A 72,089-nucleotide genomic window follows, 5' to 3' on the forward strand; every position below is an offset into this window, starting at 1 on the left:
AAATGCAATTTTTCCTGGTTCCTAAGAATTATGTTATGCAGATCATTTTGTGGATCAGGAAAATTGTCATTTTAATTTTTATGGGCCACTTAGTTTCAATGTATACTTATTCTTTGCAGTACATATTTTACCTTCATAGCTGGATGCTTATTGATTCACAAAAACGTCATGCATTCTATGCATTATGCTTTTTATCATCATATAGTTTGTGTACTTTTAAATTTATTAGCAGTAATTATTTGTTAATTCCAGGGACATTAAAGTACATACTGTATACTTGGCAAACAGTGAATGAGTATAGCAAGCCCTTTCTGACCTCTGTAGCTGCAGGCATTGCGGAGTAATTCATCCTCAAAGTTCCCACTAATCCACTAAAGTCCTTTAAATCTCTCATTAGCTCAGCTCCCCCTCCTAGCCGTGACTCTGCAGCCTTCCAGTACTCTAATCTCTACCTGCAGCTACAGAGGCAACAACAATCTAGAATTCAGGGGTCTCCAAACTATGGACCTCCAGGTTTTGAGGAACTGCAAGTCCCATGAGGCCTTGCAAGGCTCTGATAGCCACAGACAAGACTCCCAGAGGCATGATGGGACTTTTAGTACTTCAACAGCTGGAGGGCCATTGTTTGGAGACCTCTGGTCTAGATAATATAAGAATGATCTCCGATGCCCTGTTACTCTAGCAGGGGAGGGCACGTCAGCAAGATCCTAACCACAGGAGTTCAAGTAGAAAACAGAGACAAAAACTGACCACACAGGATGGATCTGCTTTCCTCCCTTGCAAAAAATCCCCACAAAAAATGAAAGGGGACTGGCAGGATCTCCAGATTGTTGAGAGCAAACTAGCAAATAAAATGAAAACGCGGTACTTTTACCATCATAAACATGGGAAAAAACTGTAAGAAAAAGTAAATTTTGGTGTAACATACACTTTAATGTCACATCACATGTTCTCATCTAGGCCCAATTTGCCTATCCCACAAAAAAGAACACCTTTCTATTTTATGGTAGAACAATACTACTACTTGTGGTATCAGCATGAAGTCATTTAACCAAGAATAATAAACTGTTTAAAAGACTATGATGCCAATGTCTAAAAAAAAAAGAAAGACATTTAATTCAAGATGCACATACCTTTATTACTGAAAGTATAAAAGCAATAATATTTCTTTTTTCACAATATTCTGCACACTGAGTTTGAACAATACTTTGTTTTACACTTTAAACATGTATTATATACAGGATGTAAGCAGTTACTGATACATGCTGTTACTGGATTAGGCAGAGCCTGAAATGTATTACTGCAAAATTGCCTGAATGCAGTTCCCTTCTTCCGTCAAATAATGGAGCTGGAGGAGACCTTGAGCTCCTGAGTCTCAAACAGAACATTGAACACAGGGAGATGTAGTCTGGGTCATAAGCAGTGCCATTGCAATTGCTAATAAAGAAAATAAAATCCCAAATATGCCAGGAGGTAAGAAGGGGTAAAAAGGGAAAAGCCAGGGAAAGTGCGGTGTTGTTGGGAGATTGCCCCGCCAGCCCGTGTAAACAGTGAGGAGCTGTCGCTGGGAGAGGAAGAAGGAGAACTGAAGGGACCAATTTGTAACTTTAAAGCCGATCTATTGGCAGGCATGCACTATTTAGAGGGCAGCTCACTGAAGCTGGAAATAGCCGTGCTGAGACCTGAGACACTGGGTCCCACTCTGAGGCTTGTCCATTTACCACCTATCATCACTAAAGGAAGCCACCTGAAGATCGTCACCTCGCCAAAGGGGGGGGGGGGGCTCCAATGGTAAGGCCTTTTGCAACAGGCCTGAGGAAACTGATGAGTGGGTCATTGACTCAGTACTGTGCTATTTGCTGACATTGCACAGATTCTTTTTGAGGCATGATCACTCTTTGCCAATTTTGCTTCTCTTCACTGTTAAGCACTGCTAGTCCCATCTGGCCAGAACCTATATTCCAGAATCCTAACACCTTACCTGCCCCCTCCCCCAATTTCAGTGTTCTAAGGAGATGATTTTTTCTTAGAATATCTCACTGGGTGCAAGACTACCCAATGCAAATAAGAGTGTCAACATCTTCAAGGGCCCCAACATAGCCAGCATAAGACAAACTTTGGGGTACTGTGCATAGTTTACGTGCTGTTAAAGGCAGTTACCATTACATTGCAATCTTCTGTTACAAAATGGCTTAGTATTAGCTTATCAGAGGAGCCCATTGGCCCATTTGAGAGCTACAGTTTATGCTGGTTGGATTTAAGTTTACTGAAGTACCCTAAGTATCTCAAGAAATCCCCAGTGTATTGTGTATGCTGTTACATGTCTCACTGCTATACCCTGACGTATCTGATAACTACTTGACAATATACTCTGTAATTTGCTAAAAAGCCTCAAGTCTAATTTCAGAATGACCGTAAGGTGTTGAGAAATTACTAATCTACATCTGCTAAAGTGTATAACCTGAGCTCAGTGGTGCTGAGGCACTTATCAGAGCCAGGGTAAGAACTGGGGACCTGTCATAATTAGAGGCTCCTGCAGGGGTGGCACCACATGTAAAATGAAAACAATGGAGATACAGTAGAAACATTAGAACTGTGAATTTAAAAGTAGAAAAAAAAGTTATCAAAGCAAAGTTTAAAGTAGACTTGAACTCAAGAAGTGCAAATTTGCTACAGTATGTTATAGGGAACATATAGATATGTTGTGCCTAAGAAATATGTACCTTGAAATATGTACAGTTATATCTTCTATTTCTCTCACAAAATAGCAGTGCACTTCCTGATATGTGTGGGTGTCTAAGTCTCATGAGATTGCTCTCCAGCACAGTACAGGAGAACATCCCTGTGAGATTTTGGAGCCTTGACTTTCCCATAGTGACAGAATCCTATTGTGAAGCTGGGTGACCAGAAACAGTGTTCTAAAGTGAGTATCTTTTTTTTCTCCAAATTAATTGTTTAGGTTTGACTTATTATACAACATGGAAGGGCTGTGGAAACTAATATGCAGTGGATTAGCATAGAACAATTGCTTCCGTTAGCAAGTAATTGTTTTGTTACAGATTCTGTTGTGTGGCAAAAAATTTTACACACATTCACAGAAAGGTCACATTATTGAGGACTAAGGAGACTATCTTTTGTGGGTATGGACTATTTCCTGATTATCTGGGTACATTTAAAGTTTATGGAACTCTTCTATCAAAAATAGTAATACAAAATTAACATTTCACCATGTTATTTTTTGTTTTATATTATACAAGACTAGTTGTCATGAGCTGGGGTCAGGCTCAGAGGCCAGTAGCTATAGTATTGGAAAGGTTCACACAGAAACTAGCAGGAAAAAGGCATAAGCAGGTCCTCCTAGCGGGTGACACGGGCTCACCTGAGGCATGGGGTTTAAGCACCAGCTGGTCTTCACCACCAGAGCTCCTGATGGTGGAGATGGATTTTGTGATCCTCAAGATTGCCCCAGCAGGAGGTGAGCAATAGGGATCAAGCAGAAGCATATTCCGTAAACGAGCCAAAGGTTCGTAACAAGTGGCTTCAGATTTGGATGAAGCGAAAGCATAGTCGAGGAACAAGCCAATGGTTGGTAACAAGTTGTGAATTGTTAATGAAGATACAGACAGCACAGGAGTGTTAGGAGCAACTTATTGGCTGGACAATAATCTGGCGAACAGGAGAGTATAAAGGCATGGCTTAACTAGGAAGTTCATGGGAGGAGCAAGGCGTTCAAGGCTCAAAAGAAGCAAGATAGAAAGTAAGGTTGTCCAAGGGATCAGACAGGGAGCTGTCCAGCATAGTAAGTGGCACAGTGAAAATAGCTACTGTATAATGCAACAGAGGACCTTTTAGATGTGGTCCTGACACTAGTAGTACTGCATAATTACCAGAATTGATAAGGCATATTAGGGCTTAATTACATAGTTTATTTTAATTACATAGTAGTAAACAATGTAACCACTTGCTGGCTTTCATCTTGCAACATATTGATTTCAATTGGTTGCAAATTAATTGACCGATTAGCATCGGTTAGCACGAGATTAAAGTGTATCTAAAGCTAAGGACAACAATGTAATATAGTGTAGCTTTCCAGACCTTGTGACTGGTGTGGCTCAATTCATTGCCTTGTTTCAGCCTTTTTCCTTTATTTTCACCTAATGATCCTGCTGGTAACATAATTCCTGTCCTAGAGAAACAGCTCCCACTCACTGAGGTGTACATGTGTAGCAGAATCATTGGTGCCCTAGGAAAGGAGGAGAGTTAGAACTACGGAACACTCCCACATCCCTATTACACAGTGGAGGTATTTTGTAGTTCTAATCTAATTCTTGATCACGTTGATTGAGATAACACTGCAGCGCGCACAGGTCACAGGACAGCAATGCAGACCTGACAGATATTTTTTCCACTTATTAAACAGGTATAACAAAATGCTTTATGTGGTATATTTAAAAGACCAAAAGAAAGTAAATAGGAAAAGCTCATTGTTAATCTTACATATACTTTAAGTGGCTTAGTTGCGTAGGATTAAAATAATTAGGGATGAGCAAATCTGCCTGGGTTTTGGTTTACAAACAGTTTTGTAAACCTTGTTTGCAGTTTGAGAACTTTCCAATGAACCCTGTTGAAGCCAAAGAGGATGTGGGTTAGTGGGGACTAAACCTGCTATTCAGTTTTAGCCATAGGTTTCTCCTTATTTCTGGTGGCAAACCTTGAGAACTTTGTGAATCCCAAAGATTTGATGGAGACCCATGGTGAACCTAAACCTCATTCCTAAAAATAACTCATTTAGTGGTCTGGGGATACCCAACTGAAACCCAATTATTTCATCCTCAAGCAAAAATCTATCACCAATCATTCAGTGTGAAAATTCGGGGAATCAGTGGGACTGTGTTGTGGTTTTGCAGCTGTTTTCCCAACCTCTTCTGAAAAATCAATAAATAATGACATTATATAGGTCCACCAATTGTAATTGTATAGAATCTACAACACTACTGAATGTATCAAAATCCAAACAAATATGCTCATGCATCAAGTTCAACATCAGATTCTTCATAAACTAATGCACGGTTTGGTGTTGACTTCTTTGAATGCTTCACATTTAGGATGTCACCCATCTTGTCAAGCTCATCCAAGACCTGCAAAGCACACGAAAAATTATTTCAAGTGTTGTAAACCTCTGAAATGAAAAATTAACAAAGTACCGGTATATCTTTCCAGAGTGTGTACTTGCCCCAATCCAAAGTACTGAATGTGATTTCTAGCATTTATCGCCTCCATTTGCTATCTGCATGAGTTACTTCTGACCATGTATGCCAACACCAACCAATCCAAGGAGATGGCTTTCCACCCTGCAGCACACAGTAGGTTATTGACAGCCTCAGCCGTGCATTTTTTCCTATAAGACTGTGTAGGGGGAACGTGTCTATTTCCTCTACTCAGGTCTCATATTACACTCAGTTATCCTCTTTGTACTGTGCAACGTGTGGCATTAGATCCCCCCCCCCAAGCTCAGAAATGCTGTGTAACTTGTGCACTTTGAAGAGAAGAGATGGCTACAGATAAACAGGTACACCTTATGTAGAAGGATTTGTTTCATCTCTGTGTATCACCTGAGGCTAGTTACTTCAGTAGGTATATGCAAGGGTTTACAACCACTTTAAAATAATAAAAATAATAACAGAAAATGAACGAACAGGGCTCATGTACTAGTTTTAATATCCTAGCCTGTGCAATAAAAAAGAGAACTGTAACCTATTTATGTGCTTCAATTGAAGGTCAGACTGCTGTACTCTGACCTTTTCCTACCACCACCATCAGGCTCCATCCTGCTGGCATTTGAGGATATACAGATGGGTCATATTTGATTCCTTATCAGCTGCCACCTGGACTAGGTGCAGGGATCTCTTATCAGCAAAATGTAGTTCCAAATAGGCAGTAAACATAATTTACAGGTTGTACCGGTATAGTCCTTGCTGTATATTCCGTGAAATGCTGCTGTAGTATTTAGTATACAGCACCGTGTAATATTTCAATGCCATATACTGTAAATCAGAGTAATCACAATAAAGCTCACAAATGTTTTTGGGTGTACTGTTTCTGCATTTCTACTCTTCTAATCACAGTCATCAATGCAGGTAAGGCTTTTCTTTTTCATCAAGAACAAAGTAAACAAATAAATAAATAAATCTGCTAGGAAATACATTTACTGTATAAATCTGAGCAGAGTTTGAGTCAAAAACATACCCTGTCTAACATTTCCTTTGTATGTGTTGCAGAAATGCAAAATCTGACTCTGGCTTCTGCTATGGGAGTTGCTGGGAAACCGACTATGACAACACCAATTTTCTTCTTCAGCATATGTCGCGCAAAGGCCCTGTGAATGAAACAAAGGAAACAAATATTCAAAATCTCCCGAGTCTATTTATTCAATTCAGGCAAACATCAACAAACATGGTAAAACAGGATTCTGCCATTTCATTTAATTAAAGGGTGTGATAACATATTGGTGCCTGGCAATGATCAGCACTATGGTGCAGATTCTATAACAGTTGGGAACATTTAAAGGCTAAGTTCATCTTATCATAACATGAAAACATGACCTGTGCAGTGACTAAGTGGTTAGCACTTCCCCCTAACAGCACTAGGGTCATCGGTTCGAATCCTAACCACAGCACTACCTGCCTGGAGCTTGTATGCCTGAGTAGGTTTCCTCCCACACTCCAAAGACATGCTGGTAGGTAATTGTCTCCTGTCTAAATTGGCCCTAGTATGTGTATATATGAATGTGAGTTGGGGACCTTAGATTGTAAGCTCCTTGAGGTCAAGGACTGATGTGGATGTACAGTACATATGTGAAGCACTGCATAAATTGACAGCACTATACAAGTAGCTGTGATAAATAAACTGGCTCACTGCACCCTCCCCAATCCCCTGGTCCCTACTGAGCTTATCTATTATGACCTCATTCTCCGGACCCCCAACTGAAGTAACAGTCTGCACACTTGAAAGTTTCGCTATACAGTCCTGTAGGCTATGTACCATCACAGTGCATCTAACAAGAAGGTATCATTTGTCAACATGGTCATGCGACCATGCTAATCAATGAGAATTGCTTCTTTATTCTGGGATGCTCATGGAGATTCAGAAGAGATTTCCATTGGGTGCAATCTCTTCTTTGTCCAACACTGCCATCTGTCCCATTGCTTCTTTCAGCTCCTCTGGGATTCCTCATTGCCCATTGGATGCCCAATGACTGTATACTTCTTGCGCATACACAGAGGAGTTACGAGGTCTATTCTCGGAAGGATGGGAGGGAGTCCTCAGCATGGCACATACACAGTGCAGTGTACATTAGAAGTCAAAAATTTCTAGCAGCATGGGGAGGGGGGATGTCTTTTGTTAATAGAAAGTTTGTGTGTCTTTGTAAAAAAACTCTGACTGCTAGCTCCTGGTTAAAAAAACAATTCAAGAAGCGAGGGTCTACATGCCAAGTCTAGTAACTTATAGCATCCAATTAGAATCCACTTTTCTGAAGAACAGCAAGTACAAGATGGATTCTGATTGATTGGTAATTGCACATTGCACTTACAGCTTTGCTTCTTGCACTGGTAAATTAAATAAGCCCATAACAGTTTTTTAAAAAAATTGATGGTTGTGTTTCTGTAATTGCATTTGCATTTTGATATCAGAATATTTTAACATATTGCTTACAAGAATTATCCTAGAACTAGGAGTTTTACAATACATATTTTGTAAAGGATTATATTATATTGAGTGATACTGAAAAACATGAAAACTGCATTACAGCGCTTACCCTACTTTGGTCGGCATGTACATGAGTACGGGGACAACAGGAGAATCTTCATTGCCGTAGGTAATTAGATTTAATTCACTCAGCCTCTGTCTGAAGTATGTGGTGTTGTGTGCCAACTGATAGACTCTCTTCTGTCCTGCAATTTTCATATAAGATATACAGTCTGTTCAATAATACACTGAGAAAACTTCATTATTGAATGAGAGAATTAAGAAAACAGATTCCTCAGCTTCTGATAACAGCATTTAAAAAATTTGCATTAAAATGGAACTGCACCGCATCTGAGCACCACAAACGAAAAATGCTATTTAATTCCTTTTTTAATATTCAAAGCAAACTCACCCATCCACCCAAGTTCCCATGCTTTATTTTGTTGAGAAATAATTTTTGAACTACACCCCCCCCCTCCCTGCATTTCTGGCAGTGGCCATCTTGAGTAAGGGCAGGTGATTCATGTATCATTTACTTCCTGGAATCAATCTGCTGCTAGCTCAGATTGCTGTCTACCTCATTTCTTTTCAAGTATAAGGCTGAGGTATCACTGAAGAAAAGTATATAAAACATTTAGTTATGAGACATGCCTAGTAATGGCTGATAAAAAAAAAAGCTAAAATTCTGCTCAGATTTATAGAACAACATATAGCAATATAGCACTTTCACAACCATGGCAGTTTTGTTCTTTGTAAGTAAACACAGCTACAGATACAATATATTGCCAAAAGTATTGGGACTCCTGGCTTTACACGCACATGAACTTTAATGGCATCCCAGTCTTAGTCTGTAGGGTTCAATATTGAGTTGGCCCACCCTATTCAGCTATAACAGCTTCAACACTTCTGGGAAGTCTGTCCACAAGGTTTAGAAGTGTGTCTATGGGAATATTTGACCATTTTTCCAGAAGCGCATTTGTGAGGTCAGGCACTGATGTCGGATGAGAAGGCCTGGTTCACAGTCTCCGCTCTAATTCATCCCAAAGGTGTTCTATTGGGCTGAGGTCAGGCCCAGGGGCGGATTGACCATTCGGGTACTCGGACACTGCCCGAGGGCCCGGGGTCAGTAGGGGGCCCCATGAGATGTCCCTGGTACCTTTCATAGGCTTTTTTGGGTGTGGTTTGAGTGTGGGCAAGGACACAGGGGCCCCATGATCCCCTATTGACTGGGGGCCCCATAAGTTGTCAGTCCGGTCAAGTTCCTCCACCCCATCCAAGTTCCTCACTCATCCATGTTTTTATGGACCTTGCGTTGTGCACTAGTGCGCAGTTATGTTGGAACAGGAAGGGGCCATCCTCAACTGTTCCCACAAAGTTGGGAGCATGAAATTGTCGAAAATGTATTGGTAAGCTGACACCTTAGGAGTTCCCTTCACTGGAACTAAGGGGCCAAACCCAACCCCTGAAAAACAACCCCACACCATAATCCCCCTCCACCAAACTTTACAATTGGCACAATACAATCAAGCAACCACCAAACCCAGACATGTCCATTGGATTGCCAAACAGAGAAGTGTGATTCGTCACTCCAGAGAACACATCTCCACTGCTCTAGAGTCCAGTAGCGGCGTGCTTTACACCACTGCATCCGACGCTTTTGCATTGCACTTGGTGATGTAAGGCTTGGATGCAGCAGCTCGGCCATGGAAGCCCATTCCATGAAACTCTCTAAGTACTGTTTTTGTGCTAATCTGAAGGTCACAGGAAGTTTGGAGGTCTTTAGCTATTGATTCTGCAGACAGTTGGTGACTTCTGTGCACTGTGCACTTCAGCATGTGCTGACCCACTCTGTCATTTTACGTGGCTTACCACTTCATAGCTGAATTGCTGTTGTTCCCAGTTGCTTCCACTTTGTTATATTACCACTAACAGTTGACCATGGAATATTTAGTAACATGGAAATTTCGTGGATGGACTTATTACACAGGTGGCAACCTATCATACCACACTTGAATTCACTGTTTCTGAGAGTGACCCATTCTTTCACAAATATTTGTAGAAGCAGTCTGCATGGCTAGGTGCTTGATTTTACACATGGAGGTCATTGAAACACCTGAATCCAATTATTTCAAGGGGTGTCCCAATACTTTTGGCAATATAGTATACAGTATATACAAATGGTACAAAAGTTCAAGGACACTCCAGTCAAATCAAATGCAACTTTTGTGCCCAATTTAATTTTTTTCATGTTTTTAATATGGTTTTCATATAAAAATATGGCAGAAATAAATCTGTAATCTCACCAGTTAGAGTCCCATCACGTCCCATAATGCATTTCATTACCCTCAGGATTTGTTCTGTTACTGGAGGAGACATAGATGTTGCATACAATGCACTGTGAGAATGGGTTCTTAGATAAGTCACCAGTTCCTGGTAGAGAAAACAGGGGGAATGGTTAGTTTATTAACAGAATTGTGCTTTATTTTTACAATTCATGCTGACACTAAGAGTGTGGGCAGGCCTCCTTCATCATTCCTCATGCTTGGTCAATATTGTTGGTAATTACTCCCTAAAGGAACCTGTGGTCTATGGATATGCAGGCCTTTGCATATAATTAACAATAAATAAATTAGTTTTACAATAACCTCTCACTGATTTTTGTGGCTGCAGGCCCTATGGAGCATTCATCTTCAAAGTTCACAGCAAATACACTGAGGTCATTCAAGTCATTCTCTCAGCATCTCTGTTCTCCCTGTGCCCCCCTTAGCAATGGCTAAGTAACCTTCCAGCTAGTAATCACTAATCTAAACATGGAGCAGGGTTAGCTGAGCTGCTAATAAGAGGAATTGAACCACTTCAGTTCCTCTAATTGATACTTTAAGGATGAATTGATCCACAGCAGGGCTGCTGTTAGAAACCATGGGGCCCTATACAGCCAACCTGAAAGGGTCCCCCTAAATAAACACAGTTTACAGAGCTTCAGTTGTGAATGAACACAGTGAGTGATCTGTACCAATCACTCATTGTGTTCATTCTGGAAAGGAAGTAGCTGGTAAATGTGATATTTTTACCGGACCCTTCCCCCACTCTCCATCCTGAAGGATCATATTGTGTACTTGCAGCTGCCAGTGGGAAGGAGAGGAGGGAAGCTGGCACGGGTGGTACCCCCTTATCCACAGCCCTGTTCCACAGTGCCTACAGCTAAAGAAGTCAGTGAGGGCTTGTTTTAATGCTCATTTATTGGTTTTTAGGAAAATGAGATTATCGGAAAATCAGTAAAATATGAAGCTGTAAGTATATAATTCTTCTCTTACTTTTCTTTTACTCACTATGACTAAGCTCTACTTACAGTGTTCTCTTGCATGCAGCACAGAGTCTATGTTGGTCTTTGAGTGCCTAGGCTAACATAGGATAACACCTCCTTGATTAGGATATTGCCTGATCAGGATGTTACACATTGGCAAGAAATCATGTGCTGGTTTTGACTGACTTCTATAGCCTTTAAAAAGTTTTAATGGTGGAATTCAGAAAGTTGGTTTTCAGGGCTGACGTTACATAATAATAAAGATAAAAAAAATTGATTTCTGTTGAAAATGTGTTTTGTACTCACTGTAAAATCCCTTTCTCTGAGTTCACTGACAGACACATTTCTCTTCATTCTTGACCATAGGGTTTATAGCACCACCTACAGGGGTAGGACACTTGGCAGAAAAAGAACACAGCATCACCTCTGGGCAGTCTTAGCTGGTATAAACCCCCTCTCTGCCATAGGCAAGCCAGTTATTTCTGTTTTGTGTTTCATGAGTGAGAGACCTGTGGTTCCATAGCTTTTTTTCTTTTTTCCTGTGAAGATCATCAATCATTAGCTGGGCTGGGCAACGGGCTGGATAATCTAGATCCATTGGTCACCCCATTCTGGCCAAGGAGAGCACACAGACCTTTAGCTATGTGCTGGTTAAGCTGTGAAAGCCCCATCCTGTAACGGGGTGGCCAGCAAATTAAACATGTTGCAGGGACACATATGACCACAGTTCTGGAGTTCATGTTATAGTATTACCCTGGCTAACAGCCACCCACTTTGGTGAAGAGGAGGATCTGTCTCAGGTGCCTTACTCGCACGCTCCACTGGATCAGTAAGTAGAAATGACCCTCCCCTTCCATCCCCAGATGTAGTGTGGGACATGGGTATTCCCTGGAGTGGTTGGTCCTACCAGGTCCTCTCCCTCTCCAGAATTTGTCTGCATGCTCCCCCATCCCCCCTGGGACTCATGGCTTGACTGACTGTGACGTATCCATCTGTCCTGCCTGGGTCCGATGATGGACATGTGGATCCCTGGTTGTCCTGTGGAGATCCACTGGTGCTGGGATGGCACTACTTTTCATATACTCTTCCCCTCCATTTTTTCCCCAGTGAGTAGATGTCTGATGGTGGTAGGAGGGGCTTGAGGGATCGATCTGGTACTCCTAGTGTTTTTTTTTTTTTGCGACTTCCAGCCACTAGCTGGGGATGTTCTGGGCTAGATTTCCTGGGCCAAGCTTTGTGGCCTACTTGACAGGCTGTGTAACCTGCCATCTTGACTTTGGGTATTTGTCGTCACTTATGCCTGGGAGGTTGGTGCCACCTCCTGCAGGGTGACTGTGCTCCTGGGTTTTCCTGGGGTGTTTTGAGCAAGGGTTGTTAACCCAGTGGCTGTGGGGGCCCCACCCCCTGCCTTTTTGGTGCTGGGCTCTGGCCCTGCCTGGGTAAGTATTACCGACTGGTACCTGCTGCCAGTAGAGGGCTGGACCTTTTGTCTTTCATGCCTTCCCCTGCAGATGTGTGCACTGTACGGTTAGTCTAAAGCCGTGGAGGTGTCTGTCATCTCACTAGCCGCCACGTTCCGTTGGACTTGCTCTCCATGCTGGAGGTTCTTCTACCGAAGTTGACTTCTCTTCTTATCATAAATCTTCCATCTCTAGGCTGGACACGGCATCCTGGATTCTGAGGTGGTTCCCCACCTTCAGGGATCCTGCGGACATGAAGGCAGTATCAGTCACCCACTCTATGTTTACAATCACTGCTTTTGGGCCCCTCAACTGGTTTTGGCCACAGCCCTTGTGTCACAGACAATCACGGAGTACTCTAAGTGCTTATGTCTAGGTCTGGGCACAGCCCAATTTCCCTCCCTCCCCTGGTCTCCATGGCCCTGAAGTTTGTAATATGTACTTGGATTTGGCCTGCTACCTTCTCGCTCTCTGTCTCGGCTAAGGCACTTCGACCAGATGTCCGGCTTAAGAGTTGGTCTACAGATCAGGCATCTGAGAATGCATTGGTCACCTTTTCCCCCTTAGGGAAAGCAGCTCTTTGGTTCCACTGTGGGCGACATCATCTAGAGTCTTCCAGAAGGGAAAAGTACCTTCTCCCATAGTCCAGGAAGGAATGGAGCTGCACCACTGGCAGGGTTCCTCCTTCAGTGTACTCAAGCGGTTGCTTGTCCACCAGACTCCTTGGACTTCTAGGATCTTCATGGCTTCGACGATGGCATGAGACATTCCTGGCTTCTCATGTTAGCTTAGCCTGTGGACTGGCCCTCCTTGGCTATAGGCTTGACCCCACCTGTCTGGGGTGGGGTATCACCAACATTGGCTTAGAGATCTGTAGATCCTCTTCTCTAAGTCCAAGGGGTTTGCAGACTGAATTCATGAGGCTATAAAAAAGCATTTCTTGGTGGGGTGGTGGTGGATCTGCTTCTCTAGGGTGTGATAGCCCTGGTTCTGGCCCCAGATAGGGGCTTTTGTGTCAACCTGTTTTTGGTTTCAATGGAGGAAGGAGTTTGTTGGCCTTTGGACTTCAAGGCCCTGAATTTCTTGTGACAGTACAGGAGGTACATGCTGGATTCTGCCCATTCTGTGGTGCGGTTGCATCCTTAGGGTGGTTTCCTGGTCTCCATCGACTTCAAGGACCAGCACTCCTGTGCCTTATGGTCGGTGTCATGCATTCTCACTTTGTGGCGCTCCCTTTTTTGGTCTGGCCTCAGCTGGGTGTTGAGCCTCTTCAGTCAGCTCAGATCCTGACCAGGCAGCTGGAATGTCTGGGGCTGATTCTTTACGTTGCGCAGGCCAAGGTGTTTCTCCCGATTAATAGGATTCAGAGTCTCTAGATTGTGATTCAGTTGCTGCTGCTCTGCAGGCGGTTTCTTTTTTCTGTGTTCTTGCATGCAGGTTCTGGATCTCAGGGTGTCCACTTTCTAGATGGTCCTGTATGTGTAATTTCCTAAAGGGTTCCTGCAGGAGGAAATCCTTTTCAGTTGGAGAAGTCTCCTGTGTCCTTGGACAGACAGATCCACAAGAGATGTTTGGCCAGGGTGGCTTAAGTCTCCTGACTCTTTGGGTACTTTCCCTATCTATGGGCTGTGGTTACAACAGACACCAGCCTTTCCAGTTTAGGGGGAGTTCTAGGTCAATGCACAGCCTGGGCCATTGGATGCCGAAGACGTCTCAGTTGCCAATCAACTTCTTGGTGCTATGGGCGTTCAGATTAGTCCATCTCATGGATTAGTCCATGGGCGTTCAGAGAAGTCCTTCTTCAGGGTCACACTGTCAGGATCCAGTCTGACAAAACTATGGCAGTGGCTTTTTTCAATCATCTGGATGGGACAAGGGGCTGAAGGCCGCACACATTCCTGGTGGGCAGAATGTCCCGTGCCGGCTCTCTCCACTGTTCCAGTTCTGGACATGGTAAGTTGGCAGGCGGACATCTTCAGTCGCTTCCCAAATATAGAAAAGAAAATGGTGGCCATACATAAGTAGTGCTTGCATTTTTCCCTGTGTCTCAAAAGCTGCTGGTAAAACTACGTGTCCCATGGGCACTGTGAGCAGATGAGAATGTTTGCGAATGTATTATACAGTGGAGGAGGGCTATCAGCAGTGACAACGTAAATAGCCTTGCCTACTCCCTATGTCCTCACATATTGCTGTAACCCAAGCAGCATCACGGGGAGACAACGCTGCAGTGATTTCACAGCAGAAACCACAGCATTGTCACCCTGTTAGATAGTATAAAATCACAAATCTACTGGCATTAACCACATGTAAAAAAAACGTGTTATGGGGGGATAGATAGCAATATGTTACAGGAGGCCCAAGAAAACAAAAACTGCTGTGTCAATGCCACTGACAGAACACTGCATATATTCCCTTAATGCATTTGTTCATAGCTGTACTTTAACATAGATCAGGGCTTAAGAGTTACTCGCCACCAGTTGCCCCACCCAACCCCTACCCTACTACACCCCTAATTCCTCCCCTAAACATGCCCTCGTAAATTATTTCATGAAATTACACTGTTAAATGTTACTTACATTACATAAGGGTCCCCAGAGCCCCCCCACATTACATCAGGGCCTCCAATGTCCCACTAAACACTCCATCATACTTAGACCATGCACCGAATACAAGCATAACCCCCCATAATCTTTCACTTACAAAACCATAACACTACCAAGCATATCCTACCTACTATCCAACCCAGCAATACCTCAAATGCCCCATACTCTACCACCCATAATAACCACATCATCCTAAACCTGACCAAACCACCCATACATGTAGGTTTACATACAGACACATGTACATACACACACAAACAAACAGAGACACCTGTACACACACACAGACATGTACACACACAGACATATTTACACAAACACACATACAGACACATGTACAGAAAAACATACATGTACATACACACACACATGTACATACACAGAAATACACACACACAGACACATGTACATACACACAGACACATGTACACACAGACACATGTACGTACGTACGTACGTACATACGTACATGCACACACACATGTACAGACACAGAGACACATGTACACACACACATACATGTACAGACACAGAGACACATGTACACACACACATACATGTACATACACGCAGACACATGTACAGATACACACATGTACATACACACAGACACATGTGCATGCATACACAAACACACACAGATACATGTACATACACACACATACAAATACACACATACAAATACACACACAGCCCTATAAAACGTTGCAGTGTCTCGTTACCTTCACTCACAGAGCCGGGTACTGCACTCTAGGGGGAGGCAGAGAGCACTGCACACGCTCCTTCCTTTGCTTTCACTTTGGTCAACTATTGAGCGGTCTGACGGCTCCCAGTGCGAGTGACAGATCCAGCCCTGAGTTCCGAGCCTGCTCAGCGAGACGTCTCTGGGGACACACTCGTCCCCACCATAATTTCCACTCGCTAATTCGAGCAGGCAAGTGGAAATTTCAAGGCCTGACATAGATACTTAATTAGTTCATTGTTAAGAGGCTAACATTTCTGCTGCAAGGTCAAAACATCTTAGTAAAGATTGTGGATGGATTCACTCACCCTTTTGCCAGCAATATATCCTCCACTGGCACTAAAGCTTTTCGTGAAGGTCCCCATCATCACATCAATATCTGCAGGGTCCATCCCAAAATACTCTACCACCCCTCGTCCTGTTGCCCCCACTGCCCCGATACTGTGTGCTTCATCCAAATATAAGTAAGCTTTGTATTTCTTCTTCAGTGCCACAATCTCTGGAAGGCGGACAATAGATCCCTCCATACTAGAGTAAGAGAGAACGTGTAAAATTTATCAAAACATGATCTGGTTCTCAGCCAGTATTTGCAAAAATGTTTATCTAATAAACATACCATTTATTCAACTAATGCACCTCTCTTTAGTGACAAATTGAATGTATTTTTAGATGTAAATTAATTGCAAGGGAGTTCCCGTATATGGGCAAAGTTTTAAACGGTTAGTTCCACCCAAATAACTGCCTATGCAGATAAGGGGCATCTATAGATAAGAACAAACTGTGCAGCTTGACTGAAGATGTATAATGCCCTTGCTATAGATGTAGGCCATTTATCACCCTGTTCTCTCCTGCTGCTAGGACATTGCTAAGGAACTCCTAGCCCTTACTGCTTAACCCCACCATCACAGGAGTAAATTCTTTCAATTCAAAATGGTTGTGGATGATGGTTGATATACATACCCACTGGTCTGCCTTTTTTAAACTTTTTTCATTGCTATTTTGTATGCACCCTACAGGGGTAAGTTATTTAGAATTTAGTAATTGGGAGATGCTGTGGTATTGGCTAACTCACAGATTGTATTGAGCGTTTTTTAATATTCCTACCACTTTGGTTTCACCATATAAGGGGTGTTTTGCAGTTTTTATAAGTAGTCTTGGATTGACTTATTATATATAAATTCCAGAGGTGCAATGCAGTTGTGAATGACATGCTGTATGAGTATGTGTATTGGTTTTTATATGTATTTTAGAAATAACCACCTCAATGAAACTCCTGTAAACGTTGACAGCAAAAGCAATGAAATGCATCGAGTTCTAGCTCACTCCAACTCTATTGTGTGATATTATTGTGGATGTAGCTCACTAATGTAATAAAGCTAAGCTGTGATATATGCTGGGATATCAGTGAGGAGGTAGCATGTCTTTATGTTTATTTTTCTTTGTATCCAATGTGATTTTTTTTTTTTTTTACAATAAATGGAATTGTTTCTATATATAAATATATGGTATGTGTGGACTGCTATAGAAAAAAATCCTTATAAATGAAAATATATGGGATGATGGTACATTGAAATAGGGTACTGATTCGAATTTAGTCAAGCTGCATAGTTTGTTTTTGTCTACAAGGGTCACTTACCTGCATAGGCAGTTGTTTGATGAAGGTGAACTAACCTTTTAAAGCTTCTGTAGCAAATTTCAATTCAGTCTGCCAAAACTGGAACTATACAGGCTTATGGATCTAAATCTGTTGATGTAAAAAAAACCTATAGCTCTTTTGTAGGGTTTAATTAGGTTCTCCCATGTGGTTGGGAATATGGATCTGGATCTGTGTTACTTATTGTCTCAGTGAAAGTCTGCTTAGGGAGATTTGTGCCCTGAAAGTCTCTACCAATATAACAAAAACAGATGCTTATATTAGATTTGATGTATTTAGATTTTCAACCTATAAATTCCTTCAACAATGATAAGGATTTTCTTCCATGCTCGATGGCTGCGTGGCTGACCTCTGATCACAGCTTCCCGTAGTAATTTTTCTAGGTTCTTCATATCTAAAAACAAAATACAATAAGCTATTTACATTTAAATAAAAATAATATAGTTAAAAAATACAGAATTTACTGTAGTCGATATCCAGCAACATACTTTTTAAATTTTTGTACGTTAAAATATTCCCTTGAATGGGTCAAAAAGGAATGGCTCATTCAAAAAACTGAAACTATGACCACTTTAATGGCAAATTATACCAATAAAATACATTACATACATCCAGAAAACCTTACCCTGCTACTCTGGCAGCCTCTGGGTTACCTCTTAAAGGAGAAATGGACTGATAAGTATCTATACCTCTTTACCTTACCATGGCCTATGGGCACTTATAGCCTTCACCATGGGTGCTTAACCTGTGTCCCTCCAAGTGTTGGGAAACTACAAGTCCCATGAGAAACTGCAAGGCTGACAGTTACAAGCATGACTCCCAAAGGCAGAGGTATGATGCGCCATGTAGTTCTGCAACACCTGGAGGGCCACAGGTTGAGCATCCATGGCCTTCACTATCAAATGATCAGCAGTTGATCTTTTTATGTGTAGATCTGCCTGATTTCCTTTCTATTGTGTGTGTGGGGGGACTTTTCCTCTTCTACATTGATGTGCAAGATCACTTACATAAGGATTGGTACAGATGCAGAGCCAGTCTTCCCTGGTGGCGTAGTTCTGTCCAGTACACTGCACTAGTCTAGATGGTTATGTGAAGCCCCCTTGGCTTACATGATTCAATGGTTGGGTTCAGGCTTATATTATACCAAGGTGATCTTTTTCTATTTTGACCATTTGGAACTACATACATCAGATTTTATATTATTATTATAATACAGGATTTATACAGTGAAGGAAATAAGTATTTTATCCCCTGCTGATTTTGAATGTTTGCCCACTCACAAAGAAATGATCAGTCTAAAAATTAAACGGTAGGTGTATTGAGAGACAGAAGAGCAACAAAAAATTCAAAAGAAATGCATGTCTAACAAATTATGCACTGATTTGCATGTTCATGAGGGAAATACGTATTTGATCCCCTATCATTCAGCAGGATTTCTGGCTACCAGGTGTCTTTCATACAGGTAACAAGCTGAGATTAGAAGCAGTCTCTTAAAGGGAGTGCTGCTAATCTCATTTTGTTACCTGTATAAAAGACACCTGTCCAGAGGAGCAATCAAACAATCAGATTCCAAACTCCACCATGGCAAAGATCAAAGAGCTGTCCAAAGATGTCAGGGACAAGATTGTAGACCTACACAAGGCTGGACTGGGCTACCAAACTATTGCTAAGCAGCTTGGTGAGAAGGTGACAACAGTTGGTGCAATCATTCGCAAATGGAAGAAACACAAACAACTGTCTGTCTCCCTAGGTCTGGCGCACCATGTAAGATCTCACCTCGTGGAGTGTCAATGATCATGAGAACAGTGAGGAATCATCCTAGAACTACACATGAGGATCTTGTCAATGATCTCCAGGCAGCTGGGACTACAGTCACCACGAAAACAATTGGTAACACACTACGCCGACAAGGATTGAAATCCTGCAGTGCCCGCAAGGTCCCTCTGCTCAAGAAAGCACATTTCCAGGCCTGTCTGAAGTTTGCCACTGAACATTTGAATGATGCAGAGGACTGGTTGAAAGTGTTGTGGTCAGGTGAGACCAAAATGGAGCTCTTTGGGATCAACTCAACTTGCCGTGTTTAGAGAAGGAATGCTGCCTATGACCCCGAGAATATAATCCCAACTGTCAAACATGGTGGTGGAAACATTCTGCTTTGGGGGTGTTTTTCTGCTAAGGGGACAGGACAACTGCACCGCAAGAAAAAGGGATGATGGACGGGGCAATATACCATCAAATCTTGAGTGAGAACCTTCTTCCCTCAGCCAGGGCATTGAAAATGAGTCGTGGATGGGTGTTCCAGCATGACAATGACCCAAAACACATGGCCAAGGCAACAAAGAAGTGGCTCAAGAAAAAGCACATTAAGGTCCTGGAGTGGCCTAGCCAGTCTCCAGACCTTAATCCGATTGAAAATCTGTGGAGGGAGCTGAAAGTTCAAGTTGCCAAACATCAGCCACCAAACCTTAATGATTTGGAGTGGATCTGCCAAGAGGAGTGGGCCAAAATCCCTCCTGAGATGTGTGCAAACCTGGTGGCCAACTATAGGAAACGTCTGACCACTGTGATTGCCAACAAGGGTTTTGCCACCAAGTACTAAGTCATGTTTTGTGAAGGGGATCAAATACTTATTTCCCTCATGAACATGCAAATCAGTGCATAATTTGTTAGACATGCATTTCTTTTGAATTTTTTGCTGCTATTCTGCCTCTCAGTGTTACAATACACCTACAGTTCAATTTTTAGACTGATAATTTCTTTGTGAGTGGGAAAACATTCAAAATCAGCAGGGGATCAAATACTTATTTCCTTCCACTGTATAGTGCCAACAGTTTACGCAAATAATATGCTGCTGGATGATTCCTGAACAGCCTCTTTTATATACATGAGCCATGGTTTTTGGTTGATCTATTGGCTTTTTCAGCCCACATAATTTATATATGAGTGTGTTCAAGTCCTATTGGACATATTTTACATCAATTACTGTGGATTGTGTGGACTGTCGACCATTCTCCAAGATGATGTGAACTTGTGAACACAATATGATGATTATTCATGTGGCCCACATATTTACCAGATGTAGCGAGGCTACTTTGTAACATTATTCGTGGATAAGATTTTTACATATCTCATTTTGCATATCTCTTCTTTTTGTTTTTCCATTTTCTTTTTTGTTCTCTTTTAATGTGAATTAACAAAATTATTTTATTTTATATTAAGGCTCAGGTATCTTGGTGTGCTTGGCTTTATACCTCCTTTTGTATCCAGTACGGTTTGCTAGCCATAGCCAGTTTTTTAGTCTTTTTTTTAATAATTTTGCAATACACCCTGAAAACTTTAAACAGCTCACTTGGCAGAAAAAGCACACCTATTCCCCCAATATAAAATTAGTTTAGAAATCATAGATATCTGAGAATTGAGGCTCAGTACCACCACACCAAACCATTGCTGCATATCAAAAGAAAGCCTGAACTGGTGTCTTATCTAAATCTTGATTGGGCAGTCTGCAATGAGAAGCAGTGAACCTTTTGTCTAAAAAAGGCAGGCGGAGGGCAAAGATCTATTGTCTGTGGTCTCCCTGCTCCTGGTCTTTCTCCATTACTAGTTTACTCTGCCTTGTTCTGTACTGTGTCTTTGTGTGAAGGTGACTACCTTGGTAGAGGTAGGACTTTGCTTTCTCATGGCAGTGCCTCCAGGAAAGAGAACATAAAGCAGTACAGTAGTGACTTTACATTCATTACATTTATTCATTATTATTCATTTACATTTCATTGCACATTTCCTGTAACAGCAGTAAAAAAACTCAAAAACTGAAACTAACTTTGATGTCACATTGCAGATATATAGCTATGATGCTGTAGGCATAGGAGTTCCTAGACACCCTCACATACCATGAACTGCGCTGCTATTTTTCTGGAGAAATTCAAGACAAAGCGTACATTTTTAGTACTTAGTCACAATTAACAGTGCTATGTAACATAGCGAAACATTACTTTTTTTGAGTTTAGGTTCACTTTAAGTTTAGATATCAGACTGTCAAAGTGTTAGCAACCTTTCAATTTCAGAGTATATTTCTTCTGTAGCATTGGGGATGTTCGGGCAAGCCAATAATTTTGTAGCTGATAGTACATCTTTCCTCTCAATCTGTATTTTATTGTTTCTTGCATTCTATAATTAAGTGCTTGGTAACAGTATACTTACTGTTGTGCTGGAAAACTCGAATAGTTGCTCCGGAAAGCCTGGCTCCTAGAATCAAAGATGTGTGGTTTAACTCATCACTTAGAATAAGACATCCCTGCAAAAAAAGATGTTATATTAGTTTGGCTTTGCAAAAGTCAGCTGGCAAAACATTTTTTTGTGCAAAACAATATATCAATTTAAAGTTTATAGAATGGAAGACAGCCCAACATGGACGCTTGACAATCTGTAAGCAAGGGATCATTTGTGAATGTGTATATATAAAAACAGTGAAAATCATATATGCGTTTTCTTTCATATAAGTTTTAATAAACACGAGTACAATTAAATGAGCGATATTAGTGCTCCAGGACTGGCTTACCCTAATGTTAGTCACAAATGTATTGCATAATTTTTATCACTTTATGAATACATTATAATAATCATAGCAACAAAATCAAGATACACAAAGATGGACTGGTAGCAGTGCTATTTTAATTAACAGGAAAAAACCCTCTGGCCTTTCTTTCAGCTTTTGGTGTAGCTAGTGGACATAAGTGGCTGTAGTTAACATCGGTATCCTTCATGACCACCCATATTAATACAGGTGTGAATCAAAGGAAGAGAATCTTAAATTTATATTCTTTCCCTATAAATTCAGTGGACGAGAGGTGCAATTTGTACAATGTAAGCAAATTGGGATAATGTGTTTTAAAATCGCTTTTCTTTCATTTTTAAGTTGCTTTTTACACTCAATGGATGCTCTGTCCATTTATCATATTAGGTTGTCAAAACTGGTAGTAATCGTTGAAAGTAATCTAACCTTCATCAGTACCATAAAGATTCAAATGAAAATGTTAAACAATAGTTTGGTAATTAATTCATTCTTTATCTCATTAAACTGATCAGGACTAGTCAACTTTTGTATGTTTACTTTAAAGTGTAGTAAGTACCTTGCCCACCACTGCTGGAATATTTGTTGAATTTGTGGCAAAGCCCATGCTGAACACCATTGCTGCTTCTACATTGAGGAACTCCGCCACCAAATCCTCCAGCTCTTGATGTTTGACCAAATGCCCTGAAAGGGAAGATATAAATTAGCACAATATATTTTCCCTTATAAGAATACTGGGTTGAATTGTGAAACTGTCTGTAAACAGGTTTGTACAATGAGAAACTAATGTTTTTTTCAGTTAAAGTAAGTTATCTGAAAAACATTTCAGTTAAAGGACATATGAAGCCCCACTTGACTTGAAAGACCCCTACGAATGGCATTTTTTTACATTCCCAGTCCCTTATGAAATAAAGCAATGAGTTGAATGTCAAATACTATAGTAACTAATAGGAATATTCAGCCTTAACTTAACCAGGTAACTCAAATAAGATTGCCTTTGGGTAACTGAATACATCTTGGACAAGATTGTGATTGGATAGTAAAGGATTAGTAGCTCAATGATGAAATCATCTTTGCAGTCTCGCTTCCAATCAGCATTCAGAATCACAGTACTGGGTAGTGCAGAAAAGCCTATTTGGCTAACAGATACAAACATTTTACTGATTTTTTTTTTTGCCAGTTGGAATGTAAGAGACTGATAAAGTTGATTTGATGGAAGTTCAAGAATTTAAAACCATAGACTTTTCTTTTTCCTGCTATTTAATTCAAGCTATTGCATACTGTAAAATAAATATGCATTCATCACAAGGCTAACTGAATTCTCACTAATGGCATGCCAAAATGTTTTTATCTGTGGTTGGAAAATGTAATAGTTTTCTGTGGGAATCTAATTGCACATGTTAAACTTTATCAATTACTGTATTTATGACTTTAGCTACTACCTGAATTTTGTAGCGGAAATATTGAATTAAAATTTAAAAATATTTACAATGAAAAACACTTTATTAAAATGATTAGTATATTAAAATAGTTAAGTAATGAAAAAAACCCCTGAAAAATAATGACATTAGAACTTAGGACTAAAACTATTAATCAATTGCATGTTCAATATACTTGTTTGTTAAAAGTATTATGTAATTCTTATTTTATTGTATTTTTAATATTATTTATGAATATGCATTTTTCACAGTGTATTCTTTATAAATAGACCCCTGTGATTGTGGGATATCACTGAAAGTTAACGTAGGAAAACCACTTGTTGCTGTTTATTTTAGAAACCAAAAAGTTTTTGGCTGTGCTAGACAACATACAGCTAGACAACATACAGTAATATTTCGGTTCACGAACTTAATTCGTTCCACGACTTTGGTCGCGTACCAAATTGATCATGAACCGAGGCAAATTTTCCCACTGGGATCAATGTAAATCAGGTTAATCCATTCTGACCCCTACAAACGTGGTTGCGAACCAAATTTGGACGCCAGCCAAATCAAATTTTCCCATAAGGTTCAATGTAAATAAGGTTAATCCGTTCTGAACTTTTGTTTTTTGTTTTTGAACCACAAAAATATTAAACAAAGTACAGTACAGTATGAAGAGAGAGAACACTAACCTTGCTTGAGACGACTTCTGGAGTGGAGGACAGGTAGGAGGGTGGGAGGCGGTTATTGTTCGGAGGGAGAGTCCCCCTCCATAAGGACATTGGGGAAATCTCATTCAGGGGTTTCCTTTCTTTGTCTCTTAGCTGCAGGCTCAGTTTTGGTGAAAAATCTGTCAAATGTCACTTGTCTTTTCCTGCGCTGCATAATCCTCCGGAAATGCGACCACGTTATGGTTCATCAGATTCAACACTCGTTCGTTACAGTTATGTTGGGGTGCTGCTTCTGGTCACCTTCATTACCACTCTGCTCTTTCTTTTTACAACATGCTTGCTCTGCACATTCTTGTCACCTTCATTACGACTCCGCACTTTCTTCTCACCACCATGCTTGCACTGAATTTTCTTTGGAGCCATACTGGATGTCCGGTACAGTATGTGCTAAAAAGCACACAAAAAAGCTTTACAGCAAGTGTGCACAGGGAGGTACAGTACTGTACAGTATGTGCTAAAAAACACACCAAAAAGCTTCTCAGTACTGTTCACAGTGACCGCAATCTCGCAGGAAGTCAGGACCATGTGTCAGAGCAGGGAAGATGGCCGCGGCTCGTGTTTGTCAACCGAAGCAGAGTACGCGAACCAAAGCAAATGTTTGCAAACTCTTCTGTTCGCAAACCGAGTTGCTTGTGAACAGAAGCATTTGTGAACCGAGGTATCACTGTATTATGCAGTAAGGAAACAATGGGGGAGCTTGTAAAATATAAGCAATATATGACTGTATGACCATGTATTCTTTTTTTTTAATTATAATATGTTATACTTCTGAAATTTCCATTTTGTATATATATTGTGGAAAAATTAAGATGGAAAATTGGTGGATAAGATTTTTTTAAGATCAATGACTTTACAGCACCTTTTAATGAGAACACTTCCATGACTTATGATATGGTCTATTCCACCTCCTGATGGTGACAAATAAATATAATTCAGGCCTTTTAATAATGAGATGAGTTTCCTTTTTTTATTATTATAGTGTTTATTCCAGCTTTGTACGTTTATTGTCATAATAAATTTTCATATTCAGTTTAATATAAGCAGACCTACACCACAGTAAAACATTGTGACCATCGTTCTTACCCATTTCTTGTCTGGTACTACATACTCCAAGTCCATATGCCTGCAGGACCTCCTCTATTGTCCCCAATGACTCCCTCTCATTTTCTGCAAAGCCAAGATAGTTATAGGATCCCATGTTGATCACATCCTTAATAACTTTTCCAGTGTACCTGAAATGCAAACAATATTTTATCTGTTCAGTATTTTGTGGATGTTCATTTAACCATAAATAAAAGTGTGCAGAGATGTTTCTATCATATAGCAGAACATGTCACTAGTTTTTTGCTCATAATTATTAAAAGAGCAACTCCACTTATGTGGAGAAAAAAGAAAATAAAAAAATATAGTATATACAATTGCAACATATACGTCATATTGTAATTGAATGTTATTAAAAAATCACATTTCCTTTTCAATTTGCTGCACTGTAATTTTCTGTAAAATGCAATGCAGAATGCCCCTCAGAAATGTAATTTCCTGCTTGTATGATTGGCTCATTGATCTTCCCAGAAATCTACACTAAGATATAGTCAAATTTTGGGCATCCCCTACAACAAAAATTTCATTTTTGGTGAGATACTTCCAAAGGTAAAGCACTTCTACAGGGATGCAGACCCTGCCACTTTCCTTATTAGAGCTCTGCAAGTGCAGTAGTTGATAATTATAAAATCACTTCCAATCATATTCATTTTGCACAGACAAACAACTAATTCAGAATAACAAAAGGTTGGTTGCAAGAAAGTTTGTAAAAAAACCCTGCAATGTACATAGGTCACCCAGAAGGGATTGTTTTTATTTTCAACAAAAGTGGAGTTACTCTTTAAGGTCATAAAAGTGGCCATACATATTCCACATGAACCACATAACTGATATTTATGTCTTTCAGGCTGCGGTATTCCTCCATTTCCCTTTTATATACATCACCTTAAGAAGTCTCTCTGGTTTCTGTCTTGGTCCTATGGATATATTCTGCTTTCATCCACTCCTAAATTGAGATACTCTCCTTTCTAGACTGTAACACACATTTTTTTTATACACCTTAGCCAATTAGAAAGGACCTTGGGCTAGCAAGGATTTCTCAGGGATAGTGAACCAGCAGGTAGACAGTGTTTAGCAAAATGCATAGGTGAGGCTTATGCCCCAAGTGAAGTCGAGCCTTCATTGTGAGGTGAAAGAAATCTTATCCTGGGCACTTTTCTTAGCAAGGAATTTAGAAGAAATAGTAGTAGGCACTTTGTGGTGCTTGCACTTGCGCAAACTCTTTTTGTTTCTGGTAGAGTAGAGGACAATGTAATTTTAATACTAAAAATCTCTGCAATTATTGTAAATAAAAGTAAAATAAAATATGTAATTTGGTTGCAATCATATTTACTATGTGACCATGCAATGGTGTGCAAATCTCCAAAGAGCAGAACCACGATTCAAATGCACAGACTTTATTAACACATATCACACTAAAATTAAGGTCTCCTCCAGGGTCGGACTGAAAACTCATGGGGCCCCCAGGCAATTGGGGATCATGGGGCCCCTGTGTCCTTGCCCACACTCAAAACACACCCAAAAAAGCCTATAAAAGGTACCAGGGGCATTTTATGGGGCCCCCTAATGACCCTGGGCCCTCGGTCAGTGCCCGAGCGCTCGAATGGTCAGTCCGCCCCTGGTCTCCTCTCATTTCTGCCAAACTTGGCCTTAGCTGTAGCTATGTCAGCTATGACTTAGGCCAGGTTTGGCTGAGATTCATTAGCAGGGGAGACCTTTCTTTTTTTATATGTGTTAATTAAGACTGTACATTTGGATTGTATTTTGGCTCTTTAGAGATTTGCTTAGGTGAGCTGATTATGTGCTCTCTCATGTCTCATGTGACATCCAATCTCAATACTGAGGTGACAATCTACTACCCCAATAGCATGTGAATAATACGGTAGACAAGAAATATAGCAACAGAAGAATGATGACCTGTACGTCCAGTTGTAGTCATCTGACACTCGCTCCAATAGATCAAATTCAGCTCCTGGAACACTGCAGACAGGTCGGTGAAAGGCATCCCGAAGTCGTCTGTAAATATTTCTTATGTAAAAATTTTCAAAATCTTGGTAGAGAGGCACAAAATCCTTTATTATGAGAGAATAATGGATTACTGTTTTACATATTATTTTACAGCTTTTTTTGCACAAATTAGTAGAGAGACACTAGCCGACCATGTATAAATTCCTTTTGTCTTAAAGTCATGACTTTGCCTTATAGGAAGAAGTTTGCCACATGTAACAGGATTTTTAGTGGTTGATGGGTGCTACAAATAGACATGAATTTTCTCTGCTGATTTTCCATCCAGCAGATATACTGTATGCACAGAAACTACATTTTTTTTGCAAACCAGAAAACTATTTTCTCTGTGCCACTTAATATGCAAAAATGTGATACAAGAGAGAAATGCAAGGATGCAGAATGCCCAAAAGGTAAATCTAAAGGCATTAAAAATCTCTGTAGTGGTGGACACACAGATGACAATAAAGACCTGGCCAATCTGTCCAAAACTAAAATAACAAATGTTGGCATTAGATTGATTTTAATTAAGAGGTAACTGTTTTATGTAAAAATTATATTTCAGTTCTTTGTAGATGTTGCAGGGTTAAACTACCTGACATGTACCTTTTATCTCTTGGGGACATCGTAGTAAGATATCTGTTTTGAAATCCCTTGGTTTACACATCTGTGGCCAGTATGTGGGGTTACATTTTCCATGTTGGATTTTTTATTTATTTGTATTACAAAATATAACAAGAGGATCTGGAATATGTGTGTGGGCATTAAAACCTAAAAGCCCTATGTTGGTAGGATTTGCAGTTGAGAATTGTGGCAGGGGGGCATCACTGTTGGAGCATCCATACATTATAAAGAGGAGTAGAGATGAGCGAAGTATTCAAAAATTCGATTCGACTGATTCGGCGAATTCGTGGACAATATTCGATTCGAGTCGAATATATTCGCTGTGAATTTAACTTAAAAAAGGGTGTTTCTAGGCTTCAGAGAGACTTAGTATTAGTGCAGAACACTGTACCTTTAATTTAAATGCCCTTGGAGTCTGCTGGGGAAGAGAAATAATACTGTCAGTCAGTATGACATGCAGATGAGTGCCGTCGATCTTAGAATCACCGCACACTTCACTCATTTGGCCAGTCACGGGGCCAAAACCAGTGTTTGGAGCCACAGTGTGGCGGTGGAGGCAGCAGCAATGGGAGGCCATACAGCACCCTATGACAAAATGGAAACCAGCAGGAGTGTGAGGACACCTCAAAGTGGCACATGGCAGAGTGGGAGCAATGGGAGGCGGTACAGGGACCCATGTCACACTGTGGACCCAGCAGCAGCGTGACGAGGCGGTACGGGGGCCCATGGCAGATTTGGGGCCTGGCAGCACCTATGGGAGGCCTGTAATCTGCCAGCAACCTATGACAAAATGGAAAACAGCAGGAGTGTGAGGAGACCTCAAAGTGGCACATGGCAGAGTGGGAGCAATGGGAGGCGGTACAGGGACCCATGTCACACTGTGGACCCAGCAGCAGCGTGACCAGGCGGTACGGGGGCCCATGGCAGATTACAGGCCTGGCAGCAGCAATGGGAGGCCCGTAATCTGTCAGCACCCTATGACAAAAAATGGAACACACCAGCAGTGTGTGAGGAGACCTGAAAGTGGCACATGGCAGAGTGTGGCGATGGAGACAGCAGCAATGGGAGGCCGTACAGGGACCCATGAGAGACTCTGGACCTGGCAGCAGCATGAGGAGGCGGTATAGGGGCCCATGGCAGATTAGGGGCCTGGCAGCAGCTATAGGAGGCCCGTAATCTGCCAGCACCCTATGACAAAAAATTCAACACACCAGCAGTGTGTGAGGAGACCTGAAAGTGGCACATGGCAGAGTGTGGCGATGGAGACAGCAGCAATGGGAGGCCATACAGGGACCCATGAGAGACTCTGAACCTGGCAGCAGCATGAGGAGGCGGTATAGGGGCCCATGGCAGATTAGGGGCCTGGCAGCAGCTATGGGAGGCCCGTAATCTGCCAGCACCCTATGACAAAAAATGGAACACACCAGCAGTGTGAGGAGACCTGAAAGTGGCACATGTTTGGGGCATGATTCATGGCGGATTTAGTCAGTTGTGTCAGAAACTGGTGGTTTGAAATCCAGACTAATCCACGCCTGATTCATTTTCACAAACGTGAGTCTCTCCACACTTTGGGTGGACAGTCGTGTCCTCCGCGGAGTTGCAATACCTCCTGCCGCACTAAACACGCGCTCCGATGCCACGCTACTGGCCGGGCATGACAGCCTTTCAAGGGCAAATTCAGCTAGTTGGGGCCAAAGGTCAAGTTTCGTTGCCCAGTAGTCAAGGGGATTGTCTACCTCGGTTGGCAGGGTGCTGTCCAAGTAGGCCTAAGCCTGTTGTTTGAGGTCCTGCTCCAGGTCCACCTGATGCTGCTGCTGCTGCTGCTGCGGCTGGTTATTAGTTTCCTCACTGCGCTGGTGAAGAAAGCTACTCATCATCGACTGCAGACTGAGGCAGCTGCTGCTGGTGGAGCTGCCACTGCTCCTACCACCCCACCCCTCCCCTGCTGCCATGGCAGCGTAACGCGAGCGCACAGGGCCCACAGTGTCTGAGGATGGACGTTGGCGCAGACAGGCAGAGACCAGCTGACTACATAGGTGGTTTTTATAGTACGTTATTTTGGCCTCCCTCTCAGCAGGTGTGAAAAAGGCCACCATTTTGGAACGGTAGCGAGGGTCCAACAAGGTGGACAGCCAAAAGTCATCCCTCTGTCTGATGGTTATTATTCGGCTGTCGGTACGCAAGCAAGCGAGCATGCTATGGGCCATTTGTGCCAAGGAATGCAAGGGACTCCCTGCCTCCATCTCCACAGCATACTGCCACGGTGCGTCTGGGTCCTCTGTCTCCTCTTCCTCCTCCTCTACCAGATGCTCCTGCTCCTCCACTCCTGTCCGCTGAGTGGAAAAACCACCCATTTCACTCAATAATTCCTGAGCACCAATGTCCTCCTCTACCTCCTCCTCTTCTTCCTGTCCTGCCCCCACAGGGGTCATGTGGCGTTGAGATCTGTGCGCCACGTCTACCGCACCCTGACCAGCCATTATTAACAGCATTTGTTCCAGGACGTGCAACAGAGGAATGACGTCGTTCATCCCATAGTCCTGCCGACTCACGAATAGCGTGGCCTCCTCAAAGGGCCTGAGCAAGCGCAGGTGTCACGCATGAGCTGCCAATGGCTGACATCGAAGTTACACAGGGAGTACCTTTATCCGCTTTTAACATCAGGAAATCTGTGATGGCCTTTTGCTGTTCGTAAAGGCGGTCTAACATATGTAGGGTTGAATTCCACCTTGTTGCAACGTCACAGCATGAGGAGTCGGTACGGGGGCCCATGGCAGATTACGGGCCTGGCAGCAGCAATGGGAGGCCCGTAATCTGCCAGCACCCTATGTCAAAAAATTCAACACACCAGCAGTGTGTGAGGAGACCTGAAAGTGGCACATGGCATGAGAGACTGTGGACCTGGCAGCAGCATGAGGAGGCGGTATAGGGGCCCATGGCAGATTAGGGGCCTGGCAGCAGCTATGGGAGGCCCGTAATCTGCCAGCACCCTATGTCAAAAAATTCAACACCAGCAGTGTGTGAGGAGACCTGAAAGTGGCACATGGCAGAGTGTGGCGATGGAGACAACCCACCGACTGTTTTGCTCGCTGCCAAGCTGCCACCCTCTTCTCCTGATGATGCGGAAGCAATAGCCTGATGACGACGAGGCTGCCAAGTGCGATCAGCCTCATCATCATCAATTAGGGTCTCCGCCTCACTACTAGCCCCCTCGGCTGCGTGTGGGTCAGGAGACAGACCTGTCTCTACACCGGCTACCGAGCCACTCTCCTCGCCACTACTTCTTTGCCTGGCTGCTGAAAAGGCGGATGTCTCCCCCCGTTCCTGACCGCCCTCTGTTAGCTCTTCCTCACTGTACTGGATGACACCGGGAGCACTAGCCTCTGGCTGCGAATAGTGCTGCCTCGACCCCTTCCTCTGCTGCCACGTCTGCTCGCTCCTAAAACATTGCCTCCTCTGCCACTCCTCTGCATGTTGTCTGACATACTCTTTAATTAAACGATTCTGTGTCCCTGAGTAACAATTCTGTGTCCCTGAGTAACGTTTCTGTGGCCCTAAGTAACAGTTCTGTGGCCCTAAGTAACAGTTCTGTGGCCCTCAGTAACAATTCTGTGTCTGTCCCTGAGTAACAATTCTGTGTCCCTCAGTAACAATTCTGTGTCCCTGAGTAACAATTCTGTGTCCCTGAGTAACGTTTCTGTGGCCCTAAGTAACAGTTCTGTGGCCCTCAGTAACAATTCTGTGTCTGTCCCTGAGTAACAATTCTGTGTCCCTCAGTAACAATTCTGTGTCCCTGAGTAACAATTCTGTGTCTGTCCCTGAGTAAGAATTCTGTGTCTGTCCCTGAGTAACGTTTCTGTGGCCCTAAGTAACGGTTCTGTGTCCCTCAGTAACAATTCTGTGTCCCTGAGTAACAATTCTGTGTCTGTCCCTGAGTAACAATTCTGTGGCCCTAAGTAACGGTTCTGTGGCCCTCAGTAGCAATTCTGTGTCCCTGAGTAACAATTCTGTGTCCCTCAGTAACAATTCTGTGTCCCTCATTAACAATTCTGTGTCCCTCAGTAACAATTCTGTGTCTGTCCCTGAGTAACAATTCTGTGTCTGTCCCTGAGTAACGTTTCTGTGGCCCTAAGTAACGGTTCTGTGGCCCTCAGTAACAATTCTGTGTCCCTCAGTAACAATTCTGTGTCTGTCCCTGAGTAACAATTCTGTGTCTGTCCCTGAGTAACAATTCTGTGTCCCTGAGTAACGTTTCTGTGGCCCTAAGTAACATTTCTGTGGCCCTCAGTAACAATTCTGTCTGTCCCTGAGTAACAATTCTGTGTCTGTCCCTGAGTAACAATTCTGTGTCCCTCAGTAACAATTCTGTGTCCCTGAGTAACAATTCTGTGTCCCTCAGTAACAATTCTGTGTCCCTGAGTAAGAATTCTGTGTCTGTCCCTGAGTAAGAATTCTGTGTCTGTCCCTGAGTAACGTTTCTGTGGCCCTAAGTAACGGTTCTGTGGCCCTCAGTAACAATTCTGTGTCCCTGAGTAACAATTCTGTGTCTGTCCCTGAGTAACAATTCTGTGGCCCTAAGTAACGGTTCTGCGGCCCTCAGTAACAATTCTGTGTCCCTGAGTAACAATTCTGTGGCCCTAAGTAACGGTTCTGTGGCCCTCAGTAACAATTCTGTCCCTGAGTAACAATTCTGTGTCTGTCCCTGAGTAACAATTCTGTGGCCCTAAGTAACGGTTCTGTGGCCCTCAGTAACAATTCTGTGTCCCTGAGTAACGTTTCTGTGGCCCTAAGTAACATTTCTGTGGCCCTCAGTAACAATTCTGTCTGTCCCTGAGTAACAATTCTGTGTCTGTCCCTGAGTAACAATTCTGTGTCCCTCAGTAACAATTCTGTGTCCCTCAGTAACAATTCTGTGTCCCTCAGTAACAATTCTGTGTCCCTCAGTAACAATTCTGTGTCTGTCCCTGAGTAAGAATTCTGTGGCCCTAAGTAACGGTTCTGTGGCCCTCAGTAACAATTCTGTGTCCCTGAGTAACAATTCTGTGGCCCTAAGTAACGGTTCTGTGGCCCTCAGTAACAATTCTGTCCCTGAGTAACAATTCTGTGTCTGTCCCTGAGTAACAATTCTGTGGCCCTAAGTAACGGTTCTGTGGCCCTCAGTAACAATTCTGTGTCCCTGAGTAACGTTTCTGTGGCCCTAAGTAACGGTCCTGTGGCCCTCAGTAACAATTCTGTGTCCCTCAGTAACAATTCTGTGTCTGTCCCTGAGTAACAATTCTGTGGCCCTAAGTAACGGTTCTGTGGCCCTCAGTAACAATTCTGTGTCCCTGAGTAACGTTTCTGTGGCCCTAAGTAACGGTTCTGTGGCCCTCAGTAACAATTCTGTGTCCCTGAGTAACGTTTCTGTGGCCCTAAGTAAAGGTTCTGTGGCCCTCAGTAACAATTCTGTGTCCCTGAGTAACAATTCTGTGTCTGTCCCTGAGTAACAATTCTGTGGCCCTAAGTAACGGTTCTGTGGCCCTCACTAACAATTCTGTGTCCCTGAGTAACAATTCTGTGTCTGTCCCTGAGTAACAATTCTGTGGCCCTAACTAACGTTTCTGTGGCCCTAAGTAACAGTTCTGTGGCCCTCAGTAACAATTCTGTGTCCCTGAGTAACGTTTCTGTGGCCCTAAGTAACAATTCTGTGGCCCTCAGTAACAATTCTGTGTCTGTCCCTGAGTAACAATTCTGTGTCCCTAACTAACGTTTCTGTGGCCCTAAGTAACAGTTCTGTGTCCCTGAGTAACAATTCTGTGGCCCTAAGTAACGTTTCTGTGGCCCTTAGTAACAATTCTGTGTCCCTGAGTAACAATTCTGTGGCCCTAAGTAACGGTTCTGTGGCCCTCAGTAACAATTCTGTGTCCCTGAGTAACAATTCTGTGGCCCTAAGTAACGGTTCTGTGGCCCTCAGTAACAATTCTGTGTCCCTGAGTAACAATTCTGTGTCTGTCCCTGAGTAACAATTCTGTGGCCCTAAGTAACGGTTCTGTGGCGCTCAGTAACAATTCTGTGTCCCTGAGTAACAATTCTGTGGCCCTAAGTAACGGTTCTGTGGCCCTCAGTAACAATTCTGTGGCCCTCAGTAACAATTCTGTGTCTGTCCGAGTAACAATTCTGTGGCCCTAACTAACGTTTCTGTGGCCCTAAGTAACAGTTCTGTGGCCCTCAGTAACAATTCTGTGTCCCTGAGTAACGTTTCTGTGGCCCTAAGTAACAATTCTGTGGCCCTCAGTAACAATTCTGTGTCTGTCCCTGAGTAACAATTCTGTGGCCCTAACTAACGTTTCTGTGGCCCTAAGTAACGGTTCTGTGGCCCTCAGTAACAATTCTGTGTCTGTCCCTGAGTAACAATTCTGTGGCCCTAACTAACGTTTCTGTGGCCCTAAGTAACAATTCTCTGGCACTCAGTAACAATTCTGTCTGTCCCTGAGTAACAATTCTGTGGCCCCAACTAGCATTTCTTTGGCCCTAAGTAACGATTCTGTGGCCCTCATTAACAATTCTGTGTCCCTGAGTAATGCTTCTCTGTCCCTAAGTAACGTTTCTCTGTCCCCAAGTAACGTTTCTGTGGCCCTAACTCTGTCCCTAATACAGAGCGGTCTGCCTCTCTTGAATGACTGGAGGCAAATGAAGAATTCTAAAATGGCCGCTATTTATAGCTCGACCATTACACAGTGCTGGCTGGCTGGCTGCTGATTGGCTAATGCGATCACATGTCATTAAGGAATGCATTATGGGTCAGCGCGCCTTGTCTGCGCGCCTTCCCAGACATCCCCGCTCCGTCGCCGCACATGTCCGCCGCCATTTTAGGAAAAATTTTGATTCGCGCGTCCGAAGTAGGCTATTTTTCGGATTCGGCGCGAATCGAAAATTTTCCAATATTCGACTCGAATTCCACTTCGCCTACTTCGATTCGCTCATCTCTAAAGAGGAGCACCAGTCGTTTTTGTGTTTTTTAAAAGTTTTTGTAGCTGCTGATTTTTAATAAACACACATTCACCTAACCCGGGATCCAGCGATGTGCTCACCTAAGCCATATCTTCTTTTCTACCTCTTCTCTTCTTGGTGCCAGCATCTCAACTGTGGGCACCCAGCTGTGACAGCTTGTGTCTTCAAGACTGCTGACCACCTCCTAAATGATCCAGCAGTCTTCTGAGACCCGGGGGGGGGGGGCTGAACATCTGGCTCATTTTGCTGCAGCAAACTAGGTACCTGCCCCCCCCAAAAAAATTGCATGCCAAATGGGGCAGGAGAGGAGTACTTAAAGTGGAACTTCCCCTTTTGAATGAAGTTCTGCTTTAAGGAGCCAGTAGCTAATGCAACACACAAGGCTCCACTGACTGTCACAAGTTATCCTGCAGCCTCTTGTTTGTTTATTCTTACCTCCTTGCTGTTCTTGTTTCCTTCACATGTGTGTTTGTCTGTGCTCACCTGTGAGCGTCATCTGCTATTCCCTGGGTTTTATGTCCTTCTCTTTTATCGCTTCCTGGGCCGCCTCCTAGCTGGCTTGTCTATTTAAGACCTGCTCAGTCTGTCTCACTTTGCCTGAGCATCGTGTTGTTGTCGGAGCTCCCTTGTGTGCTACTGAGAATCCTTATAGTCTATCTGTGTACCGACCCCGGCTTCATTCCTGACATTGCTCCTATATAGTCTATCTGTGTACCGACCCCAGCTTCGTTCCTGACATTGCTAGTTTTCCGCTTGTCCTGACCTCGGCTTGCCAACTGGATCTCCTGTGTCTACTCCCGTTGTACCCTGCTCCCTCTAGTGGTCTCCTCTACCTCAGCTGGGTGTACCTGGGAGCCGCGACCTGGTTCCAGCCTGCTCCAAGTCCATCTCCACCATCAGGGGCCCTGGTAAACACGCAGGCTGGGGCTTAGACTCCACACCCTGGGGAACCCCAAGTTGTGGATCAAAGAGCTCACCACCACAGGTGCTGACAGTTTGCTCAGGCCATGAGCTCCTCGGAGACTCCGCGGCCTCTCCTGGAACAACCTCAGGGTTTGATGCAGAGAGTCGATGTCCAGCAGGCCTTTCAAGAACAGATTATACACTATCTGCAGGAACTCTCCTTGCGGTTGGATCAGCTACAGGCTGGGGCCAATTCCTCACCCTCTGCTTTGGCTTCGGTTTCGGATCCTGCTGTTCCACCTTCCGCTGTTTTCCCAGTGGAACACCATTCTTCGAAACTCCAGCTGCCTCCTCTGCTTCACTTCTCTGGTGATCCCAAGGCTTGTCGAGGTTTCATCAATCAGTGCTCGATTCATTTTGAACTAGCAGCCGATCATTTCCCTACTGATCGTTCCAAAGTGGCATACATGATTTCCCTGCTTTCAGGTGAAGCATTAGCTTCGGCCTCGCCACTGTGGGAGCATCAATACCCCACTATCTCCAGTCTCCCAGCCTTCCTGCAAGCCTTCTGGAAAACCTTCGATGTGCCCAGCAGGACTTCATCTGCTGCAGGAGATCTTCTTCGGCTATGCCAAGGTAGCATGACGGTTGGTCAGTGTGCAGTTCAGTTTCACACCTTGGCTTCGGAATTTGCATGGAACAATGAGGCCCTTTCTGCAACCTTTTGGCAAGGTCTAGCAGACCGTATTAAAGATGAATTAGCCGGAAGAAACATACCCACCACCCTGGATGACTTGATTGCGCTTAGCATCCAAATCGATGTCCGCTTCCAGGAACGAGATCTGGAAAAGTCTGGTCCATGTCAATCTCAAGTGTGCTTGTTTGCTCTTGTGTTCCAAAAGTTCCCTGAACCACCTACCTCCACAGCTGGGTCAACTTCCGAGGAACCTATGCAGTTAGGCCGAGCACGCCTCACTCCACAAGAGTGATCACGTCGCATAAGACTTGGTCTATGCCTTTACTGTGGGGCTAAGGGTCATGTAATTAAGTCTTGTCCAGTCCTTCCGGGAAACTCTCGGGTCTAGGTCACTTTGAGGGAGGTGATCTAGACCAGAACCTGAACTCCGCCTCCTTCCCTCAATTTCTTATACCTGTTTCCATCCATTGGGCTCTGAACTCCTATCAGGTTTCGGCTTATGTGGACTCTGGGGCAGCAGGAAATTTCATGGAACAATCCTTGGCCGCTGAATTGGGCATTCCTCTTGTTCCTTTGATGACACCCCTATCAGTATCTGCAGTTGACGGCTTTATCTTGGCCTAAGGACCTCTACGCTTTCAAACTGACAGCATAACTATACATGTGGGCATTATTCATTGTGAGGAAATCTCCTTTCTGGTCCTTCCGAAGTCTTCAAGTCCCATCATTCTGGAACTTCCATGGTTGCAGAGACATTCACACTATCTTGACTGGAACTCTGGCCAAGTATTGTCGTGGGGGTCACAATGCTATCAGACTTGTCTCCCTAAAGTGTGTCCTCCTTGGAGTGTACCCGTGGCTGAGGTCATCACCTCTCCGATACTCCCTCTGCACTATCGGGCCTTCCAAGATGTCTTTTGCAAGAAAGCTGCTGACTCTTTGCCGCCTCACCCCCCCCCAATGATTGTGCTATTGACCTCTAACCTGGGTCTTCTCCATCACAAGGTAAAGTTTACCCTCTCTCCATTCCTGAGACTCAAGCCATGTCTGAATACATCCAGGAGAATCTGCAGAAAGGATTTATCCGTAAGTCCAATTCTCCTGCTGGGGCTGGTTTCTTCTTTGTGGAGAAAAAAGATGGTACACTACGACCCTGCATTGATTATAGAGGCCTCAATGCTATCACCATTAGGAATCGGTACCCTTTACCTCTGATTTCTGAACTCTTTGACAGACTCTGGGATGCTTGAATTTTCACTAAGCTAGATCTCCGTGGAGCGTACAATCTGGTTAGGATCCGTAAGGGTGATGAGTGGAAGACAGCTTTTAATACCAGAGACGGGCATTATGAATATCTAGTAATGCCCTTCGGCTTGTGTAATGCTCCAGCTGTCTTCCAGAACTTTGTTAATGACATTTTTTCTGATCTTCTGTATGTTTGTGTCATTGTCTATATGGATGACATACTCATTTTTTCCCCGGATTTAGAAACTCATCGTCAGCACGTGAGTTCTGTTCCCCTACGTCTTCAGGACCACCGCCTGTATGCAAAATTGGAGAAGTCTCTTCGAACAAACCCAGGTCCCTTTTGTAGGCTACGTAGTCACAGATAAAGGGCTGCTTATGGATCCTGCCAAACTCCAAGACATCTTCAACTGGCCTCAGCCCTCTGGGTTGAAAGCTACACAGCGCTTCTTGGGATTCACTAACTTCTATCGCCAGTTCATCCCTGACAATTCTTCACTGATGGCCCCAATCACTTCTTTGACTCAAAAGGGTTCCAACGCCAGAACCTGGCCTTCTGAGGCAGTCGACGCATTCCACAGACTAAGTCTGCCTTTTATCTCTGCATCAATTCTCGTACGTCCGGACGTTTTTCAGCCTTTTTTCTTGGAGGTAGATGCTTCATCTTTGGGAGTGGGGGCCATCCTGCTCCAAATGCATGATGGTAAGCTCCATCCTTGTGCCTTTTTCTCTAATAAATGTTCGGTTGCTGAAAAGAATTACACTATCGGTGATCGGGAATTGCTGGCGATAAAGCTGGCACTGCAGGATTGGCGACATCTGCTGGAGGGATCTCCACATCACATTCTGATTTATATGGATCATAAGAACCTCCAGTATCTCCAGTCCGCCCGGCATTTGAATCCCAGACAAAGATGGGCTCTATTCTTTGCCAGATTTAATTTTGACATTACCTTCCGGCCCAATTCCAAATATGCACGTGCGGATGCCTTGTCTAGATTATTTGACAGTGCTGACTCTGAATGTCATATTGAACCGGAGCCTATCATTTTTGCCAATCATATCCTGGCCACCACTCATCTTCTTTGTGGTTCCCGCCATTCGTCCCAAGCTACTCAAATGGGCACATGACTCTAAACTCTCTGGACATCCTGGGGTACAGCGCACCTGTGCCTTCCTGCAGTGTCATTACTGGTGGCCCTCACTATGCAAGCATGTTGAAGAATATGTCCAGGCTTGCTCCATCTGTGTGCAATCTAAGTCCTCCACATCTGCTCTAGCAGGTCTCCTTTTACCTCTACCGGTTCCAGATGAACCTTGGCGTTGCATTTCCATGGACTTTATTTCCAAACTACCCCCTTCAGCTGGTTCCACAGTTATCTGGATAGTTGTGGACAGGTTTTCTAAAATGTGCCACCTAACTCCACTTCCGGGACTTCCTTTGGCCGTCACATTGGCCTCCAACTAAGGAAATCTTCCGTCTTCACGGTATGCCTTCTCACATTGTTTCAGATAGAGGGGTTCAATTTACAGCTCGCTTCTGCAGGGCTCTAGCCATGTCCTTCGGAGTCGAGTTGGACTTCTCTTCAGCCTTTCATCCGCAGTCTAATGGCCAAACCGAAAGGGTCAACCAGAATGTGGAACGCTATATTCTTGCCTTCATTTTGGCCCATCAGGATGATTGGGTAGACATTCTACCATGAGCAGAGTCTGCCCTTAATAACCATGCCAGTGCCAGTACTGGTGAGTCCCCCTTTTTCACGGTGTATGGTCATCATCCTTCGGTGCCATTTCCTGTTCTTATCTCCTCTACGGTACCCACGGCTGCAGATAAACAACGATCATTCCATTCCATCTGGGCAGAGGTTTCTGAGAATTTACATCTGGCAGCTTCCAAGTACAAAACGGCTGCAGATCGCCATCGCCGTGTGAGTCCCAAATTTCTCACTGGTGACAAGGCTTGGCTCTCTGCCAAGAATATCCGTCTACGAGTACCCTCTATGAAATTTGCTGCTCGTTTCATTGGTCCATTTATTATCCTCCGCCAGGTCAATCCTGTTGCTTTCAAACTTCGCCTCCCTTCACATCTGAGAATCCCTAATGTTTTCCATGTTTCTCTTCTGAGACCGTCTATTATCATCAGGTTTTCCTGTCATCATCATCCTTCCCCAATAGCGAGTCCTTCGGATCAGTATGAAGTCAAGCAAATCTTGGATTCTAAGTTCATCAGAGGGAAGCTCTTGTATCTTATGGACTGGAAGGGATATGGTCCTGAGGAGAGGTGTTGGATTCCTACTGCTGATGTTTCTGCTCCCTGTCTGGATTGAATTTTTTAAGTGGAAGTTTCCCCTTAAGCCTGGGCCTAAAAAAGTCTGGAGACCTCGGAAGAGGGGGGGTACTGTCACAAGTTAGCCTGCAGCCTCTTGTTTGTTTAGTCTTACCTCCTTGCTGTTCTTGTTTCCTTCACATGTGTGTTTGTCTGTGCTCATCTGTGGGCATCATCTGCTATTCCCTGGGTTTTATGTCCTTCCCTTTCATCACTTCCTGGGCCGCCTCCTAGATGGCTTGTCTATTTAAGACATGCTTAGTCTGTTTCACTTTGCCTGAGCATCGTGTTGTTGTCGCAGCTCCCTTGTGTTCTACTGAGAATCCTTATAGTCTATCTGTGTACCGACCCCGGCTTCATTCCTGACATTGCTCCTATATAGTCTATCTGTGTACCGACCCCGGCTTCGTTCCTGACATTGCTAGTTTTCCGCCTGTCTTGACCTCGGCTTGCCAACTGGATCTCCTGTGTCTACTCCCGTTGTACCCTGCTCCCGCTAGTGGTCTCCTCTACCTCAGCTGGGTGTACCTGGGGACCGCGAACTGGTTCCAGCCTGCTCCAAGTCCATCCCCACCATCAGGGGCTCTGGTAAACAAGCAGGCTGGGGCTTAGACTCCGCACCCTGGGGAACCTAAAGTTGTGGAGCAAAGAGCTCACCACCACAGGTGCTGACAGTGACACTTTTGGATGGCCTGACCCTTTAACTAAGTAAAATAATTAGTAACTTGGCAACTGTGAAGAGTGTACTATCATTGTTTGTAGATTAATCACATGAATACTTCCTGATTGCACTGTAAGAAGTCTTTTGTTTGGTACAGTTTGTAGGTTTGGCTAGATCACATTGTGGTTGATCAACATTGTTTATGTGGAAATCCCCAAACACACTTGCCTAAAATATTCTTGAAGGCTGCTTTTAATTTAAATTTTTTTTAACATGTTTAATTGCTTTGTGAGCATTTAAACACAAATCAAAATCTCTTTTTTGTTTAATTTGTATGTATGTACACATATACAGTATTTAAATATTTTTATATATGTTTTATAGATGTTGGGAATTCTTGAAAAACAAGTGTAATATATTAAATAAGCCAAAGTTTATGCAGCTCTTGAGGGCTAGAATTTAAAAATGTCCCTTGTCCCCTTCTGTATTTTTTATTTTTTTTAACAACTAGAATGTTCCTTTATTGAATACATTAGCATGGTACAAATACATCAGAAAACAGGTTGGTACATGAAATGACTGTGGGCTCAATTCACTAAAGAATATCTCACGAGATAATTGGATGACATGACACATTATTTCCAATTATCTCATGCAATGCTGAACATGTCAATTCACTATAACCTTATCAGGTATTTACCTCAAAAAGCACCAAATACCTCATAAATGTCAGTAAAGTCAATTCACTTAAGGAAATAAATAAGTAAATACATGAGTTAAATAAGTAGTGGTCCATGAGGTATTTAAGAAATACAAAAATATAATAGCCAATTTGGAGTAGGCTCTACCTCTTTGGAACAGGTATTTGGCGTGTTCAGAAGGGGCTGAAGTGGTGACTGCAGGATAGGCAAGAGTAAGGAACAAATATAATGATGCAAGTCCTTAGAGAGTACAGAGAATGTCCTTATGGGTGATTACAGTCCTTAAAGGTGGCGTTACTTGAAGGCTGCCATCTAGTAAAGAGCTAGAGGGGACCCTGAGAGGAGATCAAGGGAAAAAAGAGCGGCGCCTTCTAAGTGTAGCAGATAAAAAACTTTATTTCAAAGTGAGATACAGGCAACTGTATAACATTACTCACTCAACATCTTCCTTTTTTCCCCTCACATTCAACATACCAGCTTTCATCCCAAATCGTTTTTTTTATCCCACATCTGCCAAGGGCCCTTACGTTCAAAGTTTTTACCAGGTAATATATATGGATATCCTATGTAGCTCTTCTCCTTCCAACCTTTCAGACAGAGAATCTACAGCATTTTGACAGCTTTCACAAAATCACTATCTAATTATTAAACTGGCAGATAAGGGAGGGGGTATCGTCATTCAAAATCAAGTTGATTATATTAAAGAATCCATGAGATTATTGTCAGCTACCTAAAAATATCGGAAACTCAAAAGTGATTGCAATTCCAAAAGGAAGCACATAGTCTTATTGATAAAGCTTTTTAAGATGGGATCATTAATACAACTGAAACATAATTTCTTAAAAAAGAATTATATCAAAGACCTTATTTTTATCACCTTCCGAAGATCCATAAAGATTCCACACATCCACCAGGACTCCCTATTGTGGCTGCAATGGGGAGTGTCACCAGCTACCTTTCCAAATATTTAGATCACTTTTTGCCACCTTTAGTTCAAAACCGTCCCCGTACATCAGGGACGGTATCCATCTTTTACAAATGCTGAAAACATATTCTTGGGAATCTACATATTACTTGACTTAGATGTTAATTCCCTATATACGTCAATACCACATGACATAGGTTTACAAGCAGTCCATCATTTCCTCAACATTGATCCACTTCTCCATCCCTGACAAGCCCAGTTTATTCTAGATGCCACAGAGTATTGCCTTACTCATAATTACTTTGAATTCTAGGGTCAGTTCTACCTACAAACACATGGAACAGCCATGGGAGCACATTTTGCTCCCACTTATGCCAACTTAACCATGGGGCAATGAGAACAATTATACATCTGGAACAACAACCCGTACGCCAGTCATCTAATTTTTTATACATAGATGATATAATCATCATTTGGGATGGCTCCCCCCCACATCAGTTCCGGCATTTGTCCAACATTGCAACACTAATCACATGGGCTTATCTTTCACATCAGTTTGTGACAAATTGGCATTTTTAGATGTTGAACTCTGCCATGAAGGAAACACCATTTTCGCCCAGAATTACAGTAAACCCACAGCAGGCAACTCCTATTTACATCATAAGAGTTGTCATCATCCCCGTTGGGTTAATAATATTCCAAAAAGTCGTCTAAAACACAACTGCACTGGGGAACACGATTACATCACTCATAGCCAACTCTTGCAGGACAAATTCCTTGATAAGGGCTACCCAAATGCAATAGTTGAGGAAGCCTTCTCCTTCTATATGACACATGAGCCCACAACCCAGGATGTTTCATCCACTCATGAACCACCCCCTTTGAGATTCACAACACAATTCCATACCCAATTATGTAAAATGGAACGCATATTCTAAAAATATTGGCAAATATTACAAGAAGACCCGCATCTAACTTCTGTGATAACAGCTAAACCTAAAGTGTCTTACAGACGAGCCAAGAATATCAAGACCAAAATAGCACCCAGCAAAATTAAACAGTTTCCTACTAAAGCCCATGCCCCTCTTACTTTCCTGAGTATCAAAGGCATGTTTCAGTGTCGGAAACCTAGATGTCAATCCTGTAAACATGTCACCCATGGTCAAAACGAGTTAATTGCAAAAGGGAAACAATATCCTTTAGCTGATTTCTTTAATTGTTCCATCCAATTTGTAGTTTGTCTCACTTGCCCGTGTGGCCTACTTATGTCAGATGCACTATTCAGACTCTTCATAAAAGATTTGGAGAACATAGGCGGTTCGTAGAAGATGGTTCTGACCAACATAGTGTACCCTGACACTTCCTTGAGACTCACGATAGATCTTCTCAAGACTTAAATGTATGGATCATCATCCATATCTTCGAATCTTCCCACTGCTGAACATTTCAAACGCCTCTGTGAGAAAGAGACTTACTGGATATGCTCCTTAGGAACCATGGTTTCGGGGCTTGAATGAAGAAATGAAATCAGTGCTATCATATAATTATCCATACTTCTTTGCTTTTGATTTTATTCATAGGTAAATATTAATCATTATGTGTTATATCTTTACACATTAAATATGAACTGCATACATACACGCTCTCTACATATACCACACAATGCACATATATATGGTATACAATACCCTTTACACTCTCTAGGCACCAGGATAGACAATAACTATGTCCTGCTAAAATGTATCCTTACCCTTCTAAAACAATTTCTTATATACCATACCTGTATGTTTTACACAAGTTAGTATTGATAACAGTATTTTTAATGTACTATTTAACCAAAGTGTATTATCTTCAGTTATTGATTCCATCTCATTTTATTTATCACACAGGACCCTTATGGTCTTTTAATTATTATGTCATCAGTAATTATTTGCATTTTTTGTTATGATGTTATTGTAATTGAGTTTGTACTCATTAATTAGTTTTGATATAGATCACTAGTTGTTTCTCACCTTAATCTGCACTTGTTAATGTCCCGGGGAGCCTCTTTGTTTATCAGTGTTTGATAGTGTCCCCATGGCAACAGTTAGAAGGGGAGGTGTCATTTTTACTCCTCCCCTTCCCAGGTTGGCCATAAATGCCTATTCAAAGATGGCCCCCGCCACGGCCTGAAGAGGGAGCATGCATTCTCCAAACGTGCACCACCCCCAGCTACCCATGTGACCGGATGTGACATCAGTGCTTCTTCCTGGTGTACCCAGAGCTTGTACGAAGTGCTGGGAGTCACCAGTATCGCCACCTGATACCGGATCTACACCATTGCACAGCAACTAGCTTTCCAGTTCACAGTGGATGCCATTTATCATGAAAAGTGCCCTTTCACCATGCATCTTGTGAGTTGCCTGCATCTTACTTTGAATTAAAGTTTTTCATCTGCTGCACTTAGAAGGCGCTGCTCTTTTTCCCCTTGATCTACCTCTTTAGATCAGTTCTCTCAAAAGCAATACATAGAAATGTAAATATGGGAAAACACAGAATCATTTGGGTTTATATACTTGAAGAATAACTAAACTTTTTTTTTTTTGATAGAGTGGAGAGGGATTAGACCCCTTGTCATGGTTTTATTGCTGTCTGTGCCCTGTTAGGGAGATTCACCTTCTCTGTTTGTCTTGTTTATCATTATCATTCAAATTGAAAGTAAAATAAAACCCCAACTTTTGAGTTGTCCCCAGAAAAGTAAGAGGGGAATCTTCCAATGGGGACACTGGTTCTGGTGACTTGGGGGTCACCAAGGGATTCTTTTAATTTGCAGGGATTTCCTCTCATTTCCTGATTTGGCTATGTGACAGCAAGTGAAGGGGAATCTTCCCAATGACAATGTTGTCTTTTTTATTGCTGGAAGAAGGCTATTTATATGTGTGTGATTTTGTATATTATTTTCATTCAATACTTGACATTTATAAAGATATTTTGTATTCATTTAATTTAATTTATTTGTTTTTGATACACCAAATGTGTCCAGTGAAAGCAGCTTCCCTTTGACTGGTATTCCAGTCACCTTTTTTCTTTTGTATTGATACATATGCTGCAGGGACTACACTCACTTAGTGAGTTGGCATATTCCTATGGTTTAAACCATTTTACCTCTTTATTAGCAATAAAAACTGCAGGTGTTCTAATCCTTCTCCGCTGTATCCATTACACTGGATATTATGATTATGAGATAAAATACTGAATGGTTTCATGAGATAAATAGCTGTGAGCTATTTTATCTCAGATTTCAAAGAAAAAAATAACTCTTTGTGAATTGAGCCCAGTATCATACAAACAGTGCAAACATGGTAATGCCTAAAGTAAGCAGTCAAGGTGCATAGGTAGTTCAAAAGTAGCAGGTACAGTATACAGCCAGAACACTGGATAAGCGACAACAGTCAAGAGCCATATCAGTGCACCACATTAAGTGGAAAATAAAAAGGAAGGGACCCCATTACTGGGACGTCCATACCCTATCGTACTTCTTAGGACAGTTTTTATTAATATAAGTCAATTTATACATAGGTAGGATTGCATTAATAGAATTTTCCCACAAAGCCATGGAAGTAGGAGAGGATACGTTCCACCTAAGTATAATTTCTTTCTGAGCATAGTATAATTAGTTGGAAATCAGCAGTTAGGTATAGCGAGGTCTTTGTGTATCATCCTGAATACTCAGCATCGCTAGTTCCGGAGAAACTGGAAGGGACAAATGAAGATGGAGATTGATAAGCTCAAAAACATCCATCCAAAACTGCGCCAATGTACCAACTGTACCAATAGCCACCTGGCATCAAGAGCAGTCTGGAGATCTTTGAGTGTAGATTCTGTGCAATCTCAGAGGTATATAGTACACCCTATACAGGAATTATGTTTGGAATAGTTTATCTCTAGAGGAAACCATTAATTTAGAACTATCCTCAAAATAGTCCTCACAGTTTTGCTGTCCAGGGTATGAATGTCAGCCCTCCGCAGTTCCCACAACCTTTCCATCTTAGGGGACTCCCCACTAAGTAAAGCCAAGAAAAGAGAGGAAAAATATAGGAGGTTCGGAAATTGAGCCTGAGCAGCATGGCAAAGTTGAAAATAACGAAAGGGCATCCATTGTGGAAGCCCAAACTTAAGAGAGAGATCCTGGAAGAGAAGTAAAGAGCCCACAGAAATGGCATATAAATCCCGTAGCATTTTAATGCCAAACCAAGTTTAAGTTGAGGGTCAGGTAAAAGTCTGAAGTGGGGTAAGTTAGGGTTGGCCCAAAATTGGTTGGTATGGAGACCAGTGACCAGGTTGCAAGAAATTTTTCCTAGCAGAGACCTAGAACCTAAGAGTCCTCTTAGTAGGATGTAGAAGGTCAGTGTAAGCCCTAGACGGAGACCAGAACGGCTGCCCAATAGTAAATTTGGTAGTTGGGCAATGCCAATCTTCCACATTGTACAGAAAGACATAGAGTGGACTTTGCCAGGCACGGAATGGCACTCCCCCCCCAGATGAAGGTGCTGACACATTGATCAATCTCCTTAAAAAAGGAATTGGGTATCCAGGAAAGAAAAATAATTTTAGGAATGTTAAGGAGTCCCATCAGATTCAACAGCAATTTATCCCAGGAGGAGCACTTGTCCTGAAGCTGAAGAACGGGTGCACGTAAAAAAAAATTAAAAGCTTGCCGGATCCCCCCTAACCTGGATATCCAAGTACCTGAAGTCCCCTTCTGGTTTAGTTTATTTTTGCATTGGAGCAATCTGATTGTAATTTAGGATATTATTTGAGAATATTTATCAATTAAATCTTTATCATTAAGTATGACTAGCTTAGCTCAGTGCAAACTCATCTGGTGAACTCCTATATAGCTCCACTTCAATCCCTTCTGTTGGATTGAAAGACACTGAATTTGCAGAATAACTGTGTGTACAGCATCCCTGTCACATACCTGGTGGAGATCGGGCTTAAGAGAGGGCTTCTCTTCCACCTCTTGTCCCATACCCTTGGTAGTGGTAACAGGGGATGTGAGGACATAGAGTGCATGAGGGCCAATGTTGCAAGCATCTCCAGCATTCGCATGCAAGGGGCAGATGATTATGAACCTCCAGGTAAGAACCAGATGTAGGAACATGATAGCAATTGAACAGCAGACAGGAATGAAGCAAGGACACAAGCCAAATGTTGTCTAAGGCGGACAGTGAGGTACCAAATCAGATACAGGGATAGCACCAGAATACAGGCCAATCTCAGCAACAGCCAAACAGTATTGTGCAAGGATGTAAGGCAGAGGCAGTGTCAGGACTCAGGATACAAGCTGATGTCAGTTAACTGCTGAGCAGCAAGGTACTGAATCAGAAGACAGTACGCAGAGTCTGAAAGAGAGGTTGAGGTCACAACAAGTACAGGGGTGGACTGACCATTCCGGCACTCGGGCACTGCCCAAGGGCCCGGGGTCAGTAGCGGGCCCCATGAGATGCCCCTGGTACCTTTCATAGGCTTTTTTGAGTGTGGTTTGAGTGTGGGTGAGGACATAGGGTCCCCATGATCCTCTATTGCTCGGGGGCCCCATGAGTTGCCAGTCTGCCCCTGAACAAGTATACAAGAATCCAGAGACAGATCAAAAGCAAGATGGGTAGTACACGGGAAGACAGAAGTGCGTAGTCAGGTCACAATTAATTTAGGAATTAGATGAAGATGAAAAAGGATTAGAAAAATAAAATGTTAAATAAAAAACAGTAAACTCTGTGGAGCACTTCACATGGAGGTCTTTTGTCTGCCAACCTTCTTCATGGGTCTATAAAATGTATTACTACTTTTATTAAAGGTTTCTTTCTTAGTGAACATCAAGTACAAAGGAATATAGTGAACATTTGTAGATAAACAAAGCCATGTCATTGATATGTCTTTTTTATCAACTTAATCATGCAATTACCATAATAATCATGTTGCTGTCCGCATAGTGATGAATGGCTTTGTTGGTAAACAAACCCATTTATCACAAGCTCATTGCTGTTTATGAACAAAGCCATGTGATCACCATGTCATAGCTGACATGGTGATTAATGTCTTTGCTAGAGATAAAAGAGTTAAGGTTACTTTTAAAGTTAAGCTGGAAATAGATGGATTGAAATTCGATCAGTTCAGCAGGAACAAATTTCAATCCATCTATGGGCAGGCTATCAATCAACTTCAGTACATCCAGCCTGTCAGGGATTTTTGTATGATCGCTGCCAGCGTCTATACCCACCAGCAATGATCATTGCATTCTGCCTATGGGGAAGGCTCCCCACTGGCAGAACACAATGGCTCTGTGAAAGGGATTCCCCTATCAACACCGCTTGTCTTCCAGATCCTGTGTCAACCGAGCAAAACTATGCCCCATTCAGAGAATGGTAGAAAGGCAAGGCAGGAACTGGAAAACAACAGTAACCACTGTAGTAGCGGTGGATACTACGCTTAACCACTCCCGGACCGTCTGCAATGTACTGCAGATGAGCGGCAGCTACAGGGCATGCAGCCCTCCACTGCCCATGTCCACTGTGACAAAATGTATATCTGCAAAATACTCACCATGCCTCTTATCAAGTTCCTTGGGGTGTTATTTTTCCAAAAAGAGGTCATTGGGGGGGGGGGGGGGGGGCGTTTGTACTATCCTAGCATTTTAGGGCCTCCAAAACTATGACAGGTAGTGAGGAAGGGATATGAGGAAATATGCCCTTTGAAAGCCTGGAGATGGTCATTGGATTTTGGGAGCGTGTATGTGGCTAGACTGCCAAAAAAAACTCTCACATGTGGTATCCCCATACTCGGGATAAGTATCAGAATTTCTTATTTCACATATACCCATGGCATGCATGAGCAGTATATAATTTAATTGCCAACTTTGTGTAAAAATTTTTTTTTAAAAAATGTAGTTTTCCAAAAATTTGTGGCAAAAAAAAAATGTTCCATGGACTCAACATGCCTCTCAGCAAATTCCTTGGGGTGTCTACTTTCCAAAATAGGGTCATTTGGGGGGGGAGGGGGTTTATGTACTGCCCTGGCATTTTAGCGCCTCAATAAATGTGACAGGCAGTCTGAATGTAAAAGCTGTGTAATTATCAATATATTTATCATAGTTTATAGACGCTATAACTTTCACACAAACCAATTAATATACAGTAAATGCATTAGGATTTTTGTTTTAGCAAAGACATGTAGTAGAATACATTTTGGTCCAAATTTATGACTAACTTTGAGTTTACCACATGTTATTTATAACTGAAAGTAAAAAATATCGTTTTTTTTCAATATTTTCGGGGTTTTTTAGTTTATATCACAAAAAATAAAAAAAAATTGGTGATCAAATACCACCAAAAGAAAGCTCTATTTGTGTGAAAAAGGACATAAATTTCATTTGGGTACAGCATTGCATGACCGCACAATTACCAGCTAAAATAGCACACTGCCGAATAGCAATAATGGCCTGGTCATTAAGGGGGGGGGGGTGGTAAATCATCTGAAGGGCAACTGGTTAGGCAAGGTATACACCTTCAGTTTTTTTATTTGTTAAACCAGCAGGTTGAAGTGTTGATTAAATGCTGGTTTGCCAGCATAACTGTTCAACAGAAGCCAGTCATTACGCCAGCTTCTGTTGAACAGTCATTGGTACACAAAGACTGAAAGTTGGCTTTGGAGTTAGCATTAGGATTTGTATTGGCTTTGTTCGTTTTTATTTTTTACAATTTTTTTTTTTTTTTGCATATCTCAAGTAGCACTCTGCAGAGCAAAATTAAACACAGAGTCAGTAGTTTTACTACAGAATCATTGACTCTGCCGTATGAGTAAGTCTGGGCAGTCATTTTTCCTTCCATTGGCTTTGTAGGAAGTTTCAACTAGACACAAAGGAGTTGATTAACTAAAGGCAAATAGGCTTACTCTGCAAAGGGAGTTGCATAGTGGAAGGGAATTTTCTCCAGAGCTTCGTAAATGTGATGAAATCTCACTTTTCAAAGAATAGCTGATCAGGTGCAAGGAAAATAAGAAAAAATGATTTTTGCTTGCATATGATTGATGAGGGAAGTCACCTGGGCTTCACCGTGTTCACTAAGCTCTTGGAAAAATTCCTTTTTAAAGTGAACAGTCTATTTGCCTGTAGCAAATCAACCACAGAGTATCTAAAAGAAAACAGCTTTTTGATCTGTTCTCTTTTTACTAAATCCATTTTACTAGGTGAATCTTGTGTCATGGGTGCACCCTTATAAGAGACTCTGTCACAGTCCATTCATTTCAGCAACAATTGAAGCTGGACCAGCACAGACATTTACTAGACACTCCAAGAAAAAGAGAGGGCTATGACATGCAAGGTGGAAGTGGCTGTACTAGAAGATTGACACTTCCTGGATTGGTGACATTCCCTAATAGGGTCAAAGGCACATTGCAAGTGAATTAAAAAGACAGTAATTAGACATTATGTTAGGAAAAAGTTTACTCTTACTTTCTGTTCTTCCCTTTCCTCGGCTATGTGACACTTCTCCAGCCCCCATGCTCTCATGAAGTCACGTAAGTAGCCAAATAAGATGAGAATTCCATAACAAAGATATGTGAACACAAGAATGTGCATGGGGGCTTCTTCAAAAGACTCTTTAAACTTTTTTTTGCGCAGGATGTCTTTAACAACTCCATTCTGTGTAAAGAGAGGAAAAAAAACATTAAATAGTGTGAAGAGTGAATGGACTAATCCTGGGAAACCCAGAGAATTGGGTGTATTCACTGCAGCTGGAATTTTGGGAACAATTTGCAATCTGCCGGTTTGGCTAAAAAATTAGTAATGTGATCTAATTCACTAGTAGCACTAAATAAATCTTTGTATGAATTTAAATGAAAGTATATATCATGATTTAACAGACATCACCACCAGTTATAAAATGTAAAGTTAGGTGAATCAAAGTTAAATAAAATTTTAACAAATGTGTAACTTTTCCCTTGAATAGGAAATTTGGGAAGAAATTACTTTGGATTTAAATTTTAATAGTATTGCCTAAATCTAAAGACGTGTGGTTAATACAATAGGATCCAGTTCACTCATTAAAGCACAACTCCATCTATTTCTTATCACTCATCTCCCCTCACCTGTGTTCAAAATAAAACATTTTTAACACTATTCACCCTTTCCATACTGAAGAGCCACCCTCCATTTCTTCAACCACTGCTCATCACAGCCACTTCTAGGTTAAATGACATCTGGTGTCATTTAACCCACTTCCTGCGGGCACAGACTGTCATGGACACACCCCAAGGGGATGCATCACCACACCTGTCTAGGTTCAAAGTACTGCAGGGCAGAATGAGAAGGTATGTAGTTAGGGAACACAATGAGCAAGAAGGTATGTATGTAAATTCATGTTTTATGGTGGGATGAGGGAGGTTAAAGGAGAGGGATAGTTGAACTGAAGGCTGAAGATGGGCTTCAAATCTGAAATTTAGACAAGGCTGTATAAAATGATGACTGTCTATCCCAGAAAATTTTGTGTTAGAACCAGATATCAAAGCTGGTTGAATATTTAGCAATATTATTTTACAATTTTAGATTTACCAACAATTATGTAATGGCAGGATTCTTCCTGATTGGTTGTACATTGAATGGACTGTTTAGGAGACCTTTGGACTACATTGTTGTGAATAAGAGCGCTACCCTCTGAGTATTTTTTCAGTCCCCTGCTCGCTCTGAGCCTGATTTGGAGCACAACCTCTGCTGACACCATCATATACCCTTGGCCAGGAGGACCCCCTGGCTGTGAAACACAAAATAATCACATGCTTTAAGGTGAACCAATGCTCTGATTGAACTGAAGTTAGAGGAAAGGTAATGCAAGCACAAATGGAACAATGGTAGTTGTGTACAAAAGATATTCATTTTGGAAAACTTAGTCAGAAAGACATACACAGTACCACTTTAAAGAGACCCAATTGTCCTGCAGGACCAGAGTTTAAACATTAATGTCGGCATTGAGATGTTTTCTTTCCCAAAGTGAGCTGAAAGAAAGAAAAGTCGGGCTAACTCACTTAAAGGTTCTCACTGACTAGAAACAGGGTTCATCTCAAGATGAATTTGCATGTAATAACTTCCCCTCTAGCATCACACCCACATATAGAAACAGATTCTTCTACATGATGGGGTCCTAGTTGGTGCACATTAGAACTGAAGTCCTCTTGGATGGAAACAAGATCTCCTGAAAAGGGTACAGCAGTAAGAGAAACTCCCCCTAGAGTGATGGTAAGAAAAACTGAGGAAGATCCCCAGATGAATGCAAGAATCGTCAGAGTTTGGAAAAAGAGCGGGAGTAGACTTCAGTTGAATTGAATCCTTATAGGTGGTGAATTAGCCTGATGAAGCAAGTTCCTTTGCAGCTGGAGGAGGTTGGAGATGAGATACTAACAGTATTCCCACCTGCAAGGATACACATGTAGTAGTAAGAGTCTTGCGTTCAGAGCAATGGGGAGACACTAAAACAGTAGGCTGCAGTACTGAAGGGGCTAGGAAGTCTGTGTCTCTTGAGTGTCAAGCTGTGATGAAAGATGTACTGAGTTGAAGCAACTGAAAACAACAGAATCACTTGTAACTTGTGACAGTCTGAGTTATGGAACCCTCCCACCCAGTCTGTAATCCTAGCAAAGCATAGTATGGTCTCTCGGTTGGGGAGCCTCCTTGCTCTCTTGATCTCTCTGAGAAAAAAGTGACACCACAATCCGTCTGCCTGCAGAGTCGATTCTGTTGCTTGTCAGCAATACCAGTGATCTGTAGTCCCTCTTTCAAGCTTTCCGGTGGGACCCAATCTGGCCTATGTCCTCTGCGTCCCACACATGCTTCTCACACACATCCTCACCTTCTCACATTCTCCTTCCTTCAACCCCAGGAAGTTCCCCGGCTTTTGATTATATAGTCTTCCGCCCCTTTGCCAGCTCTACTGGGAAATGTAGTCTGTTTCAGCTTGTCCAGGTTAAGAAGTCCTGCTATCAGCACACAAGCTCAACAATGCTTTGCTATATTATTGTCTGTTGTAACTAAACTGCAGAACACTGCCATCTTGTGGTTAACTAATATCCTGCAATCAGTAATAGTGCAGTGTGTTACAAGAGATTACAAAGAGATTGTAAAATCCAATTGTGTGAACTGTCCTACAAAGAATAAGGACTGCCATTGCTGACCTTTTCAGTTTTCTGGTTGTGTTTGGAATCAGTAAACTCTGGCAATTATTCCTTTTCTTTTCCGTTCAAAATCCAGTAATACACTGTCTCACCCTGCTCTGCACCTGCTCAGTTGTTCTCTATTTTTTGGCAATGTGATGAAAATGTAGAGGCTGATCTACTGACAGCTTAAGATTTACAGCTGCTCAGGGGTTTAACAAAATGACAGCGTCCGACAAGAAGAAACCAGTACAATGCTGGAGGAAATTTATAGCACACACTAATTTTGATAGCATACAAATTACTGTGGAATGCATGTTCCTTGCTAAAGAACACTATTTTTTATCAAGTTGTTATAGATAAATATTTTTATTTTACATTGCAGATGGCTCCAACAACAAATAGCTTGTCCATTTAATCAAGTGTATGGGATAATCCCCCAATATGGCTTTGTAGTGCCTCTTTGCAATCAGTGGGTGGGACTCCTTCACTTATATGTGCCTCTCTATTCGAGCCTCCGGTACTGACTCTTCCTCTGTGGTTTTATTTTTCTTTTGGACATATTCAGGTAAATAGAAATCAAAAACCATAGATACATATTAGGCAGAATAAAATAATATGTGTTAAAGCAATATATATGTTTTTCATATTTAGTGGTAATCATCTCTAACTCCTGATGAAGTGGCTAAAATCCAAGAAACACATTGAGCTTTCTGAAAATCTGGATCTGTAACTTGTATTGTATTTCGAGCTGCGGCTTTCAAGGAATCTGTGATTTTAGACATGTAATTTGATGTAAAAAAAATTTTTAATATGTAGAAATAAAGTGTATATTTTAAGAGAACGTTTGTGTTGTTCCTTAAAAATCCCACCATGTCAAATGTAAATTGTTATGGGTAAAGTTCCGATTTGGTAATAAATTATGGAACAAATTTATTTGATATGAGAAGAGCCCAGATGTTGACACTCAAAAAGCAAACAATTGACTTGATGGCTTGTAAGCATTAAACATTACCATAAACATTATCATTATGGGTCATAGGAAAGTTTAAGGAAATAAAGGTTCATGTGCTCCCCAGCTCAACAAGCAAGAGCACATTATAAAATATGGAAAAAACCTCTTGAACTGTCACATTTGGAATAGTTCAAAACTGAAATAGAAATAGAAATGTACAGCCTGAATATGTTTATTGTATATTTGGAATAAACAACTTGCCAGTGCGTGGAACATGGTCAGTTTGGAAATAAAGCAGTTAATTTCCTCTTGTGTCTGCCAATGTGTGGGTTGTAATGTCAACAGAGCACAAACTGCTCTGTCAGGTTCCACTAGTTTCACCGGTTCCACTGGGTTTGACTCCACAAATATTATTACACCCAGGAGAGTCATGATCAGCAACATACCCCATGTCCCCATAGTCGCTGGGAAATGAATATTGGAGGGATCATTGATCAAAGTAATAGATATTACTACATAGTGATGATTTGATCCATCTAATCAATATTTTCATTTTTTTTCTTTAAATAGTTTGATTTGCCTTTTGTCTAAGTATCAGAATAAATTCATAATCTCCGTATATTGTACGGAAAACTAGAAGACGTGCAGAGCGAAAATATTAGTTTCGTTACGTTTTGGGTATTTTTGTTATGTTAAGTATTTTATTTCATTATTCGTTTTTGGACTTTGTTTAGTTTAGTTTCATTATATTTCATTTTGTTTATTCATTTTCTAATGAATTTTGACCTTTCAGAACGATTAGAATTCGAATCAGTCGAAAGTTGTTCGACCGATCTGAATTCTATTTGAAGAATAGCTGGTTGCTAAGGAGTGGGCCTGGTATGGATGGGGGTTTCCACCCCATCCATACCAGGCCCTTCGATCTGGTATGGATTTTAAGGGGCATCCCCATGCCAAAATGTTTTTAACAAATGGCGTGGGGACCTCCCTAAATCCATACCAGCTCCGAACAGGTCAGGAAAGGGTGGGGGATAAGCAAGCTCCCCCTCCTGAACCATACCAGGCCACATGCCCTTAACATGGGGGGGATGTTTTGGGGTTATTCCCCCCAAAGCACCTTGTTACCATGTTCATGAGGACATGCCCATCTTCCCCAGAACCCTGGCCCGGTGGCTCTGCACCCGACAACTCTCCCACCGTCTGACATCTTCGCCATCTGACAGTTCCTAAATAACTAAGGGGCAGGGCCACCCAATGACTTCACAGGGTGACCCCCCCATCCCCTTGTGACATAACCCCCCCAAATTGAGGGTATGTGGCCTGGTATGGTTCGGGGGGATCCCTGTAGGGAACCCATGCCAGTTTCTATTTTATGCCACTCGCACCAAATTCCTGCACCATTATAATGGGAAACAACATTTTGCCTTCCTCTGGATCAACTGTAGGTATAGGATTATAACTTTTTTTTTTTTAAATGGTTGAACTGGATGGACTTTTGTCTTTTTTTCAGCCAAGCTAACTATGTAACTATTTTGTAAATTCAATTTTTATTGAATCAATATGTTTTTATAATAATAATTACTTTGTAAATGACAAAGGAAAATCTCTTCAAAAATTGGCAAAACTATTCTCATAAGATTTATGACTAAATATAGAGTTGCTGAGCAAATTATCTGAACAGAAGCTGTCTTAACTTTTTTCACTTTTGCACAGAAAGACTGGAAGAAACTGCCACTTGCAATACAGAGATCTGTTAAGTTTACATCAAGACTTAGCAAAAGAGCATTCAACAAGCTGTATGTATTTTTCCCCCCATTTTTTCTGGAAGCAGCATCTTCGGGGCAAGACAGACCATTTGGGGAAGAGACTTGGTTTAGCTGGGAAACATTTTGAACATTACAGAGGTCCAGCTGAATGGGACTAACTGCTACAAGCTAAAAGACTGTTTACTTACAATGTATCTAAAACCATTTTTGTGAAATGGGTGGCAAAGGGTTAGAATCTCTTTCCACTTTGTATTGCTGTCTGTGCTATTATCTCTTGATATTCACCTTCTCTATTAGTCCTGGACTCCTGGTGACTATTTTGCAATGTCACCAGAACAGGAAAAGAGGGGAAATCTTCCAATTTCTAATACACCTCCAGACATTGGCATCCTCATGCATTGCCTTAATGCACGTGCGTTAACATGCATTGTTTTGCACAATAGCATGCATAGCATTAAGGCAGCCCTTTCAAATAAATGGACTGGCAACACACCAATATGGCCACAAAAAGGACATGCACCATTTGTGGCAACACAGCTCACCATACAACCATAGTGTATTACCATGCGCTGAAAAGTGTGTTTGAGCTGTGTTGCCTTGATGCACTGGGGTGCCACCCAAAATAACATATTGTGAATTAAAGTGATATTAAAGGCAGTTTTTTTTCTTGTTTAAAAATAACAAACATGGTATACTTACCTGCTCAGTGCAGTGGTTTTGCACAGAGCAGCCCCAAACCTTCTCTTCTCAGTTCCTCTAGAGGCGCTCCTGGCCCCTCTGTCCTGCCTAGTGCACCCAAAGAAAGCAGGTTGCTATGAGAGCAGCTGACCAAGCTTACTCTCGAGCCGCTTCTCTGTGTCCATTCACACATGGAGTGCAGCTCAACCCCATCTCCCGCTCTCTCCTCATTGGCTCACTGGCTGAGATTGACAGTTGTAGGAGCCAGTGGAGGGGGGAACGCAAGAGAGCTGAGGCCCTTGTGCAGATCGCTGGATCATGATGGTGCTCAGGTAAGTTTTAGGGGGGGCTGCTGTACATTCACACATGGAGTGCAGCTCAACCCCATCTCCCGCTCTCTCCTCATTGGCTCACTGGCTGAGATTGACAGTTGTGGGAGCCAGTGGAGGGGGGAACCCAAGGGAGCTGAGGCCCTTGTGCACATCGCTGGATCATGATGGTGCTTGGGTACGTTTTAGGGGGGGCTGCTGCACACAGGTTTTTTACCGTAATGCACAGAATGCATGAGTCTTTACAACCACTTTAACATGTGGTTCAGTAATACTGATGATACCACTATATACTGCACTGAAAATGTGAATGGTCCCCAAGAGAGGATTTATTTTACTTTGGAGAGATTTCCTCTCACTTCATGTAAAGTGAAATCTTTCAAGTGGCATAAATATGGCCCGAATAACTTGAAAAGTTTTGGCTATAGATACCTTAGTAAATGTTTACTTAGCCTTGGTTCACACTATAAATCGCACGTGAATCACACAATGATGCACACTGCATTCCTTGCATTCAGGTTCAGTAGCCAGACCTAAACATAGTAGCTCTCCCCACTTTGTGTCTGTGTTCTCCATATTGCCATTGTGTCCACAGTAGCATTTACATAGGCAGAGCAGAGTAGGACTGGCCATAGAGGGATTACTTTGATGCAGTTGGCCAGTGAACTAGAAATTCCTATTTTTATTGCAAAGTGTGCTGGAAAAGGTATATAGCAGTGTGCAGAGAGCTCCTTCAGAATTTCTAGCATTCCTGTGCAATTCACATGCGATTTAGTTCGACTTGAGCTCAGTCCTTTTGAATGGGCTCAAATCGCACTGCACTGCACCAAAGAAGTGCATGCACCAATTTTAGAAACACACTGAAACCAGATTGCATGGTTGTTATGTACGATGCGATCCGTTGCAGGCAAATGCACTGCGTTTGCAACCTGCGTTTGGGGTGTCATTAACATTGCACTGACATTTGCTGCAGATCGCAAAGGCAGTGCAATTTGAATGCGGTGTGGAAAATGCGCATGAATTGCGGGTTTCCTGCACCAAACTCTAGTACGAACTGAGGCTTACTCAGGAAAGCAAATCTGTGCTTGTTTATGATCCAATCATGAGCAAGAAAAAAATCCCAGATTTGTCATTCCTATACACTTGATTGGGTATTAAAATAGCTTCACTTTATTCACTAACATTTTCTTTTAGTAAATCAACCCTATTGGATTCTATGGTCTGAAATCTGGACAAACAACATTTGACATTCCTGTGTACAGAGAACATGACTAGGTGGAGAGGCAAACACAGGCTTTATAGACTTCAATCAACGGTACCTCCTACCTTAGTGAAGTTCTTAGCATCCGTCATGGTCCTGATGGTAAACAAATTAGAAGATTCTGCTTGCGTTAACAGTTCTGTCATCCTTTTGGTCTTTGCAGTACCCATCGTTGTTTTCAAATGCCCGCCATAGGTCAAATCATCTAAATGTCATATACTGTTGGCCTCCTTACAATAAATTTGTGATGGTCGTGAACTGCATCAACAGTGCCTACAGCAACTGTCCAGATTAATGAAGTGTTAACTTCAACGTGGTGCCAATCAGCATGAGTGGATTCTGAAGCTATGTCCTATGCTGTGCCTGGCACTGCTATTTAGAAATAGTTACCTGGCCTGTAGCCCAGACATCAGGAAACAGAACTCTGGAATCATCAATGGGACGGGCACTGGCTAGGCATTCTGTAATACAGCAGGCAGTTAAAGCTGTTAAGCCTTTGACAGTGTGATAAGAGATGATTGTAGTGGATTTAGACACAAGAATCGAGGCAGCCAACGGACACACTTGCCAATTATAAAGATGACCTTTATTACTTAAGAAACTTGTAGTTAGGAGCATTTAAGTTTAACTTTGCTTTTTAAAGGCACAACAGTGAATTCGCTGAGTCTGAAAACACTGTCCTGTCTGTCTCTTTTTGTTTAGGCTCCTGAGGAATCCACATATACTTTGATTTTCCTACAACGGCACAACATTCTACAATTGCTTCAAAGGTTTATGGAATGAAAGTATTAAAATGGCATATCTATTAATCCTTTGCAACAAAACTAAGAAAAATCTGTAAAATGTAAATGGAATATTTCAAGACACGCATAATCATAACAATATTTTTGACTTTATGCTATTAACCTCCCTAGAGGTATGATTATGTCCATATTTCTGTGCTCAAAGCGGTACATTTTTTTGCATGGAAATATGTAGTTTTTTTATTGTAGCCTTGTAATTTTTAGGAATAACTCACTTAATTCTGTCCGAACAAGAGTCTAGTAAACCTCCCGGGTATGTTACAATTTGAAACACAAAATCATAAATGATAATTTAATAAATAATCTTAAAAAATAATATAATAATAATAATAAATTTAATTCAATAATATAATCAAACCAAAAACACTGAAATTTGAAATATAGCGCCAAGTTCGCACATCGCTGAGCAAAGTCGCAAAATCGTTTTCAGTGTCTGATGACGAATTTCCCCCATGAATCATTATCACTCAATTCTGCAAGTGGTTCTAATTTACTATCGCTGTTCTCTAGCTGGTCTAAAACCGCTTTTGGCCTAAAGGGACGCTTTTTGGACGCCATGGACATTTCTCAGTTTCCAGGCAAAAAGAACAGTAAAAATGCAGGCAGGGTACAGGACAAAGCACTCGGGACAACATATATGTGAAATGGTTTGATACAGTAATGTTTTACTATGTGATTTTAGTGTATTTAGTGAATGTCACTTTTTGTCATTTTCAAATTTCCTGCCGTTCCGTCCCCTTACGTCCCGACGTCGCAGGGGACGGAACCCAGATGACAGATGCCGGCATCCTCCGGAGGGCATTGCGGGGACACTGCAGGAGGGACATCGGGGTTACCAATTTTGGTACTGAAACTTTACCCCGAGCTACACTCGGGAATACCGCCAGGGGGGTTAAACATGTCCAGTATAAAAATTTAAAAAATCAAATTTCTGCATAAATTTAGGTCAAAATGTATTCTGTTATATGTCTTTGCTAAAAAAAAATCCCAATACATGTAAATTAATTGGTTTACATGAAAATTATAGCGTTTACAAATGGCGGTATATATTGGGATTTTTTTTAATTTAATTTTTACTAGTAATGGCGGCGATCAGTGACTTATAGCGGGACTGCGGGACTGCAGTACTGTGGTGGGCATTCTGACACTGGGGGGAACTGACTTGGTGTCACTGACATCCCCAGTGACAACAATACAGTGATCAGTGCTAAAAAAAATCACTGACACTGTACTATTAGCGCTTGGCAGGAAGGGGTTAACATGAGGGGCGATCAAAGGGTTAACTGTGTGCTGGGTGTGTTTTACTATGGAGTCATGTGTTTGTGCTTCACCTTAAGCACACTGCTTTGCATGGCTGTGCTGTGCACAGCCATGCAAAGTAATGTGCATGAGCTGACAGGGAGAACTGTTTTGTTTACAAACCGTTCTCCTCTCTGTCAGAGATCCTCGGCAATCACGGGGGTCCAGCGAGTAGTCACCGGCTGGGTCTCGGTGATTGACAGCTGCGGCCACAAATGGTGGCGTGGGTAGGGTGCGCGCGCCCCCTACCCAAAAATGTAAAATTACGTATATATACGTGATTTTGCACAACCATGCCGCCCTGTAGCAGTATTTCTGCTATAGGGCGGATGGGAAGTGGTTAAAGTGTTACTAAACCCAGGACCCTGTATTCACTATATCTGGTCTCCCACAGTACACACTAATTATTTTAGTAAATATAAACTGCTAAATACCTTTTCTCATCAGCAGTTAGAGCAGTTTTGTGACTTCAGCAGAGCACTTGTTAAAGCTTGTAGGAGTAGTTTTCTTTCTGCTCTAGGAGGATGTGAAAGTCCTGACACTCTGTCTGGACAGTGCTGATCGGCCCTGTGCTGATCACATGCACTCTCCCAAGAAAAAAAAAACACTTCTCTAGGAATACACACCAAATTGAGCATGTGCATGTGACTATCAGGTGGTCATTTCAACAAGAGGAGGAGCAAAGAAGAAAGGATCAAACAGCCTATTTACACAATGCAGAGGATCAACCCCTTAAATTCCACAGTGGGTATAACAAGCATACTTTACTGCATATACAGTACAGACTGATTTTACTGTTGTGGGTTTTATTAACACTTTAAGTTAATCAAACTCTGTGATGAGGGAAAGGAGGGGGGGGGGGCAGACCATCCCCTGCTGTCTATGTTTATGGGCAGAGGCAGCAGGGCTCAGGAGCGAGTCCACACAAGTGCCCCAATAGAAAGCCACTTCACTGGCTGAAGAGGTGGAGCCAGGAGTGCCAGTGGGGGACCCAAGAAGAGGAGGAGCAGGGTAAGCCTAACATGTTTATTATTTTAGTTAAAAAAAAAGAAGCTTTACAACCATTTTAAAGTTTCAAGGTAAGGCCAAAGTCACACTGAGCCTGACCATAATTAAAGAAATGTATGTGCAGTTTCAGTACAATTAAGTGTCAGAGCTCCTGACTCCACGTATCTTTCTGCTTATGGAGATTTGCATAGAAAGTGCCCAAAACCACAGATGACTGCTTACCAGTTTCAGCAAGATCTTGAAAAAGTAAAATCAAATGATTACATTGTTTCAGGCTATGATCCTACTTTGCATATGACAGATTCATTCTAAATTCATTCAACTTCTTATTTAAATATTGCACTCGTGTACTCTTCAGCCGTTAGTAAAGGTGGCCAGTCATGAAATTTATGCACTTGAAGTTGACTTGTACACCCAAGACACCAGAAAGGTCTGTCATTCATCAATGAATAATCCGTTTAGTCTAGGGAATGATTCATTTTATAAAATCATTTTATGCTATGTGTCCTGAGGGAGCCTTAAAAGAACTGCTTGCATGCCAGAAAATATTTAGCAAAGTGATGAAGTGATTTAGGACCAGCCGTTGTGGTGAGATTTTGATGGATTTCTTTGATGGTAATTCATTGAATAGAACCTCTGTTGAGACAATATGAAGGCTGATATAGCTGGACTGAGAATACTAGTTCTATAGCTGTTATGCTAATGCAATGATGTTGATACTTTCTGGGTCATTGATCAGTAATCAAATGCGTTTTCTGATTCAATGACTCTGAAACCAGAGACCTCCCGGAAACTTGTATTCATAGAATGTGGTGGCTAATCCTTTCAGTGCAAGAAAGACAAACGTGGTTCACTACAGCGGGCAAGGGCCTAGATTGGGCTAAGAAAGAAATTAGTGATTGTAAAAGGCTCAAAGTTTTTTACTTTCATGCATTGTATGCACCTAAATTCTTACTTGAGCCTGATCTCGATCCAGCAATGTGCATGAGAGCCTCGACTCTCCCTGGTCTCTCCTTCCTCATTGGCTGGGACAGCAGCAGCAGTACCCATTTGCTCCCACTACTTTTAATCACAGCCAGTGAACCAATGAGAACAGAGCAGGGGTGAACCGTGCTCCATGTGTGGATGGACAAACAGAGCAGAGGCTCGAGAGTGAGCCTGTTTGGGTGCCCCATAGCAAGCTGCTTGCTCTGGGGACACTAGGCAGGAGGGAGGAACTAGTAGCAAGTGGGGGACCTCATAAGATGAAGCATTGTGGCTGCTCTGTGCAAAACCATTGCACAGAGCAGGTAAGTATAACATGTTTGTTATAAACAAAAGCCTTTAATATCACTTTAAAGTTACTGTATAGGATCAACTTTTAAAAAAAACAAACATGGCACCCACCATTCCGGACTGTGCGCGCTCCCTGGGAGCGCGCAGCACCGCAATTCGGTGTTCGCTGTGTCCTCCGGACACAGTGGAACACCGATAATCATACAGGACCTCTGTGCGAGGTCCCGATCATGTGATCACTGACTGGTCAATCAGTGATCACATGCAGAGTAGTAAGCAAGATGTCACTTCTGACATCATTGCTTACTACGTGTGAAATCGGAATGATCACAGAGGTCACATGGTACAAGGCTATTCACAACAGCCTTGTACCATGTGACAAGCTGTGGCCAATCACAGCTCACACAGTAGTTCTTAATGACTGCAAGAATGCAGCCAGAGAGAAGGAGAAATGATTGCTTTTACAGCCTTTATGGGTGTAAAAGCAATCAGTGTAAGAAAAAAAAAGAAAATCTTCATCACCCCCAATAAGTAGTACAGTGTACAGTAGTACAGTGTCACCATGGTGACACTGTACTGCTAGGGTGACAGTATATAGAAAAAAACATAAATAATAATATAAAAAAATAAAATAAAAATGTAAAATATTTTTTTTTAAGTTATAATTTTTGATTATAAATTAATTTGGGTTATTTGTTTTTTACTAAAAAGATAACTGAATAAATTTTGTCCAAGATTTATGATGAAATATTATTTATTTGCAAATTTTTATAAGAAAAACACTTTTTTCAAAATGTTTGGACTTTTTCATTTATATAGCAAAAAAATTCAGTGGTGAATAAATACCACCAAAATAAAGCTTTCTCTGACTCAAAAAAAATGCTAAACAATTCATATATGTACAGTGTTGCATGACCGCGCAATTGTCATTCAAAGTGTGATAGTGCTGAAAACTGAAAATTGGCCTGGACAGGAAGGGGGTAAAAGTGTCAGGACTTGAAGTGGTTAAAGGGCCTGCAGAATTTTTGTCAATGGAGTGCACCACAATACACAGATGGTTCACGTCCATGTATTGTGGTGTGCTAAAACATACTTTTATTGGGGTGTCCTTCAAAATGAATAGCACTGCAATGCACTGTACTGTGTTTCATGTGTTATCAATCTGAAAAGAGCCTTAAGATAAATACTAAATGGTAATGTAAATGTTAACCCACATGAGCCTGGAAATAAAGCATTCAATCACAGTGAAGGTAATGGCTGGGTAAACAAACAAATAAAATTCACTAGGCAGCCACCTGGATTATGTTTATAATGGCAGCAATAAAAAAGGCCATCTGGACTTAAACTATGCAATAAAATCTATTAACAAACCTTTGTGAAATGCATTAGCGTTCGTCAGATATGTTCATTTTATAAAAACAATGTTTTTACCTTTGATTTTTATTTAATTCCAAGTGTTTACAATCTCCTTTGGCCACAAATAGAAATTTTTGCACCTTATTCTAAAAGTGCAACTCCATTTTGTGAAAAATGCATAAAAAAAGTTAAATTAGCTCAACCTACCTATACATTCTGTTCAGTATGTGACCTTTGTGTTCATTCTGTCTATTGTTTCTGGATGGTATGCAAAGCAATAATTTTTAGAGTGTAGAAGGGATAGAATCCTTGGCTGATTTTCCTTGTTGTATACACCCTCTTATTGCTTTCCTGGGACAGAAAGTGAGAGAAATTTGAGTTGCCACCAGAACAGGAAAGGGGGGGAATCTTTCAGCAATGACACCTGAAAGATTTTGGGAGCAACTAACAGTGACAAAGTCATAGAACTTGAGAATGAACCAGATCAGGGAAACCCAATCACTGAAATCTTATAGACGTTTTAACTTATTAAGGTAATTAAAATTTTGTTTTTAATCTTAAATCTGCAGCTTTTATCACAAGAACATCTGGTGATCCTGCTACGAATGTTCTTGTTCAGATATATCCTATTAATTGGTGACAGCTGTCTCTGGGTTGTGTTCCAGCATTGTCACTCTGTCACACATGCCCCTAAGGCAGGCAATACATTATTCAATTTTTTTGAGTTGAAGGAAAGAAAATAGCTTGATTCTGCCATCAACACAGTCAATGTTGATGGGGGAATCCTTTCCGCAGCGTTATTGTGTTCTCCTGGCCAGGGGAGCCTGGGGAGCCTTCCACACCGGCAGAATCTGCTGATCACTGCTTGTGGCTATAGCCACAGGCAGTGATCAGGTGAAGAAAACTTGGCAGGCTACTTGTACTGAAGTTGAACAATGGAATGACTTCAGAACAACAAGTCTGCCCCTGGATAGATCAAACGTTGGCTGGTACCTATTGAACTGGCCAAGTTTCCATCTGTCTATGCCTGGTTTAATGTAGAGTACAAATGGCAATTCTGACAGACATGGCTTCAGAATCGTCACCATCAGGATACCATTCCACAGCAATAATGTGCATATGACACTGCAGCATGTGCATGCAAAAAAAGCCTAGAGGGGACCATCAATGTTGAGGAAAAGATGAAAAAAGGTAAACACAGTATATTATGAGAGTTGTTAGTGATTCACAGTGCTTTAACAAACTAAATGTCATCTGTTTAGGATTAAGGGTTAGTGTTTACGATCTACTTTAATAATATAGGGCTCAATTCACTAAAGAATATCTCATGAGATAATTCAGTCACGTGACACATTTTTTCCAATTATCTCATGTGATTCAAAAATATAAATTCATTATCACCATTATTTGGTATTTACCTCAAAAAGCAAAGATGTTCGGTACAGGACAAAGGAGCGGCTGTGGATACTATGTATACTTGGATTTTGCAAAAGCATTTGATACTGTTCCCCACACACGGCTAATGTGGGGAACAACGGCTCCATCAGTTTGTAAATGAACAGAAAACTTGCTAAAATACCATATTCAGAGAGTAGTGGTAATGATACTTTGAAAGGTTTAAGGTTGTTAGTGGTGTACCCAATGGTTCAGTGTTGGGACCCTTACTTTTTAATATATTTATAAATTATATAGGTTTTGTGATTAAAAGTACAGTTTCAGTCTCTGCAGATGACACCACACTATGCAGTGGAATAACATCCTTACCGGATGTCTCCAACTCCAACTTACCACAATGCACTGTTTAATTGGGCAACTATGTGGAAAATGAGGTTTAATGTTGATAAATGTAAGGTTATGCACTTGGGGGATCAGAATATGCAAGCATCATACATACTGGGGAAGTGCAACTGGGGGAATCAATAGTGGAGAAGGATCTGGGAGTTCTGGTAGATCATGGGCTTAATAATAGCATGCATTGCAAGCTACGGTTTCCAAAGTGAGCAAAATCCTTTCTTGTATTAAGAGAGGTACAGACTCCAGAGATAGAGATAGATAATTTTACCCCTGTGCAGGTCATCAGTAAGACCTCATCTGGAATATGCACATCAGTTTTGGGCACCAATTCACGAAAAGAATATCGGGGAACTGGAGAAAATGCAGAGAAGGGCAACCAAACTGAGGCATGGAGGAGCTCAGCTATAAGGAAAGAGTAGACCTGATGGCTGAAGTGATACAAGCCTTAAAAAGGTTTTTCTTCCCAAAAGACGGCGAAAAACTTCAGGGGGCCTTAGTGAAGGAGTCAGCTGAGGGCCTGAAGAACATTTTGAGCTATATTTCTCAAGGAACACAAATTTTAGAGACCAAAACCACTCCATTGACTAAGACCCTAGCGCAGGGAATCAATACTTCCCAGAAGACAGCAACTAAACCTGGGAAAGCCCACATCAGAAGTTCCAAGCCTCATTTGAGAGACTCCTAGATGAGCTATTAGGCCATTCTCTAGTGGTCTCTACTCAAGTGAAGAGAGTCTACACCCGAGCTTTGCTGGATACTGGGGCCCAAGTGACTTTACTATATAGAGACCTTTATGACAAACACTTGCAGAACATCCCCATATGGAAGTTAGAGGAGATAAAAATTTGGGGAATCATGACTTGGAAGTTCCCCTATGATGGCTACATACTTCTTTGTCTGGGCTTTGGCCCAACCTTAACAGGAAGGGCTGAGACCTTCCATACGCTGACAATCATTTGTGCCAGGCCTACAGGGATAAAACAGTGTTTATTACTAATTGAGACCAATTATTATTATTAAGTGTTCTTGCATGGCAAGACCACTAACTGTTATCTCACATATATATTCTTATTATTATAGCCGAATTTACCACCCTAACTCCTCCCCAGTTTTTACACTACAAAGACAGTAATATACCAAAACGTGCGGATTGTTCCCGATTGGTGTGCTATTACTTTGTGGAACGTTTCGACGAATGGTTCACAAAATATTGTTTTTGTGGTGAAATTGGTCCCATAGGAATGAATGGCGGAATGTTCAAAACTAGAGTGGGAGCTGACAAAAGCTAGAATGTGAGCTGAAAAATCAGGACATGATTTCTAAACTGCCATCACTCCCTCAATTTCAAGCCCACCTACACAAATCTTATATCAAAACGTTCAGCTATCCCTGCTGTAACTAAAAATGTCCACGGCTAAGATAGTCCTGATAGTTTTCAACTCACACCGCCCATTGACATTCATTGAAACTCCACTCTAGCCACTTCAAATTTGAAGGTCAATTTCTAAACTGCGACTGTGCCTTCATTTTTAATATTTCAGAGACATACTATACATCAAAATGTAGGTCTGGGTCTTGTGATTCTTACAATATAAAGCTCTTCGGTGTAGGATTTATAATTTTTAAACTACAACCATTTGAAAATGGCAACCACCAGTGAAGTGAGCAAGTTGGAGCAGTTTGTTTTTAACTGCTCTTCTCTGCCCTTGCTGTAGAGTGAGTTGCCATAGGAACCCAGGTGTGTGAGCAGGCAGCAGAGTGACAAAAGCTAGAGTGTGAGCTGAAAAATAAAAGTTGAAATGCATTTCTCACTCTATCAAGCTTGCCATGTGCACTTTTTAAATTTGATCAATCAATTGGTTAGTGTAATGTTTACTATCTTTACTCCAAACACTCCACACAGTTACTCTGCCCACTCCATAAAGTTACTCTGCCCACTCCAACCTTTTCACAGTTACTCCAGCCACTCCCACTACACAATAGTTACTCAATCCACTCCACCCAGTTACTCTGCCCACTCCAGTTGTAGACTACTGGTGGAGGCAAGAACACTTCACACAATTTCCCCAGAAATTGTAGCTTTTCTAGTTATTATTATTATACAGAGTTTATATAGCTAAACGTTTGCTCAGCGCTGTACATTGTAGTGGGGGACTGTACATGAGACAATACAGTAACAATACAATGCACGATGGGTTCGAGGGCCCTGCTCTTTGGAGCTTACAATCTAGGAATTAACAATTAGTCTGCAGGCTCCTTACTTCACTGTCAAGCAGAACACGGTGCCCATAGAAAGTAGTCACTCACAACTCTGACAAGTTTACCAAAGAGTTGTCAGAGAGTTGAGGGCTCCAGAAGAGGAAGTGGGGAAGGTTTGGAAGAATGGGCCTGAAGCGAAAGTGCTCCAGCCGGGGGCAATCACCTGTCTGAGAGCCTGATTCAAGCTGAGCTGGGATCAACAGGGGCCCTTTGTGGTACTGGAAATGAAGCATAAAGAAGGAACAAATGGGGTAGAGATCATTCCTGAAGTGATCACGATGAAGGCTCTGCAGTTCAATGGGGGTAACATCTTAGTCCCAGTCCGTAACAACACAGCAGACCCCATAACCTTGAAGGCCTGAGCTCTGTTAGGGAAAGTAAATGTAGCCACTCCAGTCAGTACACCTGATATGCCAGAACGACTTTGTTGGAAGAGAGTTCGGCCTTCAAGATTCCCCTCTGCCAGAGGATTGGAAGAAGAAAGCCAGCGACAGACTGACAAGCTGGGAGAGAGTGTTTTCCAGGAAATAGTAAGATGTTGGGTGCCCCAAGAGTGCTCAACATTGGATTTGACTCAAGGAAGACAAGCAATTTTGAGAGCGGGCATAATGAGTCCTGCTGAGGGACCTGGAGGATCTCAGAGAGCAGTTGGCCAAGCTGAAGAAGGCTGGGATTATGCAGGAATCAAGGAGTCCCTATGCCTCTTCTATTGTAGTGGTCCACAAAAGAATGGTACCTTGCAGATGTTCATCGAACATAGAACCCTGAATAAGAGGACTATTTCGGATCAATATACAAGCCCCCATATTGAAGATGCTTTGTGGTATCTTTTGGGAGCCAACTGGTTTAGTGTCCCGGATTTGAAGAGTGGATACTGCCAAATCCCTATGCACCCTGAAGATAGAGAGAAAACTGCTTTCATCAGCCTGCTGGAGTTTTTTTAATTAGACTGAACTTTAAAGAGGTTGATGGAGTGTACCGTGTGAGATATGAGTCTAATCGAGGTCCTGGTTTACCTAGATGACATAATAGCGTTTGGGAGAATCTTGGAGGAGCATGAAGAGTGGTTAGAAAAGGTGTGGACTCAACAGTGTAAACTAGCTTTTATTAAGCTTAAGCAATGCTTAATGCAGGCCCCAGTGTTGGCTTATGCTGGTCTCTCCAAGCATTACGAACTCCATGTAGATGACATCCGTAAGGGACTGTGAGCAGTTCTATACCAAGAGCATGCCGCGTTAATGTGACCTGTAGTGTTTGTGAGACAGAGCCTCTCCCAATCTGAAAGGAGTTACCCTACACACAAGATGGAGTTTCTTGTTTTGAAGTGGGCTGTGGTGGATAAGCTAAAGGACTATTTATATGGATCTGAATTCCTTGTGAAGACAGATAACAATCCCCTGACCTATGTGCTCACCACACCTAAACTAGATGATCTGGATCAGCCTAAAGTACAGTTACAAGGAATAAGGATGCGGATGCCCTATCTAGAAGACCTCATGGCTGCCATACCACTGAGCTGGTTGTAGGTATGCCCAGAGGAGATACAGGCCATGAGTAAAGTAGCTGAGTACATAGTCAAAGTAGTGGCTTATGCTGAAGTGGTGCTAGCCGGGAGTGCCTGCATCGCATCATATTATTGCAATATGTCCCAGTTGAAAGGCGAAAAATTACCACAGCTCACCACTAAAGATATGCAGGAGGTTCAGGATCGAGATCCCCTCTGTCAGCTTACAAAAAGAGCCCTTATGTGGAAGCAACCAGACCTACTTTGGGTGGAAGATCCCCCGGATGCTAAGGTTATCCATCGAGAGTAGGATAGATTGGAGCTAAGGGATGGGGTGGTCTACCAAAGGGGCCCCTTGGACCAAAGTGAAGATCTATTGCAACTCTTCTTGCCCACAAAATTCAGGAAAATGGTGTTGAGGTCACTGCATGATGAGCATGGGCATTTAGGGCAGGAAAGAACCTACTTGCTGGTGAGAGACCGGTTCTATTGGCCATGTATGAAATCCGAAGTGGAGGAGTACTGCCACACCTGCCTAAGCTGTATACAAAGGAAGACACTATCTAAACAAGCTGCTCCTTTGGGCCATCTTCAGAGCCAAGAACCAGTGGAGCTGGTATGTATTGATTTCTTGTGTCTGGAACCCGATTCTTGCAGACTGGGGAATGTCTTAGAAGTGACAGATCATTTCACTAGATATGCTCAGACATTCCCCATGAAGAACCAGCAAGCACCCACTGTGGCTAAAGTGTTGGTAGAGAAGTTATTTGTACACTATGGGCTTCCACAGAGAATCCACAGAGAATCCACTCAGATAAGGGTAGAGACTTTGAAAGCAAACTGATTAAGGAACTGCTGACCTTGTTAGGAATCAAGAAGTCTAGAACTACTTCTTATCTCCCTCAAGGTGATCCTCAACCAGAACGATTCAACAGAATACTTCTGAATATGTTGTACACCTTGCCGTTGGAAAAGAAGCAACAGTGGAGTCAACACATTGCCGCAGCAGAGCACACTTATAATAGCACTGAGAATGAAGCCTTAGAGGAAGAGGGGGTAGAGATTGAAACAGATTGGTGACTTATTCTAACTGCCATAAATTACAGTATCTTGACGCTCAACCCTACTTCAGATTCACCCGCTCCATCGACAAGTTTCCAACCAGAGATTCCTTCCACTGCATAGACAAGCCCTGCAAGTCTGGTTGAGCCTACCTCTTTGCCCAACTCCACTATTGAAGACTTATTTCTTCCTAAACCTGAGATTGATTCCCTAAAGAGTTCGCAGGCAGAGTCTGCAAAAGAAAAAGGAGAAAATGCCACCCCTAAGGAGGAGTCCAGGGAAAGATGGGAGATAAGAGCGCCTAACAGGGTACACAGTACCCCTACTCATTCACCAAAAAAGTGTAAAAAAATTAGAAAAAACACAGCACCAGTTTTTGATGTTATGAGCTATTTTATGTTAAAGAGGAATATAACTCTTCATGAAGTGAGCCCATAGATTCATATACTACTACATCTTCTCTTAATTACTTCCTTAAAGTTAATATATTTCCACATCAGTGCCACGCTTGTGCATTACTCAGTTAGACATACCAAAGGTACTGTTTACAGCTTACATGGCCATAAACACAGCTCTTAGAATAGACCAGTAAAGTGCTGAATGTGTAAAATGTCTCCTGTTTATTACTCTGTATAAGTAAATGCTTAAATGTGGCTTTCAATATACCTCTGGTGTCCTTGAGAAAAATAAACATAAACCAACTGCCTAAATGTAAAATCACAAAATTATATATTTTTTAATTATTATTATTATAATAATACAGGATTTATATAGTGCATCATTTTACAATATAAAGGGGGACAGTACAATTACAGTTCAATGCAGAAGGAATAGGAGGGCCCTGCTCATGGAGCTTACAATCTAAAGGAAGGGAGAGGTGGTACAAAAGGTAATAGCTGCAGGGGATGATCTGATGGAGGTAACTCAAGTCCAGGCTTCCCTGAATAAATTAGTTTTCAAGCATCACCTTAAGGCGGACAGGGTAGGAGCTGACTGGACGTACTGAGGCAGGTAGTTCCAGAGGATGGAAGAGGTTCCGGAAAAGTCCTGGAGCTGAGCTTAGGAGGAGGTAACAAGGGAACTGGAAAGCAGGAGGTCTTGGGAGGAGAGGATGGTTTTTGCGATACCTACAGATGAGGTTGGTGATGTAGCTA

At 42.1% G+C, this 72,089-nt stretch overlaps 1 protein-coding gene across 1 annotated transcript; it reads right to left on the reverse strand.

Moving 5' to 3' along the window:
• Nucleotides 1-1,112: 1,112 nt before the first annotated feature.
• On the reverse strand, nt 1,113-59,053 carry LOC149451368 (serine palmitoyltransferase 3-like). Its single transcript, XM_089690792.1, has 12 exons — nt 58,641-59,053; nt 50,897-51,085; nt 27,250-27,404; nt 25,315-25,463; nt 22,639-22,763; nt 21,710-21,803; nt 17,798-17,903; nt 16,164-16,383; nt 10,050-10,176; nt 7,817-7,952; nt 6,247-6,376; nt 1,113-5,138 (listed from the first exon to the last, which is right to left on the reverse strand). The coding sequence occupies exons 1-12, from the start codon at nt 58,743-58,745 to the stop codon at nt 5,025-5,027; spliced, it is 1,650 nt and encodes a 549-aa protein (XP_089546918.1). The 5' UTR covers nt 58,746-59,053; the 3' UTR covers nt 1,113-5,024.
• Nucleotides 59,054-72,089: the final 13,036 nt, after the last annotated feature.

This window comes from Staurois parvus, unplaced genomic scaffold, assembly GCF_062004578.1.
Source record: "Staurois parvus isolate SC_StPar_1 unplaced genomic scaffold, SC_StPar_1.0 ptg000543l, whole genome shotgun sequence".
Taxonomy (NCBI): domain Eukaryota; kingdom Metazoa; phylum Chordata; class Amphibia; order Anura; family Ranidae; genus Staurois; species Staurois parvus.

What these genes read in the sequence shown, in the direction of transcription:
- LOC149451368 (XM_089690792.1), bottom strand. Translation starts at nt 58,745, where the DNA reads ATGGGTACTGCAAAGACCAAAAGGATGACAGAACTGTTAACGCAAGCA. An exon ending in ACGTGATGGGACTCTAACTG is followed by an intron (nt 7,953 to 10,049) that starts GTGAGATTACAG and finishes TGAAAATTGCAG; the next exon opens with GACAGAAGAGAGTCTATCAG. An exon ending in CAAAGGAAATGTTAGACAGG is followed by an intron (nt 5,139 to 6,246) that starts GTATGTTTTTGA and finishes TGTGCTTTGCAG; the next exon opens with GTCTTGGATGAGCTTGACAA.